Source organism: Hibiscus syriacus, unplaced genomic scaffold (assembly GCF_006381635.1).
Source record: "Hibiscus syriacus cultivar Baekdansim isolate YM2019G1 unplaced genomic scaffold, ASM638163v2 tig00110084_pilon, whole genome shotgun sequence".
NCBI classification, from domain to species: Eukaryota; Viridiplantae; Streptophyta; class Magnoliopsida; order Malvales; family Malvaceae; genus Hibiscus; species Hibiscus syriacus.
In genome coordinates this window covers 135-71,865 of record NW_024062589.1, presented here as the reverse complement: position 1 = coordinate 71,865, position 71,731 = coordinate 135, and the positions used below count along the sequence as shown (strand labels likewise).

Sequence of the window (71,731 nt, the reverse complement as noted above, 5' to 3'; positions counted from 1 at the left end):
CACGTGCCGCCGCCGCCGTCCCGTCTCGGGTCGTGGTCGTGGTAATACGTGTCTTCGACACGTCCGCGCGAATTCTATCTTTTTAGAGAAAATTCTTAAGAAACAAATGCAATATTTGGACTATCGCAATGAATTTGGAATGAATCGCAACGCGAACTTCGCCTATCGCAACGAATTGGAATGAATCGCAACGCGAACTTCGCCTATCGCAACGAATTGGAATGAATCGCAACGATTTGGAATGAATCGCAACGTGAACTTCGACTATTGCAACGATTTGGAATGAATCGCAACGCGAACTTCGCCTATCGCAACGAATTTGGAATAAATCGCAATGCGAACTTCGACTATCGCGTTGCGAATCTGGAAACTGATTTGCGATACCGGAGATCGCGTTGCGAATTATCGATCGCATTGCGATTTACTTGGTCATTTTGGAAAATCCAAAAAAAGTTGGTCAAAATCGTATATTACAAGGCATTTTCGGTCACTGAGGTTATTTTCTCTTAAAATTATAGGTAAACTACATCAGATACCATCGAACTTTAGGCGTTGTATCGTTTATGCTATTGAATTTTCAATTTTGCTATGTATAACACTGAACTTTGATTGTCGTTTCAATTATATCACTATGCCATTAAATCGTTAACAGTTGGATCAAAACAACATCGTTTAGGTGAGGTGTCTATGTCGATAGTCATTAGCCATGTCGACAGCCGTCAGTCACATCATTATGTCGTTAACGGTTTAACGATTCACTGATATAATTGAAATGAAAATCAAAGTTCAGTGCTATAATTGGTAGAATTGAAAATTCAATGGTATAAACGATACAACACTTAAATTTGATGGTATCTAATGTAGTTTACCCTTAAAATTATGGGTAAAGAACACAAATGGTCCCCAACTATATAATACTACTTTATTAAGTCCCTTGACTATTAAAAGTTACAAAATGGTCATTTGACTATAGATTGTTGCTTTGTTGAGTCATCGACTATTAAAAGTTACAAAATGTCTCACTGGGAAAATGTCTCGTTTATGCTTTACAGAAACCAAAACTTGCATGCATTTTCTACTTTAGCAATTATAGTTGCAAATGCCAATCGGTGAAAATTCTTTGACTTCGATCATTTTGCTAGTGGTACCGCTAGAGTTGATGACACACGGTCTTGCTATTATCTGCAATATAGTATCAGCATTAGTGTTTGTAAACATATAGATAAATAAATGTAGTCAAAAGGATCGAGAGGTTAGCCAGGTACCGGTAGAGTTTAATTAAAGCATGGGATATGGGACTCGGGGGGAGGGATCGTTTCTTAATGCAATGTTTGATGTCATGGCAAGCCCACTTCAAAATTCCATTGTTCAAATAGAAATGCCAATTAGATTTTGAGATACGGCTCATTTGGATTTCGGGATAGTTTTGGATTTGAATCAGTCTTAAATCAAATTACTCGGATTTTGAGATATGGGTCAACCTTATTTTTGAAAATACTATGAGTAACATATAATAAAGTGCTTGTGAAGAATTTTGCTGAGTTTTAATTTGAGTGGATCAAATCATGAGTTTAGAATCGAGATACGAAGAGGTAAGTTTTTGATCGTCCTAAATATGAATCAAATACTACAATAAAAATTGATTTTGATTAAATTCACACTTAAAAAAATATTAGCTGACCCTATTCTCATATGTAATGGGGTAAGGGGAGGTAGGGTAGTGGGTTGAGCAGCTTCCGTTGAAGACCTCCGTTATGAATTGCCCTCAGTGAGACTCGATCTCACGACCACAAGATTAAGAGCCTTGTGCTCTACCAATTGAGCTAGACGAACAAGACTAAATTCACACTTAAAGATATTTTTATTTATTTTAAACTTGATCCAAAAATTTAATTATATTTTTTTATCAAACTAAGTTGATTACAAAGTAGTATATGTTCTAAATAATCCCAATCATTTGATAATGATTTCTTTAACCGTTAAGATAAGTTGGTTCGTGTAAATTTAATTATAATTTTATCCGACTCGATTTAATATTTATTTAATAAAAATATTTTATTAAAATGAAAAATATGTTATTAAAATGTAATAAATAATATATTAATGTATAATTTTTAATAAAATTATCATAAAATGAGACGAATTTTTCCTAAATCTGATTCTAAGAGTTTTTTTTTTTATAATTCATCCTATCAAATCAAAACCGAATCTACGTGAAATGGTATATAAACCGAATCTTCCGTTCCATTTTAAACAAACCACCACCACCCAAAGTTAGATTACAGTGCCCAAACTCCTAATAATCAGATATTTAATCATAGAAACTCTTTTCTACGTCTTCATCAAGCTTTTAACATCCTCCGAAACCCACAAGCAACTGTCCATAAACGCCAAATGCATAGATAGTTCGTGCAAGATGGTTTGTGAAGCTTTGTCCTTAACCATCCCTTTCTTCTCAAATATAGCCTCCAAAAAGGATGTTAAATTAGCTGGTAAAAGCTATAGTCTTTGTCGTTGGAGTCCTAGGATTCGATGCTCGAGTTCTAGTGCAGAGGGGGCCTGTAACTGCTGGTAAGTTCACTGCTTTCTCCGTGTCCCTTCTCTCTTTGTAATTTGAAGTTGATTACTATTCGGGGTGGGGTGTTACAGATAAGCTTGAAAATGATTATTCCTTGACCGGTACTGCTTATGATTTTGAGAGAGCTACCGTATCACTTACCCGTGAGTCTTTATCGTCCCCAAAGACGGTAACTCTTTTAAGGCATGGCCTCAGCTATTGGAATGAAGAGGGTAGAGTTCAGGTTTGTTGCCCTGGCTCCCTTGTAAACTAGTTTCTGTGCAAGTTTTTGTTTGTGTTGGGGTGGTGGGGTATAGTTGCAATAATATAGCATCAATGAGGATATGGACGGAGTCGGAATTGAACTACGAGAAATTAAACAACTAATTTTTTTAGAATTTAATTTCTTTAATATGTGAAAAAGGATATCAATAACTTAAAATGTAACTAAATCATCAAAGTTGGAAGGCCATTACCTCTCCCGCCTACAACGTGCCTCCTACCCTGGATGAGATAAATGAGAGCTTCATTATGTCAATGAGATGACTGTAAATGTGATTGATGAGCATTGAATTTTAAGGAAGATCAAACTAGTGTATTCGACACTGGTGCCTGATTCATTGTGAGCAACTGAATATATATGAAATTAGACTGTTGCTTGGATTTGGATGTGTCTCAAACACGCTTATAATCTGAGTAGTTTTAGCGTAATGAAGAGTTAGAGCGAAATAGAAGTTAGTTCCATTTGTATTAGAATCCCATGAATGACCGAACTGCTGACTTAGTTATCTTTTGAGTTACTGGGAAGCTCAAACTTATCTGTTCTAACAGAAGCTGGTATAAAGCAAGCTGAAAGGTGTAGGCAGGCCCTTGCGAAGATGCACTTTGATCAATGCTTTTCGAGTCCGATAACACGCGCTAAGGTATGACTACTGGCGTTTAAAGTTAGCCGGACAGGATTCATTTTTATATCGGACCGTCTTTCTTTGATGCAGACCACTGCCGAAGTGTTATGGCAAGGCAGGGAAGAGCCACTAGTTTTCCTTGATTCACTTACGAGTGCCATCTCTTTTTTCCTTGAAGGCATGAAAATGGTCTGTTTCTAACATTTCTTTACTTGTTTCACAACTTGTCTAAGTATATTACTAACTTGGTCTATGTAGAAGTCGTTGTGTAGTCAGTTTCGAACACCGGTTAACTTAATTAGTTCATTCTGGTTTAGAATAATGCAAAAACTACTAGTACTAGACTAAATGATATTCAGAATTTGGAGGCAGTGGATGCTAAGGTGATATATCCAAAGGAGTACACAACATGGAGAGAGGATCCAGCGAATTTCTACGTAAACGGCTTCTACCCTCTTCGGAAACTGTGGGCAACAGCTAGAGAATCTTGGAGGGAAATCTTGTTCTCGCCGGTATGCTCTCTTCTGTTTTCATTTTTCCTGTAACTTTTACCATCTTCTGCATTGCCAAATTGATCTGATTGATGAGTAAGAATGATCCATCATTGATCAAGGAGAAAACTTCTTGGTTGTCACTCAAATGTCAATTTTAAGGGCACTGATCTACTCAGCTTTAGGGCTTCCCCCCCGAGAGGCATGCCATTTTCTTGTCAATGTGTTTCTAGACATCTTGTTGAACTGGAAAATCGCAATCTGCATATCACCCGTTGTTCGTAAATGGTCCGTGCTCAATTTTCTGTTGTTCGTAAATGGTCCTTGCTCGATTTTCTGTGGTTCTTAACGGTTTCTTTTTTCATGTTTCAGGTTTAGGTCGATTGATGTGAACAATGGTAGTTTATCCACATTCGTTTTCAACAAAAGAGGGGAAGCAATGCTCCAGTCTTTGAATATGACTGCTCATATGTATAGCGATTACGTGTATCTTTCTTGAATCTGTTTGAATCAATAGCTGCTGAGACTGAGAAACAAGACCATTTTGTAGTTCATACGAACATATGTTATACGTTACATATTCTTGACCAGTTGAACAAAGGCCCAGGGAAGCTGGTAGATTACTTATATTTCCAAATCGAAGTTACATATGTTTGTCGGAACATTAAAAATCAGCTAATTGTATTCTCAGGCTAATACTATCGTGGATTGCTCGAGATTGTCTCCTGGGTTTGCTTAAAGCCCACAATTCCCTCCCCTTTCTCCTGTTTCATGTTCTTCCAGTTCCAATGGAAGCTAAAAGTCATATGTATAATATAAAGCGTGCATTAATGAGTACAAAGCTTCAGGATATAAATAAATTGGCTTATGTGTAAAAACATATTACTTTCAACATTTATTTCAGTATATCACTCTTTGATTTCAACAAGTTTGGAGATTAACATACCGGAACTGGGAAGCAAAAGAATATAGAGCCCATAGGTATAGAACACGGTGACTGAAACGACTTTATAATAAATTTGAATGCTGGAAAAAGAAAATATTGTTTCCGCCATTACAGCATCACAAGCTATAAAAGTTCCTCTGAACTGATTCCCCTTGCAATTCCTCACTGTTATCTACAGACACTTTTTCATATACCGCATCCGTTCTAAACCGTTTAGGTAGTAAACATTGACCCCCAAATCGCTGCTGCAAGCAAATGAAGATGGAAAAGAGCAGACCACCAGAAGGTATGATGATATCCCAGGCCGTGGAATAGAGATCCATCTTATGGTTAGCGTATATATACGATAAATCGAGATATCCTGAAAAACTGTGAGCTCTGTAAAGATCGTATCCATGAGGCAACAACCGGACCAGGGTGGTTCCTAAGTAAAATGAAGCAGCAAGAGCGGTTTTGTTCGAATTGGAGAACATGTTGAACACTATCTGTGGAAGCAAAAACCCATCTACGACCAAACCGCCATAAGATTTAAGGTCACTCCAAAAAGAAGTTTGATGGTAGAAATGATTCTTGAACGGAAGACGTCTCTGATGGGGTTGTAGAAATGGTGTCTGGTGAGTGTTTTTCCATAGGTGCGCAAACCAAGCAATCAACCCACCGGTTAGATATAAAGGTAGGGATATGTATAAAACCTTTCTATCAGCCTCCCATAAGCTCTTTAGGCTTTCATCACTTTGCCGTTCAGACCACATGAGTTGGAGAAGGCGAAACTGCAAAAGGAAAGCTACCATTGTTACCGCCCTTACTATTATTTCGTTTACTTCAAGCCATCCACCACTTTGAAGAAAAGCATTTTGTTGTTGATTATGGTTTGGTACGAACAAGGCCTCAAAGTTCAACAACAGAGGAATCATATGCCCCAGAGTAAGAGCAATGAGCATCAAGACAGAGATAAAGGGAAGCACTTCGGGATGTTTCTTAACATGAAAAAGCTGCAATCCAACAAAAAGACATGCGAGTGTATTGGAAATCAGAACCATGGTAATCTCCAGATCCATTCTCCAAATGGATTCTTTCGCCTGTCCGGCATAGAATGATTTTGAAGACAAACTAATGGGTCCAAAATAAAGAGGGTCTAACTTGAAACGTGTGCTTTTAATTGTCCCCTTAACACGATACTTCTCTGCAGAATTTAACGGAGAAAATTGAGCAGTAACCAAAATGTCACAATCCATTGAATTGTTTTTTATCGAACTATGATTCTCGTATCTTACTTGTAATTGACTACATCCAACCATGCATAGAACACCGGAATGCCTATCATATACTCCCTCAGAAGAAATTACAAATCCTCTGTCCAAAATACGACCATCACTCGAACGATACGAGTAGCTAATCTCGTAGCTGATATTTAATAGCCTGCTGTCATTATTGCTCAAATGAGCTGCTGACACAGTCGACATTGATAAAAGCCCATAAGGTTGATACTTGTAGGGCTGGTCACCCACAAACAGCGGGTTTGCAACACCCCATGCTGCTTCTCCTTTACTATCTATCAACATCATTTCAAACCTCATGTCTATTGAATCGCCGATAGGGTATGTCTTTCCCTTGTGTTCAGCAACGTTCTTACTCGCATAAATTCTACGAGCACTGTCAACCTCTGTATACTCGTATCTTAAACCAGGAACATTCTTTAACCCAGGTGATACTTCCCAAACACTCCTGAGTCTAATCATATCAAAGTAACTTGGATCATCCTTGCTTTTATCACTCCAAATTTCCCCCACAATAGAATCCCTATTCCTCAGTGAAAAAACCTCGGGGTATCTCAAGCTAAACTTAATAGAACAGTCGCCGACAGATGCTCCATTCAAAGAATCCCTGAAATTTGAAACTCGACAAGAAACACCGCAGACACCATTCTTCTTCTCATCCCATGCCCCCTCAGCGATCAAGGTCGTGTTGGGATCAAAGGGGAAAAAAGCACTGATAGAACTCGAGTTTCGAAAATCCAACAAATCAGCATTTTCCCTTCATCCACACACTTCATCTGTCGAAAAAACATGGTACTTGGAGCATCCTTAACATCTCTAATAATGAAACTACAATTAACTTGATCACAGTCCTTCTCATATTCCAATCCAAACCTAATCCTTCGGTGGACAATCACTGAACAAAGTCCTCCATTTGCTTTGCTAACATCCAAATTCTCTCCTTCACTTAAACATGATCTTCCCTTTCCATTATCAAGCAAACTAAACTGATAATTCCCAAAGCTCCTCACACCCAATAAGGAAACAGGCTCAAAATAACTCAAACTATGTTCAGAATCCAAACTTTGAAGAACCCCAGAGATTAAACTACCGGAAATGTTAGAACTAGTGGAATAATTGAGCTTAAGAACAACATTAAAGGTCCTAAATTTACCTGCATTGCCGTTACTCATCCCTGATCCAATCATACAAAGCCTCCCAGTCGATTCCGACCAAAACCCGCCAAGTGAAAACCTCTGCATCTCTCTGTCGACCACCGACGGAATTTTCGGTCCCCTGATCCGGAACGTCCGCCGCAATCCACGGTGGGGGTTTAATACACCGCCACCAGAAGAAGAAATGACAAGTGATTTGGGAATTTGTAAAACGAGCTTTCCATTCACTTTATAGATTCGTGATTTATTACTATCGAGGTAGTCTTGCGAGAAACGAGCATGAAACGTGGCAGATTTCAGCACATCGGTGGCGGGATTCGGTTGGGAGAAAATAGAGTCCCCGCCGGAGTAATACCCAATTTTGAAGTCGAGGTTGTGAGACAAGGAGGGGCTGGAAGAGAAGGCGCTAGGCTCCGCCGTTGATGCCGGCACGACGTCGTTGCAGTGTTGGATGTGCTCTAATGGTATTTGAGAGGCGATTGAGGAGATTGTCTTTGGGAATTGAAGAAGAAAAACGATGACGACGAAGAGGAAGGGAACGGGATGGAAATTATGGGGTTTCGAATGGCTGCTTGGGTAAAAATGAGTTTCCGGCGGCTTCATCGTAACTGGTTTTGGAAATGGCGAAGCTTAAAGAGATTCGGAGCGGTGAAGAAACAGTGTTAAAATCAGTGGGGGTATTTAAAGCTATCTCCATTTAAGGCCATGTTTGAATACATATATAGGAGTTTTAATTTGATCTACGACCATAAAGCATAAAGGATTTAATGGCAAATTTTTTGAAAATTTGGGTTCAATTCCAAGGATAAAGTCATCAACGATGATTGAATTATGCTTAAATAATCATTCTAATTATATTTGATGAATTATATTACTAATATTTATTTTTTATAACATTCGTCATTTTAGTTATAAATTATCTTAGCCGAATTATTTCAAACTCAATTTATTTGAGTTTGTCGAATGAATTTTTCAAACATCACTTCTTATTTCACATTCTTATTGTCTGCAAACAATAGTTTTCTATAGCAGTCATACTTTCGACTGTAATAGTTTAGGAAAATATAGCAATCTATAACCAAATCACACCTGGATATGAATACAGAGGATTCCTTAAAGGAATCATTATTCGATTTCGTTTTTCGAGTTTCGAATTCCGGTGACGAATATTGTACAATGGTATTCGTATGATAGCAGATTCACTTCAGCCCTTGGAACCGGCTGCAATCGATACCCTGATCCGAAATGCCTCCACAAGCTTCGGAAGGAGCTTTGCCAGCATGATTTTGAACCCGGTCGAACTTCCTCCGACGTGTTCGTCATGCCCTTTTGCACTGCATTCAAGAGCATATCCTACTCGTGCACCTTCCATGTATGTGTTGCAAGCCGAGATGATCGTTTCAGCATGTTTACTGAAATGCTCCTTGACAAGTGCCTCGAAATGCTGTAACAACATCGAATGGAGCCAGAAAGATGTTTAGGACCGATCAATTCTCTTAAAGAATACTTACAAACTCATCAAATGGCGCCCGAAAGATGTTTAGATTGCAAGATTTTACCTTGGGTGGCTTGCGGAGAATATAAAGCATGGACTGGCAGGTTAACAGGAACGCATTCTCATTGTAGCTCACTGAGTTTATCTCCCCCTCAGCTCGCCCTAACTGTTTATCGTATCCAGCTTCATTGAAATATGGTTTCTCGTTAAGCACAAGAGCCTGGAGGGACAGAAGAACTTGTAGAATTGTAGAGCTTCCGGGATTCCAGACCTCGGTGTCTGAACCTGTCCACGTATTTAGAAGGCTTAAGCAAACCTTCCCTGATTCATACAGGTTGGGATTGAGGCGTAGCCCCCCCGAATGGTAGTACACCGACTGCAAAAGTTCGAGTTTCATGAGATATGTTCAAGGATAATAACATTTTCATGATTTATGAGACCGCTTGTATTCGCATTCCAAAAGCTGCAATTAGTAGCAAGGTTGGAAGTAGAGCTTACAGGTTGTTCATACGGATAATCCGGAGTAAGGTAAATGTCGAAAAAGAACAGCCCGTCATGGTAGGGTGTTCCAGGGGAACCGACAAGGGCTGCTCGGAGTAGATCCATCCTTTCTTCGTATGCACGGACATAGATAGTTTCTGCTCAGGTCAAAATAGTGTTACGAAAAATAGTCACATGCAACACATAAATTGTTACAAAGAGTACGATAAAATACTAACCGGGAAGGTTTTCCTCTAGGATACTCCATTCTTGCTGAACCTTCTTTACCCAACTTCGTTTCACCTAGAAACACAGACAAGTGCAAAAGCAGAAAAGATCCACCGACTGTTTGAACTACTCAATTGTATGTCAAAGGAGTCGAATAATGTTTCTAACCTGAGACACAGCCAACACCTTGCTTTCACCGAGAAAATGGTGATCGGTGCCCTCGCTAACCATATCAAACTGCCTAAAGAGGCCTGAAGTCTTGTTGGGTCTCGGCATCATACTACCGTTGTTTTCTTTGATCTCTTCTATTTCCTGCTTTATGTTTGTTGTTTCAAATATCTGCATCTCAATCAGATCGAGCTCGGCATTTCGATAGCAAGTTTCCAACACTTCTTTTTCAAGAAGAATGTCGCATTCTCTAGCACCATGAGAAATATAACTAGAGACTCCTGGCTTAAAGGTGATCTGGAACCAAGGGATCCAAGGATGCTAGAAGCAATGGTTGAGAAAAATCTGACGGCAGCTTGAGGACTAAAGAAGGAAGTCGGCACCCATGAGAGTTTCTCGCCACTTTCACGAGCACTATCAAAACTCAGCAACTCCTGAGAATAGAATCACAGTCGTTATCGAGAGCTTAAGATGAGGATTGGCAGAAAATGCTCGAAAATATAAACAAAAACAAGGGAGAAAGCTGGATTTACCTTTCCTTTGTGGCTATCGGATAGCGTTTCGTGCACAAACATCTCTTGGTTAAAATCCTCGGTATTTTCTTCATAGTGAACATGAGTCGTAGCCGAGTCTTCACACTTATCAATTCGGTAAATTTCATAAGGTGCAACCTGTGACAAAGTTTAATGATGAATTCTATGACTACTAATTGATATGCATGCATATGCCTCGAATCATGGAAAATGGATGGGTAAGATTCAAACCTTTGTTGAAATACCACAAGCCCATTTCACCTCCAATTCTCCATCTTCAAATCCAATGACAGTGCCAATACAGGATAGGCCATAGGAAGAGGGAGAGCTGTTCTGATCCCATCTCATGTTTTTGCCTTTCGGAGTAGCTTCTGTGCTGAAACCAGTTTCTGCGGTTTCGTGACCATCGTCAGCTTGATCACCAAAATTGTTCTGCACCACTTTAAACACAATATCACCAAAACAGTAGCAGTAGTTTGGGTGCTCACAAGTTCGTAAGCACAAACAGTTTCCTCCATCTGCACTGTATCGGAATTGTTGACTTCATTCATGTCCATGTTTCTCCATTGTACCTTAACCATTCGCTCTTTTGCATTCACACCACGAACCACACCCCATCTTTGATTATTGTCACTGGTTCCCTTTTCCAAAACGAACTGACGAGGCCAAAATTCGTGCGCATTTGCAACGCTAACAGGAAGTAAAGTATGTGACTCTAATCCCAAACCGCAGGTACCGTCTTGCCACATAACATCAAGCTTGGTCTTTGTCTTAATGATAGCAAAGATTTCCTCCAATCTTGATCCGAGGTTTCCTCTTTTAAACACTTTTTCCAGTTTCCAGATATCTTTAATCACATCGCGAGTTGATGCATGGAGAAACTCTTCAAAAGTTCCCTTGCAGTCGGCAAAAGAAAGCATACACCAATCACCGAGCTGCCAACTCACATTGGGAAAAGGCGACAACAAAGTCAAGTCTTTCGCCTCCTGCAAACGTGAGGGAGGAGAGGCACTCCAATCGTTATCCATGTGAGCAGAGGAAATCCAAGTAACATAGACGTAACCTGCATCCACACTAGAAACAGTCCCCTCATCCTGATTTCCGCTCCAGGTACCACATAACCATTTGGTTGAACTAAAGAAATTCGAAGGTACCACCCTTACTCTTTGTCCTGGATAATATGGATATTGTGAGTCATCGATTATGTTGGGAGAAACAGGCACAAGCTTCACGAGATCCATGACACTAGCATCACACTTTGATCCATCATCAAAGACGAAAGTGACACGGTCAACGACTTTATCCACCTTCCCAATCCAAGTCGAATTAACCACATAATCCCCAACAGAAATGGAACGTATCTTCAGAAGTTGTTTCGAATTTATATCTTTTATGATTTTCCCATGAACGTTCTCAAGATCCACAAGCATATTTACATTGATTACTCTACCCATCTGCCCAGACGGATCTGTTACGGAGCGCACAATATCTCCATGAACAAAACCCCTCTCAAACGAGAGGAGGTCATCAATTTTTCCGATACTTTCCTCTAGACTTGATAGAATGGTAGAAGCCTGAGCATCATACAGAAAGTTCATTTCTTCCTGTTCATCACTAATTCCACTTTCACTAAAATTTTCCCACTCAGAATTGGACAGCAGCATATCCATTTTTCACTGCCTACGGGAAGATGTTTGCTAAAGTTCAGTTCGACATGAAATGACACATGAACAATATATTTAGCAGCATTTCATGCAAGATTCTGACCTTAGTATCTTTAAGAACAGGATCTACACTAGGCAGAAAATATCATAAAAGATAGCCCACGCACCTGCAAATGTATGGAAGCTTTAGTTTGAAGCACGATAATGGAAATATCACTACTTGTCAAGTGTTTCACTTGATTACAGCAACTAAATTGTTCGTTGTTAGTCTATAATATCTTCGTGCAAATTCGACAACAAAATAATGTGAAGTCATGGAAGAAAAACATACCAGTACTTCACTCCTGCTTGAACAAACTGAAGCATCCAAGATATGCCAGTCCAAGTCTATCTTATCAGATATTGTAACAAGGAAGACGAGTTAATAGTCAATCCCAATGAAGACACAGCCAAGGATATGACCATACTCTTCTGTTACGAACCGTGGAATATGTATCTTCCGGTCGGTCCAATTGTTCGAAATGATAGTGAGTCAAATGTCCTGAGAAGGATATTTGACTCTAATGCCAAAGAAGATTTGCCCTGAAGGGACGAAGGAGTCGATGAAGAACTCCAAATGCCAAGGACATTTGCCCAAATGGGTCGAAAGTTCACACCAGAGGAAACTTCCGGAGAAGATTTCCCACAGAAGTAACAGGGGTAAACTTTCCAGGTGTTCTAGTTAAAGGTCAGAGTGAAGTTCCGAGTATGAAAGGAGTGTTCTAGTTAAAGGTCAGAGTGAAGTTCCGAGTATGAAAGGAGAAATACATAAAGAGATGCAAATGATGATGATAAACACTCCTTCCTTAGGAATTCACCTGACCAAAGGAACTATCAGTAATTTTTGCCAAAGGTGAATTACCAACAAAGCTTAAACTTCACACACACACACACACACACACACACACATATATATATATAAGTCCAACAACAAAAACTATGATGCCAAAGGAGATATGCCCCGAACTAAAGCTGAAATTACTATCTTTTTCCCTCGAACAAAGCAGTTCTGTCTCACGAAGAGTTCGATGAAATCAAACAGGGATCAGCTACATTCAACCAAGCGAACTGAAACAAAAGATTATATTGCTATTTGCGATATGCGGAAAGCTGGCTATCGAATAATGTCCTGAATAAACTTATTCCATCAATGGCTTCTCCTTGCTGGAACTCATAAGTGCTTCTCCAAGCCATTTAACGTTTACTCGAAACCTTCAAACAGCAAAAGCCAAGAGTTATTCTCCTAAGATTATTCTAATATTAAAGAGCAAAATGGGTTCCAATAATCACATTTTTTATCCATAAAACAAAGATGCCTAATAGATGATACAAAAAATAAATTAAAAACAACAAAAGAATGGAAACTTAAGAATCCACTTTACAAAAACAGAATATCATCTATACCTACATATAACATTTGATCACTAAGATAGACTAACTTATGAATTAAAATAAATAATTTCAGATACCTTCAATTAGATTACTCATTACTCAATGAAAGCCTCATTTTTTATCCAGTTTTTGCACCATTAACAAGCTTTCCTTTGCACTCAATGATTCAAAAATTCAAATTTCAAATTAAAACAAAAAGTCTTTTCTTTTCCCTTTCTTTTTTCAGCATGCAGGCCATATGAACATTTGCAAGCACAGCTTTCAATTCAATAGATAAACTTAAAGTTCTATCAAAATTTAACTAGTAGTAACAAAACAAAGTTTAAATTATAAAAACATGGTTACTCATGAGAAGAAGAAGAAGAAAGAAATCATGTGAGATTTTCATGCAAACAAATGAATTAAAATAGTATATATTACCAAAAAAGAAAAAAAGAAAAACAAAAGAACAAAAGATTTACCATTTGCCGCTTCTGATACGAGTAGAGCCATAGATTCTAACGAAAAAGCAAATCAACTCAACCCAAAAAGACGTATAATGATAATCCATTACAGAAAAAAAAAGAGAACACAAAGCAGAAGAAAGAACGGAAATTTCAGAGAGGTATAGTTCCTCTCTGAATCCTCATAATCAAGACGCCATTAACGAAGCTTGAAAACATTGCAGAGTACAGAAACAGAGGAAAAAACTTCACGTTCTAGGCTCTTGTTCGTTTGAGCGTTGAAGAACACAATTGTTGATGGCGGTGATGATATTTCCTCATCAAAAGGAAAAAATATTGGAATTTCGGATTATATTTGTATTTGTTGTGAATGCATTATGCAGAGAGAAATAGAAGCCAAGAATATACACGGTATCTTAATTATACTGTACGTTCTTATCACAATGACATTATTGCCGATATTATTTTCCTTTTATCGCAACCAAAACCCACGTGCTCATCAATAATACAGTCTAAAAATATATAATTAATTTTTCATTATGATGTAATTTAATTTTTCATACTTTTATATAATAATAAATTAAATAGTTAAAAGTTTTTGTTTTTGATTAATATAGGTAAGTACAAGGAACTATAACGATTCATTTACCACGGGTATCACTCTGTTCCTACTAAATAGTTAAAAGTTATCCTTTAATAACTAAACAAAAAATCAATACTTTATATAAATTATTTATCATTTTACATGTAATAATTCATTAAATAATTTTTATATATAATATTTTCTTTGAGAATGTGATAAAATTTAGTTTTTTAAGTCGGTTATATTGTTAGAATAATAGTTATTTATATTTATTTAATTAAATAATACATAAAAATGATGTAGGAAAATAACATTCTTTTGATAAATATGTGTTATGTAAGTCGTTCCCAGAGCCAGAATATTTTAGAGATATATGGGGTTACCGTACTTTCAAAAATTTAAAAAATTATAATTATACTCTTAAAATTTTTAACATCTCGCACAAATTTTTAGAAATTCGGATTAAATTTTTGAATGTTGTTAATTAAATTCCTCCCATAACTTTTAGAAGTTTTCATTAAGGGTCTCAAGATTTCAAAAAATTTATTTAGACATTTTTTGAAAAATATAAATCGAACACTTCAAAAAATTTTAAAATTTTTAATTTAAACTTATAAACGTTTTAAAATTTTAAGTTGGCCCTAGGGTTGAGCAACGAAATTGAGAAAACTTAAAAACCGATCCAAACGAACTATTTGGTTCGGGTTTATTCATTCACGATTTCATTTCGGTTCAATTTAAAAAATAAATATAAAATTCGATTTGATTTTGATTTTTTCATATGAAAAACGTTTGAACTGAATCAAACTAAATTAAAAATAAAAGAAAATGAGTATCCAAAATAAATTCATTTTGAATTTATTATATACAAATTTAAATAAATAAAATCTTAAAACTAATAATATTTTTTATAAATTTAGTTTATATTTGCACTCAATTTAAGCTTTAAATTTGTTTTTCTGGAGGTTGAATTTTGAAAATAGTGAACAATCAAAAATTGCAAAATTGAACTTAACCAAAAATTGTGATTTTTATGCAACTCTATTTCAGTTTTTGTTTCAATTTTAAAAAACTCGTAAGGTGTGGTGTGGTTTGGTTCATATTTTAATGAAAACATCAAACCGAACTGAATCGAATACACCCCTAGTTGACCTCCTAAACTCTATCACCAAACTCTACCACTGATCGTACTTTCAAAAAGATGTATTATGTAGGACTCACCTTTATTGATGTGATTTCGGATGGAATTTTTAATGCTTGCATCATTCAAGATTAAAATGAAAAAAAGAGAATAATATATTTTTTGAAAAAAGAATAATACATTAAAATGTTTAAAAACAGTACAAATTTTATATAAAAAGAATAAATACACGCTAAATATAACACCCTAATCCAGTTTGACCTGAATATTCATGGATTATAATGTCACCCAGAATTACAGAAATAGTAACCCAAAATTTTTTCTTTAAAAAGATGATTTTTAAATTCACTGAAAATAATCCATTCATAGCAATTAAAATATAACGTGGAGATCTAGGTTTACAAATAATGGACATCTCTCGAAATATATATCAAAATAATACAGTACCAAATACAAATAAGAAATACAACTGAATACACACAAGGGTCCATAAATAATGCATGCCCTCTAAAGAATATTCAAGATGTACTATGATAGTCACTGTTGATCTGGTCTGCTGCACTGAAATACCTGCTGATGATAACTCCCCACAATCTGCCCCTAAGAACCTACGCACATAAACATATTCCGAACACTGATATTATGAGCTCAATGCCTCACTAATAATTGTATTATACTATATGCATTCATTTAAAAAGTTGATTAGTGGAACATGTCTGAAACATGCGAAGGCATAAAATACTTAAACCTGATATGCTAAACTGTGGAAGACATCATGGTGCGACAAAGGGATTCTGTCATCTCGGGGCTCACACCCCTCTAGCCTACCGGGTGGGAATCTAGAATTCTGTCATCAGTAACTTACACCCGCCAACCTCCGTTAAGTCTTGGAGAATCTGGCCCCCAGTTGACTACTGAAGTGTCGTAGCACTAACTTGGATCCAATGATTGTCGTATTTCTGCTAAGAGTAACTCGGGTGTCCTGGTTGTTTCTCAATCGTCACACAAGGCTAGTTTTATGTAACAACCCTAGTTGTTACTCTTTCTACTGTTATGATATTTATTACTATTCTCTCTTGAATTTTTATTTGGTGTTGTTCTAAGTATGTGGGGTACCTCAAGTCTGAACCCTTAATCCTTAGATTATTTATCCAAAAATGTTTGTGAGTACCGATACTGACCATTCAGTATCAATACTTAACTTTGGGTATCGATACCCACCGGCTAGTATCAATGCCTCATGACAGTTGTGGCTTTTAAATTAAGGCAGTATTGATACTCTAGTGTGAGTATCGATACTACGGTATTGAGGTATCGATACTTGACTAAGTATTAATACCAAATTTTGATCAATGTTTTTTGAAAAAAATAGATCGATATCGATACCCCTATGAGGAGTATCGATACTCATGCTTTGGTATCGATACTCAATGAATGAGTATCGATACTACCCTTATAAAACAGTCTGATTTATGTATGTTTGAAGAATAGTACTGATACTACCGCTACTGAGTGCTCTGCTTTGGCACAAAAAATCCTATCTTTCCATACCCAAATGCCCTATTGAGGTCTTTAACTGATGTTTAAGTATTTTATTGACATGTTAAAACATCAAAATATGAATCTACCAAGAGAAATGCTTCAAGTTTATGCAACCTATCAATTCTTATCTAAACGAGTTACACATGGTATAGGTGAGTTAGAAATGAGTTACCTGATATTTTAAACTATTGGAATCTCTCAAGAACTCAACCAAGAGTGAGCTTCTCCTTTCCCCTAGCTTTGGAGCTATCTTCAACTTCTCTCACTTACAAACATCAAAGGATGGATTACTACCTGAATGAAATGATTAAGAATGTAATAAGAACACTTTCTAAGCCTATAGATTACTAAAAATGAGCTGAAATTTTGAAAACTCTTAAACCTCACAAAAACTCGTTCATGGTTCCCATGGTGAAATGATGAAGTTGAGGGCTCAGATGAAAGCTTTGGATGTGCTAAAATTATTTCTTACCTTGATATTGTTGAACTAAGGCTGTGAGGCTACCTATTTATCTCCTTTAACTAAGCAACTTGAATGAAGAATAAGAAGAGAAAATATGAAACTTGGAAGAAGACAAAGAAGAAGAAAAAGAGGGCTTGCTCAAACGTGATATCACCAAATTTTAATGAAAATCAACTTTAATTTTGAATTGAGGTTAAATTACCTCCTTAGTCCTTCTGGTTTTAATTACAAACTGAAATTATCCTTTTACTCACTATTGGGCCTAACTCAAGCCCAAAACTAAAAAAAATTGGGTCAAAACTTCCTATGAACTTGGAAATTAAATTAGGGTCTAACTCGATTTAGCCCGAAACTCCTAACTCGGAATTCAGGGCGTTACAACTTTCATCTCCTAAATAAAAAATTTATCCTCAAAATTTACCTAGATAGAAAAGATAAAGATACTGAAGCTGCATATCCATTTCAGTTTTCTAAGTTGTTTCTTCAATGCCATGGTTCCTCCACAGCAGTTTCACTAAAGAAATCCTCTTGTTCCTTAAACTCATTAACATTCCTTGCTAAAATTTTGGCGGGTTCTTCTGAATAGGTCATATCTGGGTTAACCTAAATCTTCTCTAAAGGTATGTGTGAAGGATCGGAGCGGTATCTTCTAAACGTGATACATGGAACACTGTGGATGCGCTCTAACTTGGTGGTAAGGCCAGCATGTAAGCCACTGGTTCGATTCTTTCAAGCACTTCATAAGGTCCTATGAAGCGAGAAGTCAACTTTCCATTGTACCTGAAGTAGAGTACTTTATTCCATGAGGAAACCTTGAGGAACACCTTATCCCCACCTAGAATTCAATGTCTTTACACTTCAAAGCTCCCTTTAACCAATTATGAATTAATCAAACTTATCCTATGTCTCCCTGATTAAGTCTAGGCCTATTATTTTACTTTCACTAAGCTCTCCATATATAGGAGTCCTACACTTACGCTCATACAAGGTCTCATACAGAGACATCTGAATGGTTAACTGAAAACTGTTGTTATAGGCAAACTCCACTAATAGAAAGTGGTCATCCCAACTACCCTCCAGATTAAAGATAGTACACATGAGAATGTCCTCAAGGATCTGAATAACTTACTGACTGTCCATCTGTCTGAGGGTTTCCTAGAAATGAGAAGTGAATTTTGGGTCTCTGTCTAATATGATAGATGTCGATATACCGTGTAACCTCACTATCTCACAGATGTACAACTGAGCTAACCTCTATATACCTAATCCATCCTAATTGAGAGAAAGTGAGCTAATTTGGTTAGACGATCTATTATGACTCAAATTGCATCATGTATATGTCTGGTCATTGGTAACTCAGTCACAAAGCCCATGGTCACCCTATCTCATTTCCACTGAGGAATCTGAATGGGCTGGAGCAAGTGTAAGGGAACATGTGTTCCGCTTTCACCTATTGGCACACTAGACACCTAGCGATAAACTCTGACACTTTCATTTTCATACCCGACCAATAAAATAATTGGCGAAGCTTCTGATACATTTTGTTACTGCATGGGTGTACAGAGAGGACTGTAGTATGATTTGTAGATTTTTTACTGTAAACCTGAGCATCTGCGGGTACACACAATCAACCTGAAGTACAACACACCTCCATCGCGTAACTCGAAACCTGGAGACTCGCCATGTCGAACCTACTCGACACGAAATTTTAATCGATCATATGAACTCTGTAGCCTCTTGAATTCACCTACCAATTATGGCTTGACTTGTAGCTCGGCTAACAAGCCACCATCACTAGATAAACTCAAACGTGCCAAGAGAGCTCGCAATTCGATAATTGACTTCAGGCTTAAGGCGCCTGCTACCACATTCACCTTATCAGATGATAATCTATCACGCAGCCATAGACCTTAAGTAACTCGACCCATCTGTTGTCTAAGTTTAACTCTTTCTGAGTGAGAATGTACTTGAGGCTCTTGTGATCGGTGAAGACGTGGCATTTCTCACCGAAGAGATAATGTTGTCAATTCTTTAAAACAAACATCAATGCTGCTAGCTTAAGGTCATGGGTATGGTAATTACGCTTATGAGACTTAAGCTAACGGGACGTGTATGCTATAATGTTCCCTCCTATAGCAGAATGCATCCTAAACCATTCAATAAACATCACTGAAAACTGTGAAGTTCTTTTCTGACTCAGGTTGGGTTAACACTGAGGCTTGGGTCAAAATGACCTTCAACTGCTCGAAGCTCTCCTATCACTTCTCATTCCAAACAAACATGACTTCTTTCTGAAGTAATTTGGTCAACGGGGCCGCTATCATCGAGAAACCTTGAATGAATTGATGATAGTATCTGGCTATACCAAGAAACTACACACCTCTAGCACGTTCTTAGGTGGTTTCCACTCAACTATAGCATGAATCTTCTAAGGATCGACTCTAATATCGTTCGCTGACACGACATGGCCCAAGAAGGAAACCTCCGCTAATTAAAACTCATACTTCCCGAATTTGACATATAATTAAGTAACATCAAATTACGGGTTAGTGACTAAATTATAAAATTTTAGAATTTAGGGATAAAAATAAAATAGTTGAATAGTTCAATGATTTATGTGGAGATATTTCCTAAAGTTATTAGTAGTTATTAAATGAAGTGAAGGGAAAAACGGTCATTTGACTTAGAAATTAATTAAAAATGGGATTGATAAGGATATAAGGATAAGATGGAGATATTTTCTCCAAAACTTCTCTTCATCTTTTTTCTTTCTTTTTCACCTTGAACCCCCAAAGACAAAGGTGAGTTTCTTTGTTAGTTAATTATTTGTTGATTTATGGTTGGGTTTTGATCTTTAGATGATAACTAAGATTAATGAAAGCTTAAGTTGTCTTAAAATCAAAGATGAAGAAGTATGAGAGATTAAAGAAAATGGGTTTAAGTGAATTTTTGGAAAATAGTTGATAAGTTGAATTTGAAAATAAATTTGACTTGTCATCAACTTAATTAAGAGATATGATGTGATGGAATTGGATTTAGAGTATCTTGAAAATTTGGTATGATTATTGATTTCCAAATGAAAGATGGAAATTTAAGGTTAAAGATGTATTGAATGAGTAAAAATTAGTTTAAGTATATGCACTTGAGTTTAGAATAGAAAGGGGAATGAAACATGAAGAATTTTAATGAAAAATTATGGAATTTTGTATTAAATCAGTTTATAATTGACAGATGCATCGATACACTATGAGTGTGTACCGATGCACTAAGACAAATTTTGAAGGTGCATCGATACATTAAGGAGTGCATCGATGCATGGGAATTTTGAAGCTATTTTGGGTACCGATGTACCCATAGTGCATCGATACACCTCTAAAGGAAAAAAGGAATTTTGGTTCATTAAACTAGCATAAGTTATTAACATCAAGTTATAAGGTTTAGGCTTCTGATATTCATCTCGGAAATTATGTAGTTATTAAGCCTAAACAAGTTCCGAAAAAATCAAAGAATTAGGATCAATCAAAGCAATGCTAAGGTGAGTGCAATTTAATTGTACTTATGTTATTAATCAAACATTGGCTTGCGATGAGCCAGTGACGGAGTTACTATGGTAAGAAGTAACTCCTAAAGGTTATATGATTGAGGTGATTCTTATGAGTGTATATGTTAAATGATATATGTGAGTACATGGTTATGTGATGGTAAATAGGTATAAAGGAAATAAGTGATAATATGAGAATCTATTATAAGATATATGATATAAAAATAGAGTCAACTATGTGAAAGAACCATGAGATACATGAGCTTATATGAATAAGTTTATATGTTATTCTTATGTGACATGACCTAGATGATTATATGTTTATGCATTATACATGAGTTATGTTTGACATGTTATTCTATGAGCTATGTGACATATAAACATGAAATCATATGAAAAGTGACATGAATTACATGAAAGTAAACTACGTGATTATACGCACATGTGATATGTGACAGAAGAAAAAGAAATATGTGATCATAAGAGCAATGATATGAGTACATGAATTTATGAAGCATAAGAAAAATGCCCATGTTATATGATACAAGAGCTATAGGTATAGTTGGCATGCCAAGAGTAGAGGGTGTACGCGGTCCTTCGGGATAAATTCTACGTGGTCCTTCGGGACGTATATGTATTATTTGGAGCATGTATGAAGTCTTTTGAGACACCTACTTGATCCTTGATATATGTATATGATTCTTAAGGAATTTATATGTGGTCCTTATGGAAATCTTATATGGCACTACGTGCATTCTACGCGGCACTTTGGTGCAAATTCTACGTGGCACTTCGGTGCAATTTACGAGATGTGGTGACAACATTTGTGCACAACCTCAATATACTTGAATACCTTAAGTTCTCAAAATGTACATGGGTTAATAAAGAGACAATACCAAATACAATACATATGATGTATATGTTTTGGAAATTGAAATATGTTACATGAATTATATGATGTTATGTGTGTTTATGATATACAGAAATGATAAGTATAAAAAGCATATAATAAATAGAAATAAGATTATGATGATGATGGTATATGTATATGTATGCATTTTATTTTATGAAATGTTCTATATTTTTATTATATATTTTATATGCCTCACTGAGTCTATTACTTAGCGTGTGATTGTTTCACACGTAGGTTTCGAGAAGAAGAAGATTGATAAAAGTTATGCAAGACAGGTCAGTTCCTCCTTTCCAAAGATCAGATCAGAAAAGAATTAGTAGTATGTATTTTGTAATAATAATAGTGGTTAGCATGTAAATAAAGATTTGAATACGATATGCTCTAATTGGTTTTGTAAAATTATATGATTGAGTTTTGTAATATTTTAAACGTGTATATGTAAATGATAATTTTATACGGATGGAAGCTTAAGTTTTTATGAATTTATACATATTTTTACAAAAGTTACTATAGCAGTGCATCGATACACAATTTATATTCAGAATTTTCCACTGTTCATTGTACTGTTCACGGTACTGTTCACGGTATTGTTCATACCATATAGTATTGTTCATAAGTATGTATATTTTTTTCAAATTTTTATAATAAAACATAATTTAATGGTATATTATTGTATTTTATTAATATAAGTTCAAATGTTCAGTTATTTTGTAAGGAAATTGTTTTAAAAAGTCAATGTGACATATCAAACTCGTATCCGGGTCGGGTACGAGTTGGGGTGTTACAAATTATCTGTCTCTGAGAGTTTGAAGAATGATATGAAGATACTGATCATGTTCGTCCTCTGATCGGGAGTATACCAGGATGTCGTCTATAAACACCACCATAAATTGATCTAAGTATAGGTGTAATACATAGTTCATTAGGTGAATGAATGTAGTTAGAGCGTTAGTGAATTCAAACAGCATCACCAAGAACTCATAATGATCATACCTTGTCCTGAAAGTTATTTTTTCCACATCTGTTTCCTTGATTTTCAATTGATAGTAGCATGACCGCTAATCAATCTTTGAGAAGACGCACGCTCCTCTGAGCAAGTCAAAGAAGTTTTTTATCTTGGGGGGTGGGTAATCATTTTTTATAGTCAACTTATTCAGCTGTCTGTAATAGATGCACAGCCTCATCGACCCATCATTATTTTAACAAACAAGACTGACACCCTCAATGAGAGATGTTCGGTCAGATGAAATCCTTCTCTAGAAATTCCTAAATCTGAACCTTTAACTCATTTAGTTTAGTATGTGTCATGCGATAGGGAGATGGACACAAGAGCTGAACCTGACATTACCTCAATACCGAAGTCTAACTGACGCTCGAGTGGCAAACCTAGTAACTCTTCTGGGAATATATCGAGAAATATTGCACTATACAGATATCCTCGAATATAGGTGATGAGATTCAGGTGTCGACCACATGAGCTAAGAAGGCCTCACATCCACGGTCGATCATCCTTTAGGTTTTCATAACTGATACTATCATCATCTGATGAGGTCTCTCACTGGTCATCACCAATTTGGTTTCATCGACTTCTGAGCTTAAGCCATCTGGCTTTACACCTCAAACTGACATTGTGCTTGATTATCCAATCTATCCCCAAGATTATGTCGAACTCCCTAAAGGGTAACTTCATCAAGTCCGCTGGAAAAGTCTGGTCCTGAATCCTTACTGGGCATTGTCTGAAAATTTTATCCACCAAGACGTCTAAACCTAGTAGGCTTAAGAATTGAACATCTATTTCTAGGTTTTCTGTTGGGATTTCTATTTCTTGGACTATGTTGGAGCAGATGTAAGAATGAGTGGATCCATGCATTATCTACGCGTAACTGGTAGGGAAAATACTATAAATGTACCTGATATCACATCTGTCACATCAACCTCATCTCGAGCTCAAACTGCATACTACTTGGAGACCACTCTAGGCTCTACACCAACCGCAGTACTATCACCCCTAACTAGTCCTCGTATCCCTGCACTGATGGTGCAAACCTCTGAGTAGGATTCAAAGTCGTCCTTTGGACTCTTAGACAATCAGGGGCAAAGTGACCCAATGAGCCACAATTGTAGCAACCTTCAAAACCCTACTGACAAGTCCCCACGTGCCTCTTCCCATATTAAGTACAAACAGGACGAGTGAAGCCTCCAGGTAGAATGCGGGTACTAGCTCCTAATCAAACGATAACAGTCTACTCCGAGTCTCGAATATACCCCCTCTATTCAAACTCTGACCAGTCTTCTTCATTTATGTTGTTGGGGGCCTTAACGAGCCTTGGTTGTTTTTAGCCCTCTTAGTCGGGGTCTAAAATGGCCTCGTTGGCTCAGTGACTCTCTTGATCTATACAACCTCATTAGACTGCCTAGCTTACCTATCTAAGGCTCTCTCAACTGTCTTTGCCTGGTGGGTCAGTGAGCGAAGACCCTTGGAGTATCAGCTGTAAGATGGGTAAATATGTCACCACGAAGGCCCTCTGTAAAACGGTAACAATAATGTTCCTCAGCCGGTATAAACTATATCTCATATTTTCTAGACCTGAGGAACTCTCGCTCGTACACCGTCATTAAGCGATCGCCCTAAGTCAAATAGATGAACTGCTCAATTAAATCATCGGTGTGAATCTATCCGATGTACTTCTCCCTAAACCCTACGAATAATTGCTCCCAAGTCGACCTCTTTGGCTACATCACCGTCTCATGGTACAACAAAGAGATTCTGTCATTTCGGAGCTCACACCCCTTTAGCCTACCAGGTGGGAACCCATAATTTTCATCAGAAACTTACACCCGCTAACCACTTCGTCGAGTATTGGGAATCTCGCACCCATCGGCTACTGAAGTGTCGTAGCACTGACTTGGATCCATTGACTGTCATATTTCTGCTAAGAGTAACTTGGGTGTCCCGATTGATTCCCGATCGTCACACAAGGCTAGTTTTATGTAACCCTAGCTGTTACTATTTCTACTGTTCTCACTTGAAGTCTTATTTGGTATTGTTCTGAGTATGTGGGGTACCTTGAGTCTAAACCCTTAATCCTTGGATTATTTATCTAAAAATATCCATGAGTACCGATAATGACCCTTCAATAGTATCATACTGAGGTAGAAATACTTGACTGAGTATCGATACTAAACTTACATTCGATGTTTTTAAAAAATAGCTCGGTATCAATACTCAATAAATAAGTATCGTTATTACCCTTATAAAATAGCCTGATTTATGTCTGTCTAAAGAACATTATCCATATTGTTCATACAATATCGATAATGTCGCTACTGGGTGCTCTATTTTGGCACGAAAAATCCTATATTTTCATACTCAAATGCCCATTGAGGTCTCCAACTGATGTTTAAGTATTTTATTGACATTAGGGGTCATAAACAGGTCTTAACACATGTTAAAACATCAAAAATATGAATCTACCATGAGAAATGCTTCAAGCTTATGCAACCTATCAATTCTCATATAAACGAGTTACACATGGTATATGAGTTAGAAATGGTATATTATGTTTTAAACTGTTGGAATCTCTCAAGAACTCAACCAAGATTGAGCTTTTCCTTTCCCCAAACTTTGAAGCTCTCTCCAACTTTTCTCACTAACAAACATCAAATGATGGATTACTAGCTGAATGAAATGATTTAAAGGTAATAAGAACACTTCATAAGCCTATAGATTACTGAAAATGGGTTGGAATCTTGAAAACTCTTAAACCCACAAAAAACTCGTTCTTGGTTCCCATGGTGAAATGATAAAGTTTAGGGCTCAAATGAAAGCTCTGGAGGTGCTGAAATTATTTCTTACCTTGATATTACTGAACTAGGGTTGTAAGACTTCCAAGTTATATCCTTTAACTAAGCAACTTGAAGGAAGAAGAAGAAGAGAAAAGATGAAAGCTTGAAAGAAGACAAAGGAGAGAAGAAAAAGAGGGAGCTTGCTCAGACGTGATATCACCCAATTTTAATAGAAATCAGCTTTAATTTTGAACCAATGTCAAATTACCTCCTTAGTCCTTCTAGTTTTAACTGCAAACTGAAATTACCTTTTTACTCACTACTGGGCCTAATCCAAGGCCAAACTAAAACTTGGGTCAAAACTTCCTATGACTTGGGAATTAAATAAGGTTCAACTCAATTTAGCATGAAACTCTTAACTCGAAATTCGGGGCATTACCACTAATGTCAAAGACACATATTTTTACGAACACGGTCAGAACACGGTCAGCCAACAACTATAACACATTTGTTTGGGCTTTATCTCTAATTAATCAATAAATGCATGTATAAACTGAACATCTATGTTGTAATTTTATCAAAAGAATGTTAATTTTGTAAATAAACTTTTTGAGTGTCATTTACTTAAATAATATTATAATGAAAAATTTATCTATTAAGTCTATATTTAGTTTATTTTGAAATTTATTTTAATTATAAATATTATTTGATCCAATGACGTGATAATTTCAAAATTCAATTATATTTTTAGAGGAAAAATATCTGATCCCAAACTAACAAAATTATTTATAATTAAGTTTAATTAGTGAATTAACCAGTTAAGATAAGAGGTTAGATTTCTTCAAAACAACGTTTAAATTTTGATTCATACATTAAAAATAAATGAATGAAGATGGGAAAAACAAATCTTCTTTTGATAAATTTTTATAATATTTAAATTCAAATTAATCAACTAACAAATCAAATATCATTCTATTATTAAGGGAATAGTATGTTTAAGGCTTAATAGTAAAAAAGGTGTCCAACATATGTCTATTTTCCTAATTTGGTGCCTAATCTTTTTCGGTCCAATTTGAGACGAACTTTTTATTCCGTAACTCACTTTGGTGCATGATCGTGACAGACAGTTAATTTGGGACGTTAAATGCACCTAACATGGTATAATAGTAAAAAATGAATTTTGTAATTAAAATAATAACACATTAATTTTTAAATTTAAAAAAAAAAGAAAAAAAACCTATTTACCTTTAACCCTAAGTAATTTTCCCTCTCTTCCCTTCCTTCTCTTCCACGCCACTCTCTTCCCATTCTTTTCCACCTTTTTCTGAAATTTAATTGAAAAACCCTAAGTTCATAAATATATTTTATTTTTGTAATTACTGATACACATTTTGCATTTTTTCACACAAAAGAAATTCAAATCCCATATGCAGAATAACGTTTTAACCCAAGTTTTGTTTTGGTCAAGGAATCAATCAGCCATGGTTTCCGATAAGGAAAATATCTCGTCCTCATCTTCGAGAAAATCGATGTCTCCTCCGCTGGGAGAAGAAACACCTCTCATAGGCGAGTTGAAGTCGTTATCGTCGCATCCAAAGACATTGACCAATGTTTTTATAGCCATAGTTGGTGTCGATTTTAGAGATTTGGGTTTCGCTATTTGTGGTAATCTCACAGGTTTCGTTGTTGTTTTTAATTACGTTTTATTTTTTTCCTATATTTGGATTGTCTTTCTTTTTTTCTTACATAATCTTCTGGAATTTTGGCTGATCTTAAAGGCGTTCATAATTAGTTTTGCATTGAATTATGCCATGCTTATCATTTGAAGTTCTTTAACATTGAAACTGAAATGCACCAATAATTTTCCTTTTTTCCAAAAAGGTGGAGAAGAATGGGAAGAGACTGACAACTAACCACTCACTGAATCTGAGCGATTGCCGACTAATCCATGATTCACTTTACCGTGTTTGGGCGTTTTCTCGGGGAGGAAAGGAAAGCAGCGAGCGGGGGAACGCAAAGTTTGATCGATCCAATCTATCCACTAAGAAGCAGAACGAAAACCTTGATTTTAGCCCTTTGATTTCTCTTGTTTTAGCCTGCGAAATAAATTACTTATTATAGTTCAACTTCCTTTTTTTCAAATCTTCCAGTAGTTAGCTTGGATCGAGAAGTTATACCCATGTCAGGTGTCATTTAACCGCTAACATTAACGACCCGTCACAACCATGCACCAAAGTGAGTTACGGAATAAAACATTTGTCCCAAATAAACCGAAAAAATATTAGGTACCAAACTGAAAAAAAGAGATTTACGGTGGGCACCTTTTTTACTATTAAGCCTATGTTTAATATCAGCATGCACGTGTACCCTAACCGGGAAACGTGTTTAAGAAAATGGTGGGTACATACAGGATTCTGTACGGTGATGTATATACACAGACGTATATATATAGAAAAGTAGAAAAAAATTGTCTTGAGTTGCAGCAGAAGAAACAACTTCAATGCTGCTTGTGGTAGTAAAAGATCATGTCAGAATTTCTAATTAAGTAATTACTGTTGCTGCCAAGTTTCATTTTCAAACGGTAAAAAGTCCACTCAATGGATTCGAAAATAATTTCAATAAATTAAAAATATTTTTATTTATTCTTAATTGTAATATATTAGTGTAAATCTATTAATTTATTTGTTAAAATAAAAAATAAATGATTTTAATAAAGTTAACCGGTTTCGAATCTTGACAAAACTGAAGAAGGAGCCAATAGGAGAAGCCAAATTAATCTGGAATTCTTAACTAACTATAAACTCAAAATGAAGGCTTTTGTATTTTGTAGGCAAGTACTTCTAAAAAGGACTAATTTTGACACTACCTTTATGAGTGTCTGTGTATATATAGGGTTTTAATTATGAATTCATCCCTCTACTTCACAAAAATTAAAAAGATAGTCTATTTAGTCAAAAATTTAGTCTTCCTACCTTATGAAAAATTGCACGCCGACTCTAGTTGTCGTTAATAGTGTGAGTTTGAGTAGATGGGTTTTGCTAATTTGATGCGCGTGAATTATTGCACAGTTTTCCCATTTTATATTCTATTATATAAATTCTGACCCCTACCACTTCTAAGGGAGCATCATCTTCATAGAGTATTTCGATCAATATGTCTTGAAATTAAAATTTCTTTTAATTTTATGTTATTAAATTAAATAAATTAATATCTTATTTGATTTTTTTATTTTAATAAAAATAAATTAAAGATTATTGCCTAAAATAAAAAGATTTTATTAAAATTTTGAATCGAGTTTAAAATAAATAAAATTATTATTAAACTCGGGTCGGGTACGAAATAATCATGTTTTTGTTTTGCACGTTAAATTGTTGCTTTACGGCAATTTAAAAGCTTAGGTACATCACAAGGATCCCACTGGCGATAGCAGCAAGAGGAGTATTCACAATGACAAGATCATTCCTTCTAAAATACATCTGCTTCCCATGTTTTTTCTTTTTTCAGTTCTTCAAGTACGTGGCTAATTAGTTTCATTATTATTATCATTATATAAACACTGTTTAAGCAACTTAATTACGGTTTTGAGCCTGGAATAACATCTTCGTCTTCTTTCCTCGTATTGCAAATGAAAATACATCTTTTCATGCACCAATCCCCACTTGAAATATATAGTCTGAATTCATTCATTCGAATAGAATAGACTGGCAGATAGTATGAAATACTAGAGGGGTTAAATTGTTTAACTTCAAAGATAGAAGTGATCTAAGTTGTATTTAAACTATGAAAATGGGGTTAGGGTTTAATTTTTCTAATATTGAATATTGATAGAGATCAGTGGATATTCAGAACATACAACACCGACGAGGACTTAAAATATAATCGAATTGACATAGACTAATGTATAATTTTTTTAAAAGTAATTTGAGGTAAGTACAAGATAATATTTGTTCAAAGATACGTTTATAACATTGAATGTTACATCTATAACATTCATGGTGCTCGAACCCGGACCTCAATAAATAATATTCCCACTATATTATTTGAGACTAATGTGCAAATGAACAAAAAGCTTGAGGTGGGGTAGGACCCTGTATATATGAAAATTTGAAAGGTGATACGATTTTAAAAAATTGGGGTTAAATTATACTAAACACTATCAAATAATGTTCAGATTTTAAATTGATATATAAATTTTAGGTCTTATTATTTTAATTTTTGATCAAAGTCTGAATTATTATAATTATTGAATTTGAATCTTTAATATATCTTTTTTTTTCTTCAAAATAATATCTCTCAGTAATGAATCTCAATTCAGTCCTTGTTAATCAAACATGTTAATTTAAGAATTATTTATGGGGAGTAGTAAATAAAATGCAACCAGATGATAGCTGTTGAACATTAATGTCAGGAAATGATTATGGGGTCAGGAACTGGAGAAGAATGTGATGGAGTGGAGCTCACTGTTGTGACAATGAATTCCATTAACATAAGTAAATCTTACTTTAAACCCAAAGTGGGATTAGTGTGGGAGCATTAGGGGTGTATTCGGTTCGGTTCGGTTTTTTACTAAAAATTGAATCGAACCGAAATAAACGGTTTTCTAATATTTAAACCGAAACTGAAACCGAATAGTTAAAAAACCGAAAAAACCGAAACTGGTTTTTTCGGTTCGGTTCGTTTTTTTAACGGTTCGATTTTTTTGATTCGGTTCGGTTTATCGGTTTTTCAATGAAAAAATCACTTGAAACTATAATTTTTTTTACAAAAATTACCTATTCGATTCAATATGGAACAAATAGGTTCCATATGGAAAATCCGAACCGAATCAAAAAAATGAAGCCTTTAAACCGAACCGTTTAAAGCCAAATCAAATCGAATCAAACCATTTTACTCGGTTCATATCGATTTTTCGATTTTCTCGATTTCGTTACTATGTGCTATTGGACATTATTTGATGCTTTTATTTTATAGATCAATAGCCGGCAGTTGACAAAGAATGGCGTTCCCACTTGGAAGGGGGTTTCTTTTTTACAAGTTAGATCCATATATATGGAACAATTGCATAAGACGCCATCTAAATTTTAAAATGTTTTCTCAAAATTTTAACTAAGCCAGTAATTCTGTTAGTCTAATTGTCAGCATGAGTGTTAAACATAAGGTTGAACTTGACGTGGAGCATTTTTAATATATGAGTCAAATTTTAATATCTATTTTTTTCTCGGTCAAATATTTATTATTACTAAAAAGAAACTTTAATATGAGTCTTATTAAACATCTTTTAAATCTTAAATGGATGAAAAGAGTATCCAGGACAAGGGAGAATTACAAAACTAACTACCACTATGCAATAAAAGCTCGAGCCTTATCAACAATGTATATATTATTATGCAGATAATTTAGATTTGATGTGTTAAAAAATCAGTCTTACTAGGCTATACTTGGTCTCGGCTCGTGTTTGGTTTTTGTCGGGTCGTCTGCAAAGTCAAGAAGGCTGGCTGAGCGCCGTCCTTGGGGTTGCGTCGGTTGTTGTTAGGTGCAGCTGTCCGAGTTGTTTGAATTCCTGGTTTGAAATATCTACTGCTACTAGTGCACTTCATTGGGGAATTTCTAAGTTTGTCTTGGACCTTAATCATGGTCTTCGACATAGTCATGGTAGCTTGAAGGGTTGGGTTAGTAGGATTATGGGTCTCGTGTGATGGATACTGGTTCGAGTTAATAAATTTTGGATGTAAATGCGTTTCGTTTAACTTTGGCCGAGGCTGAGTACTCTTTTTCTTCCAATTAAGCATAGAAAGGTTTTTTAATAAGGTTCCAACCGTTGTCTTTGTATATTTAGATATATCAATAATATACAAGACACCTTTATTTTTCAAAAAAAAAAAAAAAGCCCTTGTATAATTGCAAAAAATTAATTAAATTGTTAATTGAAAATAACATCCGATTAAATACTTTGATTACAAGGTAAAATATGCTCATAATATCTCTTAATTATTGACAATGTACACACTTTGTATACGTAGTTATTCGAACTTGAGACTTCTACAAAGAACAACAATAGATTTTATCGTTGAGGATTTGAAATCGCGTAATGGGTTCTACATAATTTTTTTTTAAAATTATACATCTTTGATAAAACTTAACAGGTTAAAACAACAATGTAGTATAAGAAATACTCAAAAAAGATAATTTGAGATCATACTTTCATGAAACAATATGATGAATTGGGTTCAAGTGTGACATTAAAAGTAGACATGAAAGAGTATACAGTGAGAAGCAAAAGATGAGATGCAGGAAGACCGTAGGATTGCCAAAAGTGAAGAGTTTCGGATGGATGACGATGAAGAATCCGGAGTCGAGCATTAAGGGGATATGCATGGAGTCGTTTGGTTAGATCCATTGAAGTTGCTCCACTCATTCAAAAATCAATGGAGGAAACCGTGGAAGATTAAGACAGAGTGCGCTGTCCTTGCCTTGTTTCATTGTGTTCCAAAACAAATGATTAAGGCAAACTAAAACATTTGCTTAATATCAAGTTCCCTTGTCGTGCCTGCTTCCAATTTGCCACAAAGTAGTCTATCTAAAGCATTATCACTTCAGTTCCCTCAAAACTTTGATTATGAGAAGAAACTATCTATCAATTTAATCATATGTATGAACACATACGAGTTCCTAAATTTACACGATTTTTAATTGAACACATACGTGAAAAACTTAAAAGAGAAAACTACAGACAAAATAGAAGAATTTACCAAGTTTTTAAATAAAAAATTCCTAGGTTTTATAAGTGTAGAAAATCTCAAACTTGACAAAGTATAGGGACCCATGGCGTATTTTTGAGCTTGTTTTTATCTATTCTTCGTATAAAACCTCAATTCATCCTTTGCCTTGTCTTTATGAGAGTTTACCAAGCTTTACCTAGAGAACTGTTATGGTCTTTACGTAATGACTTTTCTTTTAATTATTGATATTATGTTCATCAATAAATGTAGATCGAATTATGGATATAAAATAAAACGATGGAGAAGGAAGGTGTAAAATGTATTAAAAACGAGCTTAATAGTATCTTTGCATTTAATTAAGTTTTGTGGATAGTGTTAAAGACCCAGCACCAGCCTTACCATAATGGTTTTTTTTTTGTAGCAGAATGCCCAAAATGGCTTGTTACTTGGGGGGTTCACTGCAGCCGCCCAGTGTCTAAATGGACTGTTGTTTACTCCAACTTCTGAATTTAAATTCAATGTCATTTATGGGAATCAATATACTTTAATTTGATTAATTTTAATTCTTATACATATATATTTTAAAAATTAATCTGACCCAAATGGCAAGGGAAATTGACTAGTTTTATAGGGATTTAAAATGATCAAATTAGAGAATAGGAATTAAATCTACAATTTACGATACATAAACTAATAATAGAATTTGACTTAATATGTTTAACGATTTTCATTTGAGTCGTAACAAAATTTAAAAAGTGCAACACTAAAAATGACCAAATTCGAGTAAATGGTATAAATCCACAATTTATATATAGTACAAAATTTAGTAGAATAATTCGACCAAAATCAAATTTAGGATAAAACCAAAAATATTGTTAAAAATTTGACAAAAGACCACATCTTGAATCATTAATGATAAAAGAAAAAGCTTATTGTTGACTCATATAAATTTTAAGTGTTGCTTGAAAAATAATTTATCGAACTTTTAATAGTTGATATTGTTGAACAAATACATTTGGTCGGTTGATCAAGCTGCTCATGTAATACCCTAAATTCCAAGTCAGTAGTTCAGGTCAACCCGAGACCCAAAAGTCAAGCTCATTAGAACTTCTAAACCAGTTTAGACCAGTTTTTGAGAGTTTTGGGCTCAAGTTTGGCCCAAGAGTTAGGGGAAGTGGAATTTTAGTTTGGGTTATAAAGGTCAGGACCAAAAGTATCGTTTACCCATTTCTCAAATTAAAGGATAAAAACCCCTTAACCCAAGTGTTATTCACGTGAAATCATACCCATCCAAAATATCTTCTTATTTCCTCTTATTTTCTCTCTTTTTTCCCTTCACAAGAGAAAGCTTAAAGGTGAAAGCTTAAAGAGTTTCAAGTTTAGTTCGAATCAACCAAGGTAAGAACCTTAATCTATATCCCTTAAGCTCAAATCCAAGCCTTAAATCTCAGGTTTGGTTAAGTTTTCAAAATGAATTTTTAATAGGTAAAAAGGATTTAAGAGATTTAAGCGTGTTTCTAATAAAATTTAGAAGTTTAGAGTGTACTTAACTTAGTTTCAAGCCTTAGATAAGCTAGTAATTCTTTTCTTACCTTTATTTAGTTAAAGAGATGGGGGAAAGTTCAAAGGCAAGGGTAATGAAAATGTGTCTCCTAGTTGATTTAGAGTGGCTTAGCAGCAGAAAAGAATCATATAACACACTCACAACTTCTTCATATCAATTGTGAGTCATTAGAAATGAGTTCTAGCTTGAGAGTTAGTTATAAAGCTTAAAGATGTATTTTCATGGTAGATTTAATGTTTGATGTTTATAGCATGTTCAAGAGCCTTATTTATGACCCCTATGATCACATAAAACTTTAATAACAATTGAGAAACCTTAAGGTAGGAAATTTGGAGATAGTAAGGGGCAAATTCGTGCCCAAATAGAACATTTTTTAGGGTCGGTATCGATATTGTATTCAGTAGTATTGATATTGTTCATAAGGAAATCTTAACTCGAGATTTTTTAAAGAACAATATCGATACCCTTAAAAGAGTATTGATACAGAAGATTCAATATCGAGACCGATCGGCTTGGTATCGAGACCAAAAATCCAAAATACAATTTTGGTATCGGTACACTAGGGGAGTATCAATACCAGGGTTGAGTATCGATACTCCCCATAGGAGTATCAATACCAGGGTTGAGTATCGATACTCCCCATAGGAGTATCGATACTTCTCCTTTGTTGCAATACTAAAATAGCTAGGTTATCAATACTAGCCTTTAGTATCAATACCGAGTTATGTTTTTGGCCAGTATATTCAAGAAAGCTTTAAGAAAAGATGAGGTTTCCCAAAAAAAACTTATAATTTCTCTCAAATAAGGCTACAAGTAAGAACAATAATAATGCTTATTTCAAAAATAGAAACGAGATAAAGTAGGGTGAAATAATACTAGCCTTGTTTGAATACTCGGGAAACGATCAAGAGACCCGAGTTCCTTTAGAAAAGCTAGCAGTGTCGAAAGTATAAAATAAGTTTGAATATCGTTAGAAAGTGAGCAATGCACTTTAAGCTTACTAACTATGGCCAAGGCCCGACACTCATAAGAGGTGGATTAGTCAATGGTGTAAACCAATGCGAAGATTCTGGGTGATCATCCTCGGTAAACTAGAGATGTAACACCCTAGACCAGTACTACACACAGTCGACCGACTAGGATGCTACACGGAGCCACCAGGGTAGTTGACCAACTTTTACTTCTACTTCTCTTGCTATAAATGACTATTTAAAAAAACCATTTTCACTCAAAACATCCATAAAAGAATTAAAAACGTAATACATCAGAGATATCTCAAAATAAATAAATACATTTCAAAAATATACAGATCGACTCTTAACTAACTTTACAACTCAATACAACAGGGTTTATGAATATACAGGCACTTCAAGAAACTTGATGACGTACTCTGTTCTGCTCTGAAACAGGACCTCGGTCACTCTAACTCTTCTCGAACTGAACAATCTACTAATATTCTAACATAAACATCCGAAAGTTGAGCTAACTAGCTTAGTACCACATTAACAACTAGATCATACTAAAAGTGTATCTCTGAAAAGCTCAAGCTATCAAGTCTACTGCTTTGCTTTAGTGAGTATATGTGTACACTCACTCTCTACTCTATGGTAGACATCATGGTGTGGCTGAGGGCTCTCTATATCTTGGAGCTCACACACCCCTCTAATCTACCGAGGATGACCCCCCCGGTAATCTCTACATCGGAAACCACACCCTCGACTAACCACCCTTGCAAGTGACATGCCTTGGCCTTAGTTAGTCAGCTTAAAGTGCCTTGCACACTTCCTAAGGATATATATAGACTAAAACTATACTTTCGACTCTGCTAGCTTTTCTAAAGGTACTCGGGTGTCCTGATCGTTTCTCGAGCATTCAAGCAATGCCAGTCTTATTTCATCCTAATTATTCTCGTTTCTACGTTTGAATTAATCATTATTATCATTCTTACTTGTAGTCTTATTTGGGAGTAATTAAAGCTTTTGGAAAAAACCTCACCTATATCTAAAACACCACTTATTTACTGCTCAACATAAAGCCTTTGTATCGATACTGGCCTTATAGTATCGATACTTTCTCTTCAGTATCGATACCCTACCCAAGGTATTGATACCCCCTGCTGAAATATCTTGAAAGAAAAGGGAAAGTATCGATACTAGGACTCTGAGTATCGATACTCCCTAGAGTACTGATACCAAAATGACATTCTAGAATCTCGATCTCGATACCGAGCACCCTAGTCTCGATACCAGACACTCAGTATTGATACTCCTTTAAGGGTATCGATACTACCCTCGTAACTCTTTGAATTTTGAGCCTGAAACATTACCGATATTGATACTACTTCTTGTAGTATCGATATTCACCCTTAAATATGCCTTATTTAGGCACAAATTTACCTCTGAAACTTTCGAATTTTTTTACCTTAAGGTTTCCCAATTCTTATTAAGTCTTATTTGAATCTTTAGGGTCATAAATAAGGCTTGAAAACATGCTTTAACTTTAAAACATACAATCTACCATGAAAATCTACTTAACATGCTCAAATTTAACTTTCTAGCTATTTTGCATTTCTATTGACCCGCTAAGGGTATGAAAGAGTTGTGAGTGTGTTACCTAGCCTTCTTGGTTGCTAAAACTTCTCTCAATTTAGCTATAATTTATCATTCTTTCATCTCTAGGCTTGAACTCTCTTACCCCTCTTTAACTAAACCAAAGCAAGAAAATGGATTACTACTCAACTAGAGGTTGGATTAAGCTTAAATACAACTCCTATAACTCAAATATACCCAAAAACAAGCTTAAAACACTTCATTTCTTTCAACTCCCAAAAACTTTTCTAAATCCTTACCCAAAACCTAAGATTTAGGGCTTAAATTAAAGCTTAAGAGAAGGAGATTAAGGCTCTTACCTTGGTTAACTCTAATTTTTCTTGGAATCTCAAAAGCTCTCACATTTTCTTAACCTTGGGAAGAAATATATTTTGGGTTTGGAAGGTTCACGTGAAATCCATCTAAATAAGGGGTTTTAATTCTTTAAAATAAGCTTTGGGTAAACTACACTTTTGGTTCCTCTCATTCTAACTCACTTTTAAAATCATCACTTCTCTAATACTCTTGGGCCAAATTTAAGCCCAATACCCTTTTGAATTGGTCCAAACTAATCTAGGAGATCTAATGGGCTCAATTTATGGGTCTCGGTTGACCTGAACTATTGATCCTGGATTTGGGGTATTACAATAAGGGCGTGTGGAGCTCCGAGATGTAGAACATTCAGTTGTTTCATGATGTTTACCATAGAGTAGAGAGTGAGTATACAAGTATACTCATTAATGCAGTAGACTTGATAGCTTGAGCCTTTCAGTGAAGCACTTTTAGTATGTTTTAGTTGTTAGTGTGTCACTGAGCTAGTTAACTCAGTGTTTGGAATTTGTTTCCTTACACAGATTAGGTGGAGCATTTAAGGAAGCCTTAGAGCGACTGAGGTCCAAACCAAGAGCATATCAGAGTACATTTCAAGTTTTTTGAAAGACACGTATATTTATAAACCCTGTTGTAAAGTTGAGTCATAAGCTTATTTAAGAGTTGGTATGTATATGTTTTAATGTAAATATTTATTTGGGAGTTCCCTGATGTAAAGTTTTCAATTATAATTAATGGTTGATTTTATTACGAAAAAGGTTAGTAACATGGTCGTTTTAAAGTAAGAGAGATGGGAAAAATTTTGGCCAACCACTTTAGTGATTCCGTGTAGCAATCGAATCGGTCGACGTTGTATCGTACTAGTTTATGGTGTTATAACTCATATTTATTCTCTTATATTACTTTATGTCATGAGTTTTAATTTATTAAAAGTAATAGCACTCTTCTTCCTTTTTTCCCCTCCTATCTAAATAAAAATAGGATTAAATTTAAGATTTACCCAAAAAAATAATCAGAATCATTTTCATGATATAATTTATAGAATATGAGTATGTTAAATCTCATGAGTTAAATGTAGTATAGTGCTGAATATTAATTACGTAAGTCACCCACATGTAGGGAATTTTAATATTAGAAGAATAATACTTCAAAATTTTCTCTTTACAAACTGAACAGGCTTTTTTATAAATATTTGATTTTTAAAAAAAATTTATCATGTGGCACCATCAAAATGTAGCGTGTGATCTTCCCCCAAGTGTCATATCACCAGTTTAGATTAAGTGAGGTGAAAGTGATACTTGTGGATAACATTAGAGGATAATTCTTACCAGAAAAAACTTGAGTTATTTAAAATAAGAATATCTAAAATCAAGTACCATGGGAGCTTCTTGCTCTTCCTTTTACAGCAACCATGATCTCTCACTTTCACATATGAAGCAGGTCTTGTCTTTTTGGCAGAATCAAATCATGTTTCTGCAGAACTCTAAATTTCTGAACAAATCCTTGCCCCAAAATAACAGCAAGAAAGAACAAAAAATTGAAACTTTACAATCTAATATATATATATATTTCACAAGAAAGTTGGAATTTACATTTTTAAAGGACCCAAGTTGCTAATTCACAAAAATATACACCTTCCAAACTGTAAATTTTAATCGTATTTTTCTCCCCAACAGGAAACCAAAAAGAAAACCCAGGAAAGAGACAGTAAAATATCACCCACTGTTTGCCTAGCCGAGTCCCAAGCCAAAGCCTCCACTCTTCTCTCGAACCAGAACCGCCACACGGCCATGAAAACGTGCAAAAAGATGCAGCCTTTGGCGAAGAACGACTGGAAATCCATGTCTTCCACGAAGGAGACCATGAACAGCAACAGCCCGATGGCGAAAAGGAGCAGACCCGAGAAGGAATCGGAGGTCCGGATCAAGAGCTGGTCGTGCGGGGTGGACCCGAGGAGCTTCGTGGCGGTCTCCATGCCGTGGGTGAAGGTGTAGATTTCCTTCATGCGGAACATCATGAGGGCGCCGCTTGATAGGGCGATGACCGAGTGGAGGAGACAGATCAGCATAAACGCAGACGACGGCGGCGATGATGTTCTTGTTGACATTTTTTGGTGGGGTTTTAGTGTTCTTTTTTCCTTTGAAATTCGACCGGACGGAAGATTTTTAAGGATTTGTTAAAATATGCATGGTTGCAGTGGAATCGAACACTAACTCCAAGTTTGTTTCAGGAAGCGTTGAAGGAGTAGGAGAAGAAGATGAAAAAGGAAAAAGGAAAAAGGAAAAAGAAAGCAGGATAGGATTTTTCTTACTTTTATCGGTGACTTATTTGAGGTTTAATTATGTTTCTATCCTTATATTATATAAAATATATAACTTGATCTTGTTTAAATTTAGCATAATTTGATCAATACCTATTATGAGTATAGTCAAATTGAGTTTTATGAAAAAAAATAGGTATTGATACAACATTTTTCTTGAATAGTTTATTGTGTTTACAAATTAATATAATTTCATAATTTTTTTAATCATAGACAATGTATATATATCTTATAGATGTAGTTGTCAAAAACTCTACAAATATATTTGTTTAAATTTATAACATTTAAAGAGAATAACGTTCTTCTTAACCACTGAAATCATTAGATGAATTCAAATTGATAACAACATCATTGTTTCCTTAAGGTGATTAATTATAATTTTTCTAAATCAAATTTTAAATATTTAATTAATATATAATTTATTATTAATTAAATATGATCGATTAGATTTTTATGTAGTAATAATTATATGACTAAATAATAATAAAAGAATACAATAACATCAATACTGAAAGGGTAAAACTTAATGGTTCTGTCAATTTGGATTTATTAATAAAATTCTTCGAGATGAGGACCGAATTAAGTTGAATTAAGATATAGTGACCAAAGTAAAATGTTTAGAATAATATAGAGACCAAGTTATAATTATACCATTACCCTTACTATTTTCGTCGTGTGGAAGATCCTGCCAAGTTGGCTTGGTAGAAGATAAGAATTTATTGTGGGGTCCACTTTGAGACATTAAATAATCTGCTTGTTCTTTGTAGAAACACGTGTAGGATTTTAAGTGCTGCCGACAGTCAGATTTCCTCTATGACTGTCAAAATAAGTACGTACAAATTCTCATTAACAATTATGCAGCCCATTTAATCTAAATAATTAATTAATTATAATCCAATTATAGTTTTTGGGGGTTTTCCCGATATATCACCATTTGATTTTATTTTTCCTCTGTCAGGCACCATTCAAATTATATTTTTTGATCTAACACTCTTTGCAGTAAGGTACACCCCTACACCTCGCTTTACGCCACGTGGGGTAAGATTCGCCCCTGCAACGCGTCTTGTTAAATGTGAAAAAAATTTGAGCGTTAATTTTGTAAATAATTTTAAACTGATGCCAAATATGTAATTAATTTCTTTTAGGGTGATATTTATGTAAAAACGTCAATTTTATTTATTTATTTATTTTTGATATTATTTTTAACAACATTTAATAATATTTATTGACTTTTTAAATTAATTATTTAAAAATATTAAAATAAATTTTTAATTACAATTAAGATATCAAATGAATTATTATTCAATAAAAATAAATAAAAATATAATAAAAAAGAATTATAAATGAATAAAATTCAATAAAAATATAGTGTAAAACTAAAAAATATCACCTCTTTATTTAAAATATTCTTTCTAATATTAATTTTAAAAAATATAAAATATTAAATATTAAATAAATATTAAATTTTAATTTATTAAAATGAATAAACATTATTAACTATTGTTTTAAGAAAAATAATTAATGAATAATAATTCATTTGATCCCTCAATTATAATTAAAATTTTATTTTAATATTTTTTTATATTTTTAAATAATTAATTTTAAAAGTCAATAAAATTTTTAAAAATATATAAAATTTATTATTTTTTAAATTATAAAATATTTATTATTATTATCATCATTATCATCATTTTGTAAAAGAAATAATAGTTATAAAACTTTTATAAAATTATTCATATTTTAAAATACTTTAAAATATTTTTTACAAATTATTTTATAACTCGACAAATTTTGATTTTTGTATGAAATTACACAATACATATATTCTTTTGCATGAATGTTATAAAAAGAAAGGAACTCATACGCGGGAAAAAATGATGAGACAAAACAATTTTTATGAAGATTGAGCATAAAAGATCAACTCTTTGATCTAATGTTTATTCGTGGTACAATTGAGTTGATATTTAGACAACAATTAGACAATTTTAAGTTATTGACTTTTTACGATTAAATTTTCATTCGATCCCTGTAGCTTTCCACACCTACGACTGTTTAACAATCATAACTTGACTTTAGGTCTCGAGAATAGAGTATTTTAAAATTAATTGTTTAAAAATATAAAAAAATATTAAAATAAACTTTTAATTACAATTGAGGTATCAAATGAATTATTATTCATTAATTATTATTTTTTAACAACAATTAATAATGTTTATTCATTTTTAATAAAATTAAAAATTAAAATTTAATATTTATTTAATATTTTTTAAAATTAATATTAGAAAGAATATGTTAAATAAATATGTGATATTTTTTAGCTTTACATTATATTTTTATTGAATTTTATTTATTTTTAATTCATTTTTATTTATTTTTAAAAAAATGAATAATAATTCATTTGATCTCTCAATTATAATTAAAATTTTATTTGAATATTTTAATATTTTTAAACAATTAATTTTAAAAATCAATAAACACTATTAACTGTTGTTAAAAATAATATCAAAAATAAATAAATAGATGAAGTTGTCATTTTTACACAAATATCACCCTAACAGAAATTAATTATATATTAAACTTATTCTCATTTTTAAATATTAAATTAATTATAATTTAATATATATAATATAATATATTTATTTGTTAGATTTGTTTTAATAATTTAATATCTGTGTGTGTGAAATAACCTTGAACAATATATATAAAATGTTGTGCAATTTTCAACGTGGGTTTTTTTATCTTGTGGCAAAGGCCTGCCTAGAGACTTTTAAGGTCCATGAATCTCCCCCCACCCCCCACCCCCCAAGATCATTTAAATGTTTAATTTGTTTTATTTAATTAAAATAAATTAAATTTACCCTCTAATCATATAGTGACACGTGCCACATCTAGATTAGATGACTAAATTTATTTTAATTGAATTAAAATAATGATTAAATTGATAGAATGTATGAATATCAAGGACCAAATATATAATTATACCAATTTTATCAACGGTCACGTTATCAGCTCTATTAAAAAGTAACGACCAATGGCTTAATTGAACCATTTAAATAGTTTGGTCGTTTGTTTGATCGCTTTTAAATGTTGGTGGTTAAAATAGTTGATGATCATAGCTTGATGGTCACCCGTGTAATTTACCCTTTTTGTTATATAGAGATCATTTATAGGATACTTTTTCTTTATTTCTCATTTAAATCTTTATTTCATCAAAAAAAATTATATTTAAATCGACTATTAAATTCTATTTGATAAAAACCTTAGTTTGATCACACCTATTATCAGCCTTATATATCTCTTCCTATTTATAGATTAACTTTTCGAAATTTTAGAGAAAAGAACAAAAGTCAGCCAACTTGATTAGTTGTTGGAATTTGTGAAGCTAAAATTTGACAATCAAAAAAAAAAAATGTATAGAGGGGTGAATTGATTTTTTTTTTTAGAATTTTAAGGAGTAAGGAGAATTAAAGAGATATAAAATTATTGTACAAAGATTTATAGTGGTTTAATTTTCTTAATTAAATTCTACATCCATTATCTAAGCTCCTTACTTAGGATTTTTCAATAAATTCACTAATTTATTATTTATTTTTCAATGACAAAGAGATAAAATTTACAAACTCCCTAATTTTTTAAAGGGTTAGTTAGAACATGGTTTTCAGAACCGGACCGGTTAGCGAACCGGCCATGCTACCTGTTCACTGGTTCAACCGGTCGAATCGGTCCGACCGGTCGGAAGAACCGGACGATGTCATAATTATTTAAAAAATTAAATAAAAATACTAAAAATATTTAATAAAAAATAATTTTTTATATCACAAGTCATATTCAAAGCAAGTCATAATATATATAAATTAAAAATCATAAAATCAAGTGAAACAAAATGATTCAAATTAACTACAACATAATATTTAAGGTAAAATATATTAAATAATAAATATAATTATATAACTATAATTAAAAAATAAAATTGGGGTTAAAAAAATCATAACAAAATGATATTGTTTGGTTTATTTTTTTTTAAAAAAACAATCTCACATGGCTAAGAAACATAGAAGAGCATCCCAAAAGTCTAAAGAGTAAAAATATGAGAACAAAACAATCCCACATTACTAAGAAACATAGAAGAGCATCACAACTAACTTCTATAAATAATAAAGATAATTTGACATTCAAAATCATGGAGCATTTTGGTGAGCATTGAGTGAACTATTCTTTCACTTCAATCAAGCTCGAATTTTAGGCTTTAATTGAGCTTCTAATTTTTTTTTAGTTCAAGCCTTTTTGAGTTCAAGTTTCAATATTATATTTCGAGTTCGAGTTGAACTTGATAATTTTTAACTTGTGAGTTTGAGTGGAGTTGAGCTTACTTTTAAAGTTTTCAAGTTCGAGTCGAGCTCAGCAATACTCGAGTTCGACTTGGCTCGTTTAACAAACGACGTTTGGTTTATTTTTTTTTAAAAAAAAAATTTCAGGTTTTTTCCGGTTTTCAGTCGATCCGGTTCGAACGGTTCAGCGGTTCTGGCCGGTTCACTAGTAGCGGTTCAACCGGTTTAGATTGAACCGGACTAGGCAACGGTTCCCGGTTGAACCGGCCGGTCCGATCCGATTTTTAAAACAGAGAGCTAGAACCAAAACCCTTTTACAAAGAATAAAAGAAGTAAACAATAAAACATGTACAAGGTATGATGTTTACAAAGTAAAGCTGACAAGAACAAAATATTTATAAGAGAATAAAAATAAAGAGTGAAAAGTTTTTCTCTTGTGCTTGATTGTGTGGATAGGTGTTTTAACCTATTTTCAAGTGTCTTGAACTTGTATTTATATATTGTAATGTGTTTGTGGTCGTTTCTGATCGTTAAAAGTGATTTGGAGCCATTGAGAATGTTTTCTCTGTAAAATAAAACTGTCCAATACAGAGGGTATCGATATATAGGGAGTATCGATACTATCTTTGTAATATTTAAATAAAACTAGCCGTTACTAGCTGTTGGGCCTAACGGTATTGATATTATCCTTCATGATATCGATACTACTATGTAAAGTAGTATCGGTACTCCTTTGGGTATCGATACCTATTTTGTATTCTGAAATTTGAGCAAGCTGGTAGTATCGATATTACCTAGAGAGTATCGATACCTCTCTTACCTAGGATATCAGTACCACATGAACAATATTAGTATTGTTTATATAATATCGATATTGTAAGAACAGTATTAGTACTACGTACTTTGAAAATTAGTTTTGTGCTTAAATTCACTTTTAATGAACTTTAAATTATTTTTGAAAACTTTGAATAAATTCAATTCAAGTCCAAAAATATTTTACCTTAGTTTGTCACATTAAAATATTATAAAACATGGTTCAACAATCTCCCCATTTTTAATATAACAAAACATTTGAAAATTTATTTTTGACAAAATTCCTTTTTAATAAAATATTTAATGAAAAAGAGACGTTTTTGAAAGTGTTAAAGTTTCCCTTTTTCATTGAGAAATTGAATTTTTCAAACTATACATCTATTCTTTTTTGTTATATAAAAATAATTTAATTTTAAAATTCAAAAGTAACAATGGAGAATAAGTAGTAAATTTTAGTACAAAATCATTTGAAAAATCAAAACTCCCCTAAAAAATAGCATTTCAAACAAAAATTTGATTTTAAAAGCATAACACTTAAAAAAAATTGAATTTCAACAAAAATGAACAAACATGTTAATAGCATATGAAATTTAATATATCAAAGTATAGTAAATTTTATACAATATCAATTGTTGAAATTAAATGCATATACATAAAGTTATCTAAAATTGTTACATATTTTAAAAAAATGATATCAATTATTAGAGGATATCATTTGAAATAAATCACATGCATAAGGCGAAAAAATCCGATGGTCGCCATTGCAACTAGGTTCCCATCAATCACCGGAATTAGTGTATGGTTGTCACCTGGAATTCAAGTTTCAGGAGCAACACGATTCGTTTGGGTCCGATATGTCGGGTTTCTCGAGGACAGTGACTTGGGAATACAGGGAAACTGCGACGGAGATAGATTTCGAGGCAATAACGATAGAACCGTAGATCGCGGTGACGATGATGATGATGATGAGAAAGAGAACGATGAAGCAAGCAATGAAAATAGCAAGAGTTTTTGGGAGAGCCAGCACCAGGCTTTGCAGCAAACATTGTTCAGGACCAACTCTGTAGAATTGAGAATTCGGAACGCCACGAAAGAAGCTTTGAAAGATGTTCAGAGGGAAAGTACAGCTTGCGGTTGTGGGAAATCATCAATGGTGGAGGATTGTCGGATTTGTCTCATGAGAGAGGTTGCTAGTCGGCTCCAAAATGCCGGTTTCAACAGCGCCATTTGCATGACTAAATGGCGAAGCTATCCGGATATCCTTCATGTATCTATTTCTTTCTGTATACCAATCCTTTTATAGATTTTTGGGTTCGAATCCTACACAAATTTATGTGTGAAAATGGGTTCCCCACCGTTACATAACATATCTCGATCATTAATCTCTCTTAATCCAATGATTATAAATCAGTATAAAACATGGCGCGATAGGATCTTACCTTGTATGATGTATATAATATTACAACATCAATTACGTTGCTTTCTCTTGGTGGGTCTCAACTGAATTTATGGTTTAATATTTGTACAGGGAACCATAGGTTTTTGGATGTGATAGAGAATTCGAGAAAAGAGGAAGTAAGGGTGATCAAAGAGTTGAATTTCAGGGCAGAGCTTGAGATCGCGAGAGCAAGTGAAGATTACAGTCGTTTAGTGCAACGATTACAGGAAGTTTTCGTGGGTAAAGTAGAGAGATTAAGCAATGTAATCAAAATCTTGTTTTCGGCCGCCAAGAAATGCATGAAGGAAAATAAAATGCATACGGGGCCTTGGAGGAAACAAGGATACATGCAAGCCAAGTGGCTAAAATCGTGCGAAAGGAATACAGCGACACAGTCCTTGCCAGTGGGATGTTCCGGCAGCCAGTTAACAAAACCGAGGGCATCGATGTTGACAGAAGATTTGCTCGATGTGCATTGTACAGCACTTGAGGTTGTGTAAATAATGAATGTGCCACTTTCACATGAAGTTTAGATTTATGGGTAAATAACTACATATATATATATATATATGTTCCTGAAACGAGGCTGTTGGTCGCAAATTTTGTTTTGTTTTCTTACGTCTGGAAATTTTAATTTGTTTTTGTTTGAGTGAATGATGTTCAAATATATGGACCATATGGTGCAGAAAGTTTCAGATTTGATGACAGAATGTGGTGTGTTTTGCAGCAGGATCTATACACTGCTGGATTTGGATTCTTTAAACTTGAATCTTATAAAACTAATGTTTAATATAATAACAAATGGATCAGATTCCAAAATCTGATTAAGTAATTTTTCGAGTTTAAACTTGTCTTCCAAAATAAAATTTAATTATTTTTAATAGTAATTACTAAACAAGGAATGATCTTGAATAAAAAGAAATTATGAATGGTTTCAGATCTTGGTAAAATGATTATGAGGTTAGAGACGATCTAGCATTAATGGTTATGAGGTTAGAGACGATCTAGCATTAATGGTTGAGGTTAGAGACGATCTAGCACTAATGATAAAGGGCAGTGTATCCCACAGCCACCTTAGCTAGGCACTAGGCAAACGCAATTCCAAGTTGTAGTGGATGTTTGTGTTTAATAAAACTGGAGCTAGTTACACAACGGTAGATTGGGAAATTTTATACTCGTGACTAGAGGTGCACAAAAAATTCGAATATCCGATTTTGTGTAAAAAATATTCGAAACCGGATTTGGGAAAAATCTGTTTTTTTTAAACCGGATCGGATATTTTAAAACCGGATAGTATAACCGGTTTGAGAAAAAATTAGACGACCGGATTTTTTACCGGATTAAAAATCGGTTTGAAAAAAACAAGATAAAAAACCAGTTTTTTATCCGGAAAAAAAATTCGGTTTGGGGTTTAAAAATCCAGTATGGAGTTTAAAAAATTGGATGACCGAATTTTTTACCGGATTAAAAACCGGTTTTTTCAAACCGAAACCGGTTACACCAGTTACATCATCCGGCCCTCCAAACCAGTTATGATCCGAACCGGTTTTTTTATAAACCGATTTTTTGATTTAGTGAAAAAATCGAATTGATTTTTATCTGATCTGGATTGAATTTAAATTATGTGCATCTCTAATCGTGCCCATGTAAGGTCGGGTGAGCAGAGTAATACTTGCTTGAATAGAGGTAAATATATCTTTGGTTTAATAGTTGTTAAAGAATAATAATGATGCGACTCTTATGTACTCAATGTTCAGAAAAATTAGTTGATTACCCTTTAATCAACAAAACTGGTAAATTACATGTTTGGTAACTCAACTCAACTCTACTCTCTTTTCACTCATAGCACTCAATTTTTTTCAATTTACTCATTGAATTTTTTATCACTCCGCCGTTAAATAATTAATGGGGTTGGGACGTATTTTAATCAAAACAATGCTGTTTTAGTTTACATTTAATTTTTTTCTTCAAGAATTCAAAACGACGTCGTTTTGATATAAATTACCATGTCTATAATGCCATCAATTATAAGAAATTTTCAAGGCGTATATCAAATAATGACTCATAATTAATCTTAAATAACCTGAATTATGAGATGAACATGTATATCAAATAAAATGGAGCAATTAAAGATTCAATTGACCATTAGACAGAGGAAAAAGGGGGGGTAATCAGTTTCATTAATTCAACTGAGAAGTCAAAATACCCGTTTCCCAATTAAATACACCAGAGTTGTCCACATCATGCAGATGCAGTGATAAGCCCTGAAATTTTGAAGGCCTCCTCTGAAGCACATTGGAGAGAGTCAATAACAATGATTGGCAGGCACGAAGCTCATCAATCCTCGCCAACTCGGTGAGTTGACATGAATCATCCTCCCATGGCTCCTCAAATGACCTACACCACCACATGGCATTTTACTTGTTTTTTTCTTTCATAAGTGAACTTCATTAGGAATACATACTGCATGCATGTTTGTACGCAATTTTGTAGTCCCTTAATTTTTTATTCACTTTCATTTTTATCGCTCCCTAGTTACAGCAGGCACGCTGACATGACATGTTCATACAGTGATTTTTTCTTAATAAAACCAATCACATATTTTCCTTGATAAAATTTATTAAGAAAAATAATATGTGAGCATGTCATGTCAGAGCAATCGGCAGACGCCACTAACCGTCGTCTTATTCAAAGGAATTAATTTATTAAAGAAAATGATAAGTGGGCAAGCCATGTCAGCTGCCTTTAATGGTTGTGCGCGAATTAAAAGTTTACTCTTTAAAAGTTCAGTGATCAAAATGCAAGTGTCCTAAAAGTTGAGAGACTACTAACATAGTTTACCCTATAATTAATCATAAAAGATTAAAAAGAATGGAGAGAGGGAGATCATTTATACCATATCCAAGCTGGATTAAGCTCGGGAGGGCAGCGTATCTTCGAACATAGCGTCATCACCGACGTCCTAAAGCTGCGCATGAAATCCGATCCTGATACAACAAAAACCATAGATCGGTTAAAACAGTATTGCAGCTCAGTTCAATGTTATAAGTACACAAACACAGCAAAAAGAATATGTTTCCTTTTTTTTAAGTTATAAGCGCGGTTACAATCTAAGTACAAATGATACATACCTGAATAAGTATCACGAAAATTAACATTATAAAATGCCAAGATGAATCTAGAAGAATGTTAAACATCCCGCCTTCCGTCTCAAAGTTCATGATATCTAGCATTAACTAGATTAATTGATTCTTTTCAAAAGCCTAATGCAGATCTCTATTCCCACCTTAGCCCATAATGGGATATAGATAAGACGGTCGATTTTAATATACCTGTGAATTTGGAATCATCAGAAAGGAGTAGGAGACTGAGCGCAGAGACAGCAGATGCAAGAACACTACAATTTATGCCAAGAGACTGCTGGAGATAAAACACTTGGGCTGCTAACATCTCATCCAAGTCACAGCTTCTTTTGTTGTTTTCTTTATCCTCCTTTGCCACATATTCCATCAGAGACCGAAGAGTTTTCAAGTTAGATTGAGCTGAAAGTTTGGAGGTTGAACTGTTAGTATTCCGAGAGAGTTTCCCATGAATGATAGAAGCGGTCAGCCAGCGTAAAAGTTTCGATGTGAAGGACTCCTCTTGTGATGCTTCCCTCGAGACAAGTGGAACATGGAGACCAGCTTCTTCCCACTGAAATGCATTTCTAGGGTTGGAATTCAAAGCTATAGAAGTAGCCCAAATCAGAAAACTTGAGAGCTTCTCTTGATTCTGCAAAATACATCCAAATGGAATTATATCGTAACATAAAGTTCTCCATCAGGATACTCATAAACCCTTGGATGAATAATAGTGTACACTCCTCTGAAACTAAATAGAGAAAGAGAGAAAGGAAAGAACCATGCAGAAAATGTCAAGAGAAGGTCCGCTCAAAAGTATTGCTTCAAGCGCGAGCTTGGCATTCGCACATCTTCCAATGTCATCTTCACTAACAGCTACGTAGATTTGGAATAAATCCTCTTGTGATAGGGTAAAATGAGGTTGGTAGATTTTCCTTTTCTGGGAAATCTTTAAAGTTGATATGATAATCTTGAAAGCGGAGTTTTCATTTATCAACTTCTTGCCACTGACTAGAAGCTTATATAGATGAGATGTAAGTAACATAAGCTGTTCAAGGGCGCAGCTTTGCAACCATTCAGCGATATTGTTTGATGATATGACCACTCTGACAATCTAAATAAAAAATTGGGAAAAAAAGTCGGTAAATAAAGCATTCGAGTTAGCATTTAGCATATCCAGAGAGCAAATGTTGCGTCAAAAGGTCATATAACTATGAATAGCGGTACTAACAGGATTATCTTAAGTAATGGTAAGACTTGAGACAATGAAATCCAAGCAGCATTCATACAATGTCCTACCATAACTATGGAAAAATATTATTGTTCTTAACATGTATTCTACTCAACATTTAGCATATCCAGAGTGTGTATGTAGAATCTAAAGAATAGCAAAAAATTTAGAATGAAGTAAAAGAAGATAACCTCTATAACCACAGCCAACTCAGTTGAGAAACATTTTTTTTCATCTCTAAGTAGCACACTGCTATAGGTTGAGAGAATAGATGACAACCATGGAAACAGACTGCAGCGTTCAACCAGATAATGTGCCGTTTTATGCAACTGCACAGACTTTTTCAATATCTGCAAAGCAAACAAAATGAAATAACTTACTTCATACGGCAGCCAATCATCAACAGTACAAATATGGGTTGCATCTGCATTTTTAAAGCATAGAATTTGTTCCTTTGAGATTGACCATAACTGTTGAACTTCAATGATATTGAATGAAAATCTATCTAAGATTATGGGATGTTTCAGAAAATATATGTTTCCTTCCTGAGATGTTTCTGAATACTATGTCGGCAATTTTGGCATGCAAGTAATCCTATTGGAGAACCTAAAGAACTCCACCTTAATCTTAAGGGCTAAGGATATTCTGATAATATGATATAGACATGTACATCTTCATTTGAGTAATATTTCAGCTCATTTTCACCTTGCTTTTTCCCTTTCTAGTCTCTTCCCAAGCCCAAACTCTAACCACTTTACTCATTTTGCAATTTCCCCCATTAAATAGTCATATCATATTTGGATATTCAAACCAATACCATACCAATACAAAACCTAATTCTTCCTCTTCTTTCACCACACTTAGGTTCTTCAAGGACTGCCCACTAATGTATTCATTTCCTCACATATGGCTAATGCACTCTAAACTTTAAGAACCCTGAACCACGATTATCAAACTTGCAATACACAATTCACTGCCATAACCATCTATCAAACTTGCATACATCAACTTGGTTACTCAATTTTAAGTATTATGTAATGCATTTATAATCAATATATTGAGGTACTCTTTTCTTCCTTCCGCTAGTCGGTTCTTGCCTTATGGTAAAGGAATACTAAGAAGGAGGTTTTTAATGAGACCTTCTATTCCTATCAAAAAAAATTTATTAGTGTGAAACATAAATATGCACCAATTATAATAAGAGTAAATTTATTTCAATATTTTCTTAACCTTTCAAGCTCTTTCAAAGAGGCTATATACGTAGGTAATGGAATCACAATAAATAAGATATCATGTATCTCTGACAATATAATAAAGAGGGAACTAAATTCACCCACATTAGAACATTTTCAAGTATCTATATGATACAAGAGTTTATAGTAAAACAAACAAGAAGCTACACAACCTAAATATCACCTGAAGAATTATTGTTTTGGACTCGACATCTGAAAGAGGGGAAACATAAAAACTCATTAAAGTCTCTAGAATAGAGCTCTTGATATACAACCGAGCATCCTCTAAATTAAGCCCAGCATAGGCTAGCCGAAGTATCTAGAGCCTGCGCCCTATAGTTAACAGCATTGCTATGGAAAAAATCATGGAACAGGGGTATTTGCTGCAAACACAAATGAACCATATAAAGAGTTGGTCACCATACATAGTAAATCGGAAAGGAGAAAGCAATTTAAAGAAGGAAATTTGATGATTTTTTCCCCATTTTATAGAACTTGTCTAGGAGATGAATAAGTACCTTCATATTCACCCTAGATGTGTTCATCAAAAGCTTATTTAAGGTTGAATAATGCTCATGCAAAGTGTCCAACAAAATCATGGACATCTCTGCAGCAAAGAGGGCTACAACAGAAGGAATTCTTTGCCATGGCTCTTCTATTCCATTTTGAATATAAATCAACAACAGGCGAAGTCGCATAACATCTTTTTTCTTCTGACACCCCTGAAATAATTGATTTGGACATTGGATAAATATTACATTACCAAAAATTCCGTGCAATTTAGCAAACACACACAAAATATTTAATCAGAAAAACATAATAAAAACATATCAACAGTATCTAGGCCAATTAACAGCTTAGGTTCTCGTCTAAATACAATTACCAATTTGTATGACACACACACACACACAATTATTCTACAACTACTGGGGTGGCATGTTAAAAAGCCATACAGAGAACTTTGGCGAGTTGATTTCTTTAGAAAATGCATATTTGATTGAAGTCCATGAAAAAGAGGATTCCAGGATATGCCTACAGATAGATCCTTGGCATCTTGCCTTGATTGGGTTTTTAATATCATTGGCAGAAGAGATGATATCCTTGCTTTATGGAGCATACCTATGTTAATAAATATGTTATGCCTTGTATAGAAGTGTAGGAATAGGGCAGTTTTTAGTAAACAATGGAATAGAAGGATGGTGAAAAGGGAGACCATAGGAATAGTTAACAAAGAACAGCTCACAATGTCTGAACAAAAAGACACAAAAGGATCCCGGATAGGAAATCCTTCACCATTCGGTTCAACAAGATCTGGTAGGCTTAAACTAAACAAGGATGGTGGCTTGAAAAGCAGGTGCTCATGGAGATATGAGATATCAGAGGGAAATGAGATGGCAGATTTTACTTGCTTCTTTGGAGATTGCTCAATCAACCTTGCTGATTTTTCATGTAAATGACATGAATTCAAATAGCTAAGAGTGTGAGATTTGACACCCTCTTTCCAATTCCATCAAACCCATAAAAGATCTCTTGAAAACATTGGACAGTTGGACTTTCCCAAATCCTAGGTAAAATATTTTTGTAGCAAGATTAGCCAATAAAAGTTTATATAAACACCCCAAATCCAGATACCAGCAAGCTCCAGGCAATCTGAACCACTTTTGTCTTGCTGATATTGGAGGATTTGGATATCACAGACTTGTTTAATTGGTTTTTGTTCAGGACAATTACTCCTCCTTCGACAAAATAGAAAGAAATTGATAGGTAAAATATTTTTGTAGCAAGATTAGCCAATAAAAGTTTATATAAACACCCCAAATCCAGATACCAGCAAGCTCCAGGCAATCTGAACCACTTTTTCTTGCTGATATTGGAGGATTTGGATATCACAGACTAGTTTAATTGGTTTTTGTTCAGGACAATTACTCCTCCTTCGACAAAATAAAAAGAAATTGATAATGGTACCAAAAAAACATTTGTACCTCCAGTGAAATCTTGAATCTTTATAGAACTTCATTTGCCAATTTTCGAATCCCAACATCACGAGAAGACATACTAGCAAATGCGACAGCTAGCAAGCCTAGACCAGTGAACTCAACTGGTTCAATATAGCCTGCTGATAAGCTATGAATTGAAAAGTGCATGATAAAAACAGGATCATATAGCAAATTTTTTCCAGCACCAAGAGAACATGGCTGCAAAAAGTGAAAATATAATAATTGTTATAGCAAGATCATAACAAGCAATACAGATACTAGAGCAACTGAAGAAAATTCAAAATCATGGAGCACAGTAACTAAAGATGTACCTCAATCATATCCATATGATTATCAGTTAGAGACTTGTTCAAGGATAAATGCTCTTTACTAGTTCTATCATAAGGGAAGTGCAACACTGTTGCAGCACATACTTTTGGGTCAACCATAATATTCTCCCTGTACTTATTTTTTCTACCGTCTTGAACTGTTTCAGTATCATTCATGACATCAGTAGAAGCACCGTGCTCCAGCATGTGTTCTTTTTTTACTTTCGTTGCAGCCGTGCCCCAAAGGTAATCCATTTCTTTAATATATTCAGATCCTCCCGACGAATGTATAGACTCAATCGCATTCATCAACTGTTTATCTCCAAGTCAATTTCACTAAGAGTTGCACCATAAGAAGATAAAAGCAACAAATGCAATTCTTTAAGGTTTATGCCATTATCATTTCCAGAATCAAAACCATACTGATTAGTGCCAGACTGAAGGAGTATTCTAAGTAACTTAAGAATTTCTAACTGTTTCTTACACATTTCAGTTGCTTCCTGGTCATCCTTGCCATCTGCCATATCTGAAGGGATATGAGGGATAACAAGCAACCTTAGAATACTGGACATAGGCCTGAAAAATGTACCAATCTCTGAGACAGATGGTTTAGAGAGATAGTGAATCATTGGGCCAAACTGAGAGTGACCAAGCAACATTTGAAGGCATAGAACACGCGAAAAATTTCCCTCTGACAGCGATAAAAGAATGCTTCTTAGAATTCTCAGTGTATTGGGATCTTCAAATCTGTGGAGGAGAGTGGATCTCATCAACTGCTCCACAAAAGGAATAGATTGCAATTGAATTAGATGGCTATGCATTTTTCTGGTCAGTTGAAGAATATTTCTCAAGATGAAAGCTTCTGAACATCTGTACAAGCCTTGGCAATCCCCATTACTTGCTAATATTGATGTCGAATGCCCAGGAACTAAAGGTAATTTCTTAACCATCCATTTCCATGCACCCACTAAAGCATTCATAAAATGCATTCTTGCTGAGTCCACTTTATTAGACACTGGTATTACTGAGGCTTCTTTCAAGCCTTCACCCGCTTCTTTGGCCATAAACAGAACTTTATCATCTTCTGGAAATAACAGCATCCTGCAGAATGATATTTTGGCAATAACTTCATTAATATGATTCATTGACTTGTTAACTGAATTAAAATCCATTTCAACATCGCAATCAATCAGTTCTCCATGTGTAACAGAATATGCAAAAATGGAATTAAAAAGCTCCAATCGCTTTTTCAGTTTCACATAATCTCCAGCTAAGAAAAAGTGATATCTTAGCATATGAATTGATTTCCCAAGAAGACTTCCATCAACCAGATTAAAAAGTTCTTCAGAAGAAGATGGTAAGGTCTCGTTGTACTCCTCCTGAAATATATCTCCGGACACAAAACTCTTCCAATGCATGAAACCATCCAACAACATCCTCGAATAAAAAGATGGTATAGTTTTAAAGTGCTGGAAAAAATGCTTCTCAAATTTCACAAAAGCTGAATTTAGCAATGATAAAGCAGCCGGAAGTAGCATCATATAATCCTGATATGAAAGGGCATAGCTAGAGAATTCTTCAATCAAAATGCCATTGGACTGAAAATTTTTGTTTAAGATGCTTAAAAATAATTTCCCAAAGATAGACAAATGCAGGGGACTCATCTCAATAAGAAGATGCAACAATTTAGCTTTCACAATGCTAGTCCTACAAATGCAGTGAGCAACCATTTCTACAGGAGTGCTGATTATAACCCTTGACATTGCTACACTTGACGGATGCAGTTCATGATTATGCATGTTTTTTTGCCTATACACAGCACTAACAAATCTGAGTAAACACGAATCAGCAAAATCCAAATTGAAATTACAGGCAAGTTTACAAACTTTAACATAGATATCCTCCAAAAGATTAACATCAAAAGTCTTATCTTCCACTTCCCATAAGAAATCAAATGGTACTCCCTTTATTAGAGGCTGCTGAAAATAAGCAGAGAGAACTTCAAAAGCACCACCAACAATTGAAAAACCAACACAGAGAGCTGACATTACATGATCATTTTCAACTGTCAGTTCATTCACATCAATTCTACTAAACATCCAATGCCCCAATTCAAGAAGCTCAAAAGGTGATATAGATTGAATCAGAGCATGTACAGCACAAAATTATGAGAAAAGTGGCAATGAATATCCACTAGCAATACACAAATCAAACCTGTTCCTTAAGTCCATAAACAGCCCTTGTACCAAGGAACTGAAAGCCCTTTGAAATTTCCTTTTTGCTCCATCTTCAATGACAGAATAATGGCTTTTGGAAACAGACAAGTAGTAGTCCAAAGTGGCAGTCAACAGATCCAGAATTTGATGATCCAATTTATGAAGCCTTTGCCTATATAAACTCAAAAAAGTATCTAAATCATTCCATACGAGTCCTGTTGTCATCTGACTAACCTCCTTATTCCAACTCATAGGACAATTCAGTGATGACATCACTTCAGGATGACATAAGATGGTTTTTGATACTTCTCTTATTGTTTCTGCTGACAAAAGAACCTCACTATCTGTTGAACATTCAAACTCAGGCTTTAAAGTCAATAGTCGAGAAAACATGTTCTTTACAAGAATCAAACATGTATCAGAAAGTCGTTCCAGTTCATTTAACTGTTTATTCCTATAAAAGAATCGTACATGATAAAACCAAAATAATACAATGTGCAGACAGGAAATGACATAATCACTAGTGCATTCTGACCTTATTGCCAAAAGCAAGTCCTGAATTTTGGAGTCCTCGGATAAATAAAGAGTATCAATACTTATAACTGCAGAAAATAGCACATGAAAGGGAATCTGCTTCAAAAACAAACTAAATGCTGTCGCAGCTGATTCTATTGTATCAAAATCAATGTCAGAGGGCATTCCTTCAACATCACCGTTGCCTTTTTGATGGATCATTATCATAGCCAATTCCAAACCAGGGAAAAATACTTCAGGCCATAAATTAGAAAGACCAACAAGAAAATTTTGCTCACTAAATATTATTGATGACAATAGAGGGAGAGCTACTCCAAGCTTCAGAGAAAGTCCTAACCAAAGGAAAATTCTTTAATAGATCCTCTGGTGTAGCACATAGCAATGGCAGAATAAAAGCCTTTAACTATTCCAGCCAGTTCACCACCATGCTCATTTCTAATAGTTTTTTTCACCTCATCAAGTGTCTTTGCAAAAGAACAATCAGTAGCAATGGCAGTTTTGTCAATTGAAAGGATGTACTGAGGTTGTTGACACAATGCATTTTTTGAGAAGTACAACAAACTTTTCAATGGTCTCCACTCACATAAGAAATCCCCAGTATCATAAACCATGGAATGGCGATCACCAATTCCCTTGGACAAAACTGACTGAATTAAATCAGAGAATAATCCCGCATCTACCTATCAAATTTCAGTGGTAAAAAATAGACAGTTTTCAAGCATTAGTTAAACTGCAAAATTCTGTACCTGTGTCTGCAAGAGATATTTCAAAGTATTGCACACATACAAGGATATCATTGACTTATGAGGAATTGAGCAATTTCAGACACTTATCGAGGGCACATACAGTGAGAGGGCCAAAGTTAGGTGATATACCTGCAGCAGCACAACATAAACAGTGACTTCAGTAAATAATACTACTGTTTACCACAAATTTCGAGGAAAAGGAAAAATCTTGGACCACAATCAAAATCTTTTCTCAACTCATGTAGATTAAAAAACAGATTTACATTCAACCTTATTAATGCCTTAATAGTACAAAAAGAGAAAAATAAAAACTTGTGAAAACCAAATTTGGAGTGGAGTTCCAAAGGGCAATTAATCTTAGAGAGCGACTGCAAGAACGGTGTTGAATAGATTAAGAACCCTGCGTCTTGCCCGACTTTGTACGCTACAGTGGTTAGAGATATAGTAGATAGGGTGGTAGAGCGAGGAGTAATTCTTCGTGCTATTTCTAGGTCTGCCAATGTAGAGGCTGATGGTCTAGCCAAAGCTGGGATTGGCTGATCTCAGGTTTTGTTGTTAGGATGGAGGTTCATTGGGATCTTTCAGGGGTAGTCAGCAGGATGTTTTTTTGTAAGAAATAACCTCGCATTATTTTTACTTTAATAAAACTTGAGGTACTCTTTTCCTCCTTCTGCTTTTTGCTGCGATACCTGAGGTATTGCGGCAATTATGAAGGGTTTTTTTTAATGAGACCTCTAATTCTTATTAAAAAAAATGGAATACAGAGGGAGTATAGGGTATTCAAAATGGAAAGAAATACAATTCTAGGACATCCAGACAGGGAAAGCTGGGCAAAGAAAATTAGTTAATTGTTATTGGCAACTACAAATTCGATTTACAAAACTATGTATGCAAATGTAACAATATAATGTCAACAAAAGCAAATGAATTACTAGTTACCTTTAAAGCCTTTTAAGTGGGATATATGTTGCCTAACAATCTCCCAATGTTTGAACAGATTATTCCCAATAGTGGAAATTGCATCACCTAAGAATGAGATAACAACTCCAGAGAGGCTCTGCAGCACTTCTACTGCTTGCACCTCAACAGGCGATTCAGTTCTGCTATAACTGGGCAAAAATAAGAACCATGCATCAATTTCAGACAGGTTTCTGTCAAAGGCACCAGTACTCAACATAGCTGCTCTTGCCAGAATATATGCTTGATTCTTTATCTCACTATTTGGTGAGAGCATTAACAAGTTAATGAAAGTCTGCGTATGTTTGTACATCTGCAATGGGATTCTATTGGACTTCCCATTTCCCGCAGGGCATCCAATGTATTCAATTAGCAACGAGAGAAGAGAACACTGCAGATCAATTGGTAATGCTGGACTGCTCAGAAGATTCATGAAGAAATCAAAAGATCCTTCTAATACAGTTGGTACCGCCAACTGCATTAAATAAAAAAAAATAAGAAAACAATCTTAGAATTATAGCAGAGGACTTTTGAATTCAGAATAGAAAAGAACCATAATATTCCATTTTCCCTCAACATTAATAGTATATCATGTATAGTGCTAAAGCATTTCATGCATTTAGTGCCTATACTGGAAACTTCATCATGCAAAAGAATTCTTCTAAGCAAAATAAAACATCCACGAGAATATATGCTCCACCAGTTGAACTAGTGAATCTTGGTAACAGAACTCACAAATTAGGTTCTCTGGATTGCGACATAGAATATGCATATTCTAAACACTGAAACTTACAAGATATATCTGGAGTGTATCAATGAGCTTAGAGTAGAAGTACATAACCACATCTTTTGATTCCTTTTCAGTGTCCAACTCATCTGTCATACATGCATCTGCAACCATTTCATGATCCTCGGGCATGGAAATGTCAGGAACAGAACTTATTCCACAAACAATAATGTCTGAATCCTCATTCAAAGCATCAGCTTTCAATTTCTTTAAACTTCTTTCTTCCGAAATATTTTCTAAACCTGGTTTCCTCTTCAAAGACTTTGGAGTTCTAACATGAGTACCCAGCGAAGAAAGTAGTGTCAACAAGACCTATGTATCAGGAAGCAAAGTTTGAACCTCATTCTGAACATCTTGCTTTAACGATACCCATTTTCCCATCATCTGATTTCTCACACGAGAAAACCGGTTCAGAGAGCCGATAAAGGAATCCATCAACTTCAGTGCCTCCAAAAGGAGCCTTAAGGCTCCATGTTTCACAAGAAAATCAGAGTGAAGCAAACCCTTGGTGACTACAGATCTGCTGAGTGGACGAGGACATATGCAACTCAGAATATCCTGCACATCTGGACTATCAATGGAAGGTGGATCATGAGACATTGCATCAAGGAAACCAAATGGATTTCCCACAGCAACTGACGAAATCAAGCTTGCAGCCAGAGTAACGGAAGAAAACCTGAAAGTGCTTCAGTTACATGAATACAGGCAATAACATTAACAATGATAAAAGGCAGGAAATTATGGAGTGATGCAGAAAACTGACCAAGTAGGTGATGCATGATCTTCGACGCTATATGGGAATTCATTCATATAAGCCGCTCCCAAGGATGGTCTGCCCCTAAAAGTGGCCAAAAGTAAGTCCTTATGGTAGCTGACCTCTGTCGCTCTTAGCTTTTTCATGACCCCTAATAGTCTTGTTGGATTACCCTTTAATGGATTAGGTTTTCTGTCCAAATCAGGCATCAACCCGTTACTGGGATCAGTCGAAACCATGAGAAGAACATTGTAGGCCAGTTCTGCAGCAACTCCACTATTCTCCCTTCCAGAAATGTTCACCAGCTGTTCCAAAGTAACACTACCGAAGAGCACACTCCTAAGACCAGGGGGTACTAATGACTCTTCTGTGAGTACCCTATCACGTAATGTAGCCAAAATATACATAAAAGTTTCATCATCATCATTCCCAATGCCTCTCAACACACCATAATACATATCCCTTTGTTGCAAGATCCACCTCAATAACCCTGGCTTCCCCATCTCCAAGAACGACATAGCTAACCCAACAAAAGACTTTCTAGTCGAATGTTTTTTCTTATCAAACTGATTTCTCTTTTTATACTCAGAAAGCTTGGAAAACCCCTGGAGCTTAAAGTCAAATTTCTTTGCAACCTCAGAAGCCAACCCTGAACCACGCCTAACAACCGAACCCATCAACAGAAGTGCAGTATTCTGACGCTTCCCATCTTTACTACTCAATTCTTTATAAACATCCTCCAACTTTTCGTCAACAATCAATCTAGCAAACTTATCAAGCACCCTACTCACACCGAATTTATCATTATATCTTCTCCCCTCGGGATGACACAGAATAGCCGAAATCAATGACAGAACATAGGATGTTCCAGGTTTTCCCTGTCGGAGCTTCCAAGCTTCTAGAAGCTCCAACAAGGAAGGAAAAGTTTCGACATAAAGACGAAGCAGTTCAGCTCCAGCATCAGTCTTGAGCAACTTAACAAACTCTTTGGTAGCGTCCGAAAACAATTTGATTTCAACTGATTTAATCCTATGCAATAGTTCATTCATCTTAGCTTCGACGGAAGATGTCACGACTGAGGAGGGGAGCTCGGGATCTGCCATGGCTGAGGAAGGGAACTAGGGCTCTGCAATAGTTCAAAATCATGCATAGGACACAGGTGCAAAAACAAGAAACTCAAACATCAACATCAATTATTTTTATAGGAAACTCAAACAATTTGAACTAAGCAGTAAGCACACTGGAAAATGGAAAACAACATTTGAATCGGACTAAATTAAAATTATCCCCTATTATTTTATTTGTTAACTATTTTCCATTATATTTTAAAGACAAATTAAAATTAGATTTAAATCGTCTTAACGAAGGGTCCTCTGCCAAGAGCTACAGGGCATATACTATATCAGCATCGTATATGTAAACCCCTTTACCCAATCTAGATAGATTAGGTCGGATCCAAGAGGCCCATTAATTTATCTCCGAACACTTATCCAAAGATTATTTAAAAGTACTTTAAAATTTACCCTCACATTAATTTATTACAAATAATTTAAATAAAAAAATAAATAAAATAAAAAATATAATGTAAATAAAACGTATATCAAATCCAAAGTTCAAATCCATAGTCGAAAACAAAGTTTATGTTCAAAATCCCAAAATGTAGTCCTAATAAAAAATATCCCAATAAAATAATAAGAATAGAAAACATAAAATCCGAATGGAAATCATACTATAGAAACAATGAAATCTGAATAAAAATGCAGCTCCAAATACCGGTTAACCTAACTTGAGAATATGAAAGAAGAAATTAGAAAGAGTAAGCTATAAGGCTTAGTGTATCTCTAAAGTGTATCAGTCACAAAAATACATCACAAATCAACATACAATCTGATTTAACAAAATATTCACAAATCGAATAATTATGCAATGCATTTGCACCTAATCACCTTACGCCATCCGAATAATAGGTTACCTAGAATCTCTCTAACTACAAACACCATCAGAAGTGGGGTCTACTACAAAAGTAGAGGCCACTAAATCTAAAATAAAATTCATCCCGTCGGGTGAAAAACACTGAACTTCCTTTATCAATAATCATCCCAATATAAAATATAGTATGACACACAAATCCAATATCCAATTCAATCTGAATAACACATAATCAAATATCATATTTCTGAATAGCATATAATCCGATTTCACCATTTCAACATAATCAAATATTTTTCCCGAATGCACGTCACAATTTCCGAATACAATATGCCAACAATAACACATGGCATTTTTCGACCGGCATTAAAATCAACCAATATCACATAAAATTTCCGAATATTCATAAACGCAATAAAAAATGCTTTCGAGTGAAATACCAAGCAATCAAGTAACAAACAAATAACTCACACATGTAACACCGACAGAGACACACCTAAATAGATAGTTAATATCGGCTGTAGCGTTTATCACGATCACCCAGAGCAGTGGATCGATCGAACCAATTCCTACAAATTAATTTAATAAATAAACTACCTAAATAACCGATAAAACCTGACAAACTAAAAATATAAAACTTACGATCAACTCGAGCAATACGGATCGATTCGAAATTTGAAGGTAACAGTGGAGGGACAGTAATTCTATTTCTGAGTCGAAGTCTCCTGTAAAAGTTACGACAACCACTTCAAAAACCCAATTCAATCATTTCAGATTACTAAATAATAATTTAACGACGACAACGTAAAAATTCCGGTCCAAAACTGGAAGCGGTAGCGGGTCTGGTTCGAATAAGGGTTCTGCCGGTACAACGGAGGGGACTGCCGGCGACGTGGAAGCACCGACAGCACACCCAAGTGCTGGAGGTGGCACGGCCATAAACAGCCAGAGGCGGCGCTCACGGTAACAAACAAAGGCGGCAGAAGCAAAAACGACCGAAGGAGGCTTCCCCACGGCCAACAGAGTCCGACCAGCCGTGGATTCAGGACGTGAAGTCTTCGCCTGTGAGAACCCGTCCTTACAACGGCTGTAAACGGCCAAAAGATGGTGTGGAGGCAGGGGATCGAGCACCGAAGCTCTCGGGTTTTTGTGGAAACCCACACATATGACAACGGCGAGGTATGCACGACGGCCGTGATCTTGCTTACCTATGAAAGACGAATACGGTGGCGAAACGACTGGAGGCGACGAAGAAAAAGGTGAGCGGCGGCGCTAGGGTTTTGAGAAATAAAGGAAGAAGGCGCCGCGCAAAGATATAGTCGGGGGAAGGAAGAATTGTATTCAAAATAAAATTGGCATAATTTTAAATTAAGCCATTAAATGTTCTAGGTTTTTTGAAATTTGGACTTCATTATTTAAAAATGTACAATTAGGTCACTGATTTTAGTTTAGGAATTTAGGTGAAAATTTCTCAATTCTTAGGGTTTTAATTTGGGATTTAATCGGGGTGTTACAGTATCAATCATGGTACAACATACATATATACCAAGTTATAAAAAAAGGAAATTGATTGAAGAATTTGAATCATAAGATTATGAGTAGTCAAATACAAATTTCTCTATTCACTGTAATTACTATGTAACTAAAATCAAAAACTTTATTCTTCGAGTAATCCAGGGCAGCACATCGGCTGCTGTAAAAACTTCGCCACAAGCTTTTATAGGAGCCCCACGAGAGAACAGTGAAGTTTCAGTTCTACAAGAGTTGGCTTATACAGTATTTATGAAGACAGCAGGTGCTCCAAATGACCGAGTGAAACTCTTGATGAAGAACCAGAATGAGTTGATCAAATCAGGTCTGATGTCCAAACGATATAACGGAATGTTCGACTGCTTCTCAACAACAATCAGAAACGAAGGTTTATTTTCCCTTTAGAAAGGCAACGTTGTATTTACCACAGCACTTGTTTTATCTCAAGTAACTTACATTGTTGTCTTACTGTGAAGAGTTATAGACTTGTGCCATTTAAACCATTGAACCTTTAAGTATTTCAGGTCATATCTGTCGCGGTATATTGCTATGTTCTCAGTCATGAAGATATCGAGTCCACTCGTACAAGATGGGAAGTGGCATTTTTTCTTGCTTCAACAGTATTTCTTCTCTACCCATTTCATGCGCTGGAACATGCTTGAGCAACGACATCAAGAGCAGTAACATTGGCAAAAGGTAATTTAATGGTATACCAAATCAACTCTGAAATCAAATGACATTGTTGGATTCTACCGTGGATATACTGTTACGATTCCCGAATGGGGTGTTAAGAGTGCAACAAATGCACTTTTAAACCCTTGGCGACCATTTTTGTTGCACCGTTTTCAGGTCAGTGGAATAGATTAGATACCGATATCTAAGCTTTCAAAATGCTATTTCCTAAAGGATATGGTTTTGGCAGGAAACTGTTCTAGGCTGATGTGTGGTAGATGTTTTGTTTCATAGTAGCCGGCATGGTGTGCAGAAGGATGATGATAACCAGCGGAGGTGTTAAAGTACAATAATCCACCCCATGCAGCTGCTTACATTTTCAGAGCTGAGGTGTCAAGTCCTTTTATAATTGTCATTTCAATTGCAGTTCATCAAGTTTATTGGTTGTTAATAACACATGCTCTTAGTGCTGAAATCGAAAAGCCAAGTGATGGCAGCCTAACCTTTGATGGAAGAATGCCGGAGATGAATGACAGGGATGTGCCCAAAGTAGTCATTACATTCATGGTAAAATGTAAAGAATTTTGCATGCTACAACCAATAAACTTGCAAAATGTGACTAGTTTCAAGCAATTGAGTTTAAGCGTTTGGCACAAATCCAAGAACATATGAAAAGGAAGAGGAAATTTTCTAATACAAGTGCTTAGTATCAATTATAATCGACAAAAGAAATGTTTGGATCATGTTATCGCTAAACTCTGAAACCTCGTCTAGAGAATCTAGATTTGCCAAATGATGATGGTAAATGATGGAGCTGATTCCAGGGCCATTACTTCCACAGCTCTTCCATCGGAATCCCTCGTTCTTGAGCAACCTCACGGAACTGCTTCATTTTCTGTACTGCAACAACCGTAGCTCTGGCATTGTTGAGGGCATTTTTACTTCCAAGTTGCTTCCCCAATGCATTCTCAACACCCGCCATTTCGAGAACAATTCGCACTGCACCTCCAGCGATAACTCCAGTACCAGGTGCAGCAGGTCTAAGCATCACCGTTGCTGCACCATAATCACCCTCGGACCTGACAGTCATTTCCCAATGACATTAGTGAAACGCATGCTAGCGTGCTTTCTTTTAGCATTTTACAAGTATGGTTTAGCTCAACATCGCCATAGCCACCATCGAACATGGCATCAAGTATCGTCTAACAATCAAATGCAATGGTAGACACATATAGGCTAAAATCTAGATCAAGTTCCTCAAGAAACCTCAATAGGGTTGCTTTTGGATGACCAAAAGGAATACTAAACACAGTCTATTATCTATTACATTACTTGGCAAACATTAATTGAACATAAAAACGAAATCTTTGCTATGCACCAAGACAAAACATTTACAGCTTCAACAAAACAACCCCATTTAAGCATGCCAAAAGAAGCAGTGCTTCTTTTTTAAATTGACCAAAAGAAAGGAACTTGAAGTCCTTACCTATGTGGGAAAGTCAAGTACTTTGTCATAGGAATAGTAACAATATTCCTCCGAGCATTCACAGCCGATTTCTGAACAGCACCAATGACCTCCTTAGCTTTACCAACGCCAACACCGACCTGCCCCTGCTTATCGCCAACCACAACAACGGCTCTAAAATGCAATTGCTTCCCTCCTTTAACCACTTTAGTAACTCGCCTAACTTGAACCACTCGTTCCTCAAACCCATCCTTCACTTTATCTTTCTTAACTTTCCCGAACGCACTCGTTTTTTTGACTTTGGAATCCATCACGAAAACATCATTGCCCAAAACAGAGATTCCACTGTAGGCAGGGCCGAAGAGCTCCTCGTAAGCGGCGGCGATTTCGTCCTCGGTTTCATCGGGGCCGTCGTCGAAAGAGGGCGGTGTGGTGAAACCTTCGGGGGGTGTTGGTGGGTCGAAGACGACTTCCTCTTCGGGGTCGAGGTCGTCGAAGAAGGCGGTGTCGATGTCGGAGGCTTTGGCTTGCGGTGGTGTGAGAGAAAGGGAAAGGGAGGGGAATGAGGCGGAGAGGAAAAAGGGCTTGGTGGATTTGGGGAAGAGGGAGGAAATGGAATGAATTTGGTAACGGAAGGAGATGGAAGAGAGAGCTGGGGCTACTGCTGCTGTTGTTGCTGCCATGGATAAGTGTTTAAGAGTCAAAGGGTGACGATAAACAGACTGTTATCCCCTTGACAATGAATAGTGTCTAAAAGGATATAGTGTCGCGACGGTCCATCAAATATATTACGGGTAAAATACACTTTAGATCACTGAATTATGCCTTTGATAATAAATGGATCATTTTTTGTTTTAAAAATTCTAAATATTCTACTCATTGAAAATATTATTATAAACAAATTATTCATCTGTACAAATAGGTTACTGAAAATTAAATATTAGATTGAATAATATTTATGTACCGTACAATCAATAGTTTGTTCTAAATTTACTTAATATATGTTTAAATAATTATCATATGGAGAATCGAAAAAACCTCGCCGTCGTTGAAGATTTTCCCTCCCGAAAAAATGACGCTGTGATGAAGCGTCACCTGTTGGTTCCGTCCTGCCAACACCGACGAGTGCCAGCCCTTCTCATGTTCCTCCACAGTTTTTTTTTTTATATAAAGATACAATGCTCGATTCCAATACTATTCCCGTGGATGGAGAATTTCTATCTCTTGATGAAGATGATCAAGAAGTGTTTGATGTAGACATTAGCGTTGGGGAATCAGATGGGATTTCTTTCATTAATTTCTTTGATCGGGTTCAAAATCTAGGCTAAAAGAGCATGTACCAGACTTTAGTACTCAAGATCTTAGGTCGACGGATTGGTTATAATACCTTACACTCCCAGATTCTTAGCATCTGGAATCTTACCCATCCTCTGAAATTAATCGACATTGAAAACGATTACTTTTTGGTCAGGTTCTTGGCACATAGTGATTATTTAAAAGTCCTCACTGATGGCCCTAGAACAATCTTTGCTCACTACATTACTGTGGAACCTTAGTCTCCGAATTTTAACCCCTCACAATTGTACTCAGCAGAACAATGGAGTGGATATGCCTTTCGGGCTACACGGTTACTTGGTATAAATGCAATTTGATTGAGGCTATTTGCTCACGTCTTGACTCCGTCGTTAAAATTGACTAACAGATAATGGTCGTCGTGGTAGGTTTGCTCGCATGGTAGAAAACCTCTAGTCTCGAAAATTGCTATTAATGGTCAGACCCAACTCCTTAAGTATGAATCGCTACCTGTGGTTTGTTTCAACTGTGGCATCTATGGGTACAATAGTGATTGTTGCCCTCAAAAGATGAATGTTTCTACGGATGTTTCCGATAACAATAATGAACAACCCATTATCGACATTGATTACGCCCTCCGATCCTTTCAGCCTTTGGATGCTTGTTGAGAAGAAACAACGTTCAAATCGTAAGGAATCTATCCACCCACAATTGATAGTAGAAGCAACTGTCCATTCCTCCATATTTAGCCCCCTTCAAGATGGCCAAGATATTCAGACTGATAATAAGACCACTGAACATCAGCCTCACCCTCCAACTGCTCGCACACGTGCTCTCGTTTCAAAGAATAAATTTGCTTATGATAAAGAGCACACTCACCGCTCCTCTAATAATCATAGGACAAAAGGAAAAGCCCTCGTTATGTTGCGTAAGCAACCTGTGGTAGTTTTGGGTGCTCGTAATTTAAACGTCCTTACCCCGCATGGCCCAGATAAGATTTCTGCTAGTTCAAGTCTCTCTGCCAGACCGAATATCCAACGACCCTCTCCCCATCCCTCCAAGCACGTCGTAGTTGTGAATGGGGACACTTCTTCTAATGTTGCACCACAGCCTCCGAATATCGAGACTGCCAAAATTGATGATATTGAAATAGAGCACAATGATCATCCTCCAGTCCCCACTTTGTTGGCGCTGGGAATTGATCTTGCTTTTGACCTCATGTCCACTGGTCCTACAACCATGGTTGAGTGGTTTCTAGCCTCTCGACTCCTTTATGTCTTTTTTTTTATGGATTTAAAGTCTTTCGTTTAGAAAATGCAAGGTTGTGGTAGCATGAATTTCTTATGTGTTACACGTCAGTATCTCTGTGAGCATCATCCTAACATATGTGATTTTGTGGAACTGTAGGTTAGCGGAACCCGATCTGATCGAATCATCATTGCTTTGGATTTTCAAAACTCTAACATATGTGATACTTTTGGGGAATGCAATGTTGGGGAAAACGGGTTATTTCTCACATGAACGTAGTTTTAAAATTGACCTAAAATGTCAAGATTAAAACCACCAAAGGTTGCACAACGGATAAACCTGTCAAACTATTGAATATTGAAACACAATGGAAAAGAACCGAATAAAAAACAATAAAGGAGAGAACAGACCAAATTTACGAGGTTCGACGAGAATATCGTCTACTCCTCGGGCACCACACCGGATGATAACTTCACTATATCGCCAATATTACAACAAATGGAATTCTTTGGAATTCCCAAAGTGGGAGAATGAAGAATACAAGAGGAAGAGAGAACTTGTTTTTGGGATGATTTTTAATGGAAATACTTAGGCCTATTTATAGTTGAGTTTCAAGAACAATATGTTCAAAGTTTGGCCACCTACCAAAGAATTTTCCAATGTGTACAAGTTAGCCACCAAATATGAAATTCACATGTTCAAAGTTTGACCACCAACCAAGATGAAATTTCCAACTTGTCAACTTAATTTCTAGACAAATCTAACAAATCTCCACCTTGGCTTGAAATTACCAAGCCTACTCAATTTCTTCAACTCCCCAAATTTGTAGTGCCTCTAATTGCGCTCACAAGCGCCACACACCCGAAGGTGTTCATACTTTCAGGATGTTAATCAAGTTCAAACAATGATTGAACTTGATTACTGTTACCACCTTGGTCATCATATCTGCAGGATTTTCTGATTTCGCAATTTTCTGAAGTAGAATCTTTCATTCTTCAAAGATCTCCCGCACAAAGTGATACCTCACGTCGATATGCTTAGTCCTTGAATGGTAGACTTGATTTTTCGCTAAGTGAATAGCGCTCTGACTGTCACAATAGAGACTAATGTGACTTTGAACAACTCCCAAGTCTTCCAACCCGTTAAGCCAAATTGCTTCCTTTACGGCCTCTGAAACTGCCATGTATTATGCCTCTGTAGTAGACAAGGCCACCGTAGATTGCAATGTAGACTTCCAACTTACTGGGGTTTAGCAAGAGTAAACAAATACCCAGTAGTTGATCGACGCTTATCCAAATCACCAGCATAATCGGAATCAACATATCCAACCATACACTGACCAAGTGCTTCATCCTGTTCAAAAACTAAACCAACATCCACGGTTTGTTGGAGATACCGTAGAATCCATTTCACAGCTTGCCAATGTCTTCTCCAGGATCATGCATGTACCTGCTCACAACTCCAACTACTTGTGAAATGTCAGGACGCGTACACACCATTGCATACATCAAGCTCCCAACTGCATTAGCATATGGAACTTTTGCCATATACACTCGTTCTTCGTTAGTTTTAGGAGATAATTGAGAACTAAGTTTCAAATGAGAAGCCAATGGGATACTTACATGTTTGGTATTTTATTCATGCCAAAACATTGTAATACCTTTCTCAGATACTGCTTTGTGTTAAACAAAGCTTTCTTCTGTCTATTTTGCTTATCTCCATACCAAGAATCTTCTTGGCCTCACTAGATCTTCATCTCAAACTCTTGATTCAACTGAGCCTTTAATTTGTCTATCTCCTTTTGACTCTTCGAAGCGATCAAACATATCGTCAACGTACAAGAGAAGATAAATGAAAGATCCATCTTTGAGCTTTTGCAAATACACACAATGATCATATTTGCTTCTAGTATACTTTTGCCTCCTCATAAAGCTATCAAATCGCTTGTACCACTGCCTCGGAGATTGCTTCAATCCATATAGCGATTTGTTCAGCTTACAAACCCATTTCTTACAACCACCCATCTTTGTATCCTTCTAGATGTGTCATAGATCTCCTCTTCTAAATCACCGTGCAAGAAAGCCGTCTTTACATCAAGTTGAGCTAGCTCCAAATTCAACTGTGCTACCAAGGCCAACAATATTCTAATGGAGGAATGCTTCACAACAGGGGAAAATACTTCATTGTAGTCGATTCCCTCCTTTTGAGCGTAGCCTTTAGCTACCAACCGTGCCTTGTAGCGAACATCTTTCTTGTTATGAGATCCATCTTTCTTTACAAATACCTACTTGCATCCAATGGCTCTTTTACCTTTCGGTAATTGTGCCAGTTTCCAAGTGTCATTCTTTTGGAGAGATTGCATTTCTTCATCCATGGCACTTTTCCACTTATCACTTTCCAAGCTTTGTATTGCTTCTTGGTAAGTGATAGGGATATCATCATCAACAACTGGAAGAGCATAGGCCACCATATCAACAAATCGAGCAGGTCTACGAATTTCTCTCCTTGGCCTTGTAACTGCAAGTGTTTCTGGTGTCTCCAATGGTTCTTGGGTTTGAACCTCTTCATCTTCTGATTCTTCTATTGGAGTTGAAGAATCAGCTGCATCAACTTCTAGGATCATCGTCTGCTGAAACTCCACCTGTTTTGGAGTATGCTCCACCTGCTGCGGAGTACTACTTGTCTGGACAGCTTCACTTATTACCTTCTTCTTTACTAGGGCATATTCATCAAAGGTAACATCTCTGCTACAAATTATCTTCTTGGTAACACCAAAGGCGGGAATCCCTTCACTCCATGGGTGATTCCCATAAAGAGAGCCTTCTTTGCTCTCGGATCAAGCTTGGATTCCTTCACATGATAATAAGCAGTGGATCCAAATACATGTAAGGAATCATAATCAGTAGCAGGTTTTCCAGACCATACCTCCAATGGTGTTTTTCCTCCTATCGCTGATGACGGCAGACGATTAATGAGATGGCCAGCATATGTCACAGCCTCAGCCCAAAATGCCTTGCCTAACCCAGCATTAGACAACATACATCGAACTTTCTCCAATAGTGTTCGATTCATACGCTCTGCCACCCCATTCTGTTGTGGTGTATGTCTAACAGTGAAGTGTCGAACAATACCATACTCATGGCAAACGTCAAAGAATGGGTCACTTTTATATTCCCCTTCATTGCCCGTCCTAAGACGTTTGATCTTTCTACCAGTCTGGTTCTCGATCATATTTTTCCATTTCAGGAAAATTTGAAGCACTTCATCTTTAGACTTCATCGGATACACCCAAACTCTTCTGGAAAAGTCATCTACAAAAGTTACAAAATAATGGTTTCCTCCCAAAGACGATGTCTTTGAAGGACCCCATACATCTGAGTGAATATAATCTACAATACCTTTTGCATTATGTATAGTGGTGCCAAACTTCACTCTCTTCTGGTTTCCCAGAACACAATGCTCGCAAAAGTTCAATTTGCAAGCCTTTGCACCTTTCAACACTCCTTTCTTTGCCAGAATTTGCAAGGATTTCTCTCCAGCATGTCCCAACCGCATATGCCACAACTGGGTTGCGTCCAAATCATCACCTCCGGAAGCTGCTGCAACTGCTCCAATAACTGTACTACCTTGGTAGTAATACAATTTTTTTTTCCTGATGCCCTTCATCATCACAAGTGCGCCATATGTGACTTTTAAAACTCCATCTCTTATAGTGACTATTGAGCCTTTGGATTCTAAGGCTCCCAACGAGATGAGATTTTTCTTCAAACTGGGCACGTATCGGACATCCGTCAGAACTCTGGTTGATCCATCTTGATTCTTCAATCAAATTAAACCTATCCCAACAGTTTTACAGGCATTGTCATAGCCCA

The 71,731-nt window shown here is 35.5% G+C and overlaps 6 protein-coding genes, 2 long non-coding RNA genes and 1 pseudogene across 11 annotated transcripts; 3 read left to right on the top strand and 6 right to left on the bottom strand.

Annotated features, from left to right (window-relative positions):
• The first annotated feature begins 2,416 nt into the window (after positions 1-2,416).
• LOC120214654 lies at positions 2,417-3,665 on the top strand. The gene is made up of 4 exons (XR_005524893.1): positions 2,417-2,571; positions 2,650-2,801; positions 3,389-3,480; positions 3,553-3,665. It is a non-coding gene; the product is annotated as an uncharacterized LOC120214654 (long non-coding RNA).
• A 409-nt stretch (positions 3,666-4,074) lies between these two features.
• LOC120214655 lies at positions 4,075-4,582 on the top strand. The gene is made up of 2 exons (XR_005524894.1): positions 4,075-4,241; positions 4,326-4,582. It is a non-coding gene; the product is annotated as an uncharacterized LOC120214655 (long non-coding RNA).
• Positions 4,583-5,015: 433 nt separating this feature from the next.
• On the bottom strand, positions 5,016-7,933 carry LOC120214657. The gene is made up of 2 exons (XM_039212496.1): positions 7,050-7,933; positions 5,016-6,933 (listed from the first exon to the last, which is right to left on the bottom strand). The coding sequence occupies exons 1-2, from the start codon at positions 7,931-7,933 to the stop codon at positions 5,016-5,018; spliced, it is 2,802 nt and encodes a 933-aa protein (XP_039068427.1).
• Positions 7,934-8,405: 472 nt separating this feature from the next.
• On the bottom strand, positions 8,406-12,456 carry LOC120214652 (annotated as a pseudogene).
• A 26,023-nt stretch (positions 12,457-38,479) lies between these two features.
• Positions 38,480-47,828, bottom strand: LOC120214651. Of its 2 annotated transcripts, XM_039212491.1 has the most exons (2): positions 47,824-47,828; positions 38,480-39,038 (listed from the first exon to the last, which is right to left on the bottom strand). In XM_039212491.1, exon 2 carries the CDS (start codon positions 39,008-39,010, stop codon positions 38,594-38,596), a length of 417 nt encoding a protein of 138 aa, XP_039068422.1. In that variant the 5' UTR covers positions 39,011-39,038; positions 47,824-47,828; the 3' UTR covers positions 38,480-38,593. The 2 variants fall into 2 exon arrangements, with proteins under 2 accessions (XP_039068422.1, XP_039068421.1); XM_039212490.1 differs by lacking the exon at positions 47,824-47,828 and having other exon boundaries at positions 38,480-39,245.
• LOC120214656 lies at positions 45,155-46,341 on the top strand. Its single transcript, XM_039212495.1, has 2 exons — positions 45,155-45,686; positions 45,932-46,341. The coding sequence occupies exons 1-2, from the start codon at positions 45,155-45,157 to the stop codon at positions 46,339-46,341; spliced, it is 942 nt and encodes a 313-aa protein (XP_039068426.1).
• Positions 47,829-48,007: 179 nt separating the features above from the next.
• On the bottom strand, positions 48,008-57,293 carry LOC120214648. Of its 2 annotated transcripts, XM_039212486.1 has the most exons (10): positions 57,225-57,293; positions 53,732-57,158; positions 53,406-53,618; positions 51,942-52,145; positions 51,608-51,806; positions 50,383-50,541; positions 49,742-50,074; positions 49,174-49,612; positions 48,738-48,828; positions 48,008-48,238 (listed from the first exon to the last, which is right to left on the bottom strand). In XM_039212486.1, exons 5-10 carry the CDS (start codon positions 51,662-51,664, stop codon positions 48,022-48,024), a joined length of 1,296 nt encoding a protein of 431 aa, XP_039068417.1. In that variant the 5' UTR covers positions 51,665-51,806; positions 51,942-52,145; positions 53,406-53,618; positions 53,732-57,158; positions 57,225-57,293; the 3' UTR covers positions 48,008-48,021. The 2 variants fall into 2 exon arrangements, 1 of the variants encoding a protein (XP_039068417.1); XR_005524892.1 differs by lacking the exons at positions 48,008-48,238; positions 48,738-48,828; positions 49,174-49,612; positions 49,742-50,074; positions 50,383-50,541 and having other exon boundaries at positions 51,675-51,806; positions 51,942-52,126.
• Positions 57,294-59,200: 1,907 nt separating this feature from the next.
• Positions 59,201-62,943, bottom strand: LOC120214649 (uncharacterized protein C14G10.02-like). Of its 2 annotated transcripts, XM_039212488.1 has the most exons (5): positions 62,860-62,941; positions 62,294-62,376; positions 62,148-62,220; positions 59,732-60,848; positions 59,201-59,644 (listed from the first exon to the last, which is right to left on the bottom strand). In XM_039212488.1, exons 4-5 carry the CDS (start codon positions 60,823-60,825, stop codon positions 59,281-59,283), a joined length of 1,458 nt encoding a protein of 485 aa, XP_039068419.1. In that variant the 5' UTR covers positions 60,826-60,848; positions 62,148-62,220; positions 62,294-62,376; positions 62,860-62,941; the 3' UTR covers positions 59,201-59,280. The 2 variants fall into 2 exon arrangements, with proteins under 2 accessions (XP_039068419.1, XP_039068418.1); XM_039212487.1 differs by having other exon boundaries at positions 62,294-62,943.
• A 1,579-nt stretch (positions 62,944-64,522) lies between these two features.
• Positions 64,523-66,072, bottom strand: LOC120214650 (30S ribosomal protein S5, chloroplastic-like). The gene is made up of 2 exons (XM_039212489.1): positions 65,340-66,072; positions 64,523-64,932 (listed from the first exon to the last, which is right to left on the bottom strand). Exons 1-2 carry the CDS (start codon positions 65,999-66,001, stop codon positions 64,683-64,685), a joined length of 912 nt encoding a protein of 303 aa, XP_039068420.1. The 5' UTR covers positions 66,002-66,072; the 3' UTR covers positions 64,523-64,682.
• Between the last annotated feature and the right edge of the window lie 5,659 nt (positions 66,073-71,731).

Excerpts from the sequence above, each read along its gene's own strand:
- LOC120214657 (XM_039212496.1), bottom strand. The coding sequence starts at position 7,933 with ATGAAGCCGCCGGAAACTCATTTTTACCCAAGCAGCCATTCGAAACCC. Across the intron at positions 6,934-7,049 it reads ATTGTCCACCGAAGGATTAG|GGAAAATGCTGATTTGTTGG; the intron begins GTTTGGATTGGA and ends GTGTGGATGAAG.
- LOC120214651 (XM_039212490.1), bottom strand. The coding sequence starts at position 39,049 with ATGTCAACAAGAACATCATCGCCGCCGTCGTCTGCGTTTATGCTGATC.
- LOC120214656 (XM_039212495.1), top strand. The coding sequence starts at position 45,155 with ATGGTCGCCATTGCAACTAGGTTCCCATCAATCACCGGAATTAGTGTA. Across the intron at positions 45,687-45,931 it reads TCATGTATCTATTTCTTTCT|GGAACCATAGGTTTTTGGAT; the intron begins GTATACCAATCC and ends ATATTTGTACAG.
- LOC120214648 (XM_039212486.1), bottom strand. The coding sequence starts at position 51,664 with ATGAGTTTTTATGTTTCCCCTCTTTCAGATGTCGAGTCCAAAACAATA. Across the intron at positions 49,613-49,741 it reads CTCTTGACATTTTCTGCATG|AATCAAGAGAAGCTCTCAAG; the intron begins GTTCTTTCCTTT and ends TGTATTTTGCAG. Across the intron at positions 48,829-49,173 it reads TGATGATTCCAAATTCACAG|GATCGGATTTCATGCGCAGC; the intron begins GTATATTAAAAT and ends TTGTTGTATCAG.
- LOC120214649 (XM_039212487.1), bottom strand. The coding sequence starts at position 60,825 with ATGGCAGATCCCGAGCTCCCCTCCTCAGTCGTGACATCTTCCGTCGAA. Across the intron at positions 59,645-59,731 it reads GATCATGCATCACCTACTTG|GTTTTCTTCCGTTACTCTGG; the intron begins GTCAGTTTTCTG and ends AAGCACTTTCAG.
- LOC120214650 (XM_039212489.1), bottom strand. The coding sequence starts at position 66,001 with ATGGCAGCAACAACAGCAGCAGTAGCCCCAGCTCTCTCTTCCATCTCC. Across the intron at positions 64,933-65,339 it reads TACTTGACTTTCCCACATAG|GTCCGAGGGTGATTATGGTG; the intron begins GTAAGGACTTCA and ends AATGACTGTCAG.